This window comes from Dermochelys coriacea, chromosome 9, assembly GCF_009764565.3.
Source record: "Dermochelys coriacea isolate rDerCor1 chromosome 9, rDerCor1.pri.v4, whole genome shotgun sequence".
NCBI lineage: Eukaryota > Metazoa > Chordata > Testudines > Dermochelyidae > Dermochelys > Dermochelys coriacea.
In genome coordinates this window covers 60,554,249-60,626,337 of record NC_050076.1, presented here as the reverse complement: position 1 = coordinate 60,626,337, position 72,089 = coordinate 60,554,249, and positions in this window count along the sequence as shown.

The window sequence follows — 72,089 nt, the reverse complement described above, 5'->3', positions numbered from 1 at the left end:
TGGGTGTCCCCAGGAAGGGCTGCCCTAACCTGTCATCTCAGCAGCCCTGAAGCGGGTCCCTGGGCAGTGCAGTGGCTCCAGGCTGTCCCGGCAGAAGAGAGTCATCTCTGATAACAAGGGCTGGAACCCTGCAGGGGGCTCGGCTCAGCAAGGGGCTCAGAGCTAAGCCAGCCCAGGCTCTTTGCTCGGATACAGAGTCTCCGGGCAGCTGCCACCCCACTGGCATTAGGGCACTACACTGCCCTTTTCCAACCAGCAGCACCCAATGGGGGTGACACGGCAGACACACATGACCAGGACTGGCAGGGCCCATTCTGCTGTACAGCTTTCCTCTTCCCTTTTGCTGCCCTCAGCCCCAAGGCATGTGCAGGGTCCAGAAGGGCTGGCAGATCTAATCACCCAGCACAAGCTGGCAGTGAAGCTGGTCTTGGCAGGCTGGCATCCAGCTCCAGGCACCCTGAGAGGGCAGGACAATGAGAGGGCACTGGCGGCTGGAGAGGGGGAATAAGCATTGGTTTTAAAGGGCTGTGGGTCTCCGCAAGCACGGGGCAGGAGCTGGCTGTCCCAGTGAAAGCAACTGCCCCTGCACCTGGATAAACAGGGACGAGTCCTTGCTCACCCCCAGCCCCACTTAGAGCCTGGTGCCAAACTCTCCCTCTGGCTCCACTGGGCTGAGGCGTCTGCAGTGCTCCACAGGGGGCCCTGTGGGTAGGGGCAGATGGGGCTCAGGGTGAGTCCCAGGAAGGGGTGGGGCAGGGCTGGCCCATGAGCCAGTGTTTACTCAGGGGCAGTTTTATGGCCTCAGAGACTTTCCACACCACCTCTATGAGTCGTTGTGGGGGGAAATCAAGGGAAGCCACTTCCTTGAAAGGGAGAGGCTAATGGTACAGTCACCTATAAATAACCCAGCCTACCTGCACCTACGCAGCCTGCCTGGGAGTCAAGCAGAGACACCAATCACCTGCTCCCCCGCACGACCCCATAGCAACCCAGCCAGGTTCTGAGGGACATCAGTCCACAGTCTGAGCTCCCACCGGCCCTGAGTCCCTGGATTTGCCCCATGCCACCAGTGGCAATTGCAGTGCAGCGGTCCTGGCGCTCAGCACCTTGCCAGACCTAGAAATACACATGGACACAACTGGCACCATTGCAGGTCAACCAGTGCCTGGGCTGGGGGAAGAGGCTTTCAGCCACCTTTGTGTATCCTTGATCCCGAACCTGGATAGGTTAGCAGGATCTCAGGGCTGATCTGACACACTGAGACTGGGCCAAGATAGCTGGGGGACAGAGCACGCAAAGAACCGTCACCCTCTGCTAGCCTCTCCCTGGGCCCGCCCCTAGCTAGGGGGCAGGGGAGAGCCCTTATGCCAGCCTGGAACCCCATGCTGGGGCATCCCTTGGGGGCACTTCCACCAACAGGCTGGTCAAGGGGCCTTAAAGAAGCCCAATGCTTTCTGAAGAGGAGGGAGATGGTTTGACTGCCCACTTCTGATGCTCTACCCACCCACTCCCCATTTGGGAGCATGCCTGCTGGGGGTCTCCAGGCTGCGATCTGCCCCTGATGCCCCCTGTGTGGACCTTGCTCACAGGCTTCAGGCAGTAGAGAGACTGAGGACTGCCCAGGGAGGAGTACTGCGGAAGGGATCTGGGCGGCAGAGTGGATCACAAGCTAAATATGAGTCAACAGTATTATACTGTTGCAAAAAAACGCAAACATAATTCTGGGATGTAGTAGCAGTAATGTTGTTAGTAAGACACAAGAAGTAATTTGTCTGCTCTACTCTGCACTGCTAAGGCCACAGCTGGAGTATTGAGTCCAGTTCTGGGGACTATACTTCAGGAAAGATGGGGCCACATTGGAGAAAGTCCAAAGGAGAATAACAAAAATGATTAAAGGTCTAAAAAACTTGAGCTGTGAGGGAAGATTGAAAAACTTGGGTTTGTTTAATCTGGAAAAGAGAAGACTGAGGGGGGACATGATAACAGTCTTCAGGTACAGAAAAGGAGGAGGGTGAAAAATTGTTCTCATTAACCTCTGAGGACCAGGCAAGAAGCAGATAGGCTTAAATTGCAGCAAGGGAAGTTTAGGCTGGATATTAAGAAAAATTTCCTAACTGTCAGGCTGGTTAAGCACCTGAACAAATTGCCCAGGGAGGTTGTTAGACAAACACCCGTCAGAGATGGTCTAGATAAAACTTAGCCCTAGCTCAGCCCTCTCGAGGTCCCTTCCAGGCCTACACTTCCATGATTCTGTGGCTGATGCTGGGTATCTGGGTGGGTTAATGAGTCCCAGCACTGAGAACCTGGGTCTCGGGGAGGTGCCAGAGGGGCAGCTGCAGGGGGCACTCTCCTCTGCTCGTACGTGCCAGGTTGTTTCAGTTTGGTGAGATCCCCAACCCTGGGAGTGCCATGCCGAGGCCGAGTGGGAAAATATTTGGAGACCAGGAATAAAACTCCAGAAAACTCCCCATGAGAAAAATGCTGAGGGGGAAGGGCAGCAGCTGTCAGTGCCCTGTTAGTGGCACGTTAACTCCTGGGCCCATGGGGCCTGTGCTTATGGACCGTGGCCAATTTGGCCCCCCAAAGAAGCACTGGAACCTGGGTAGAAGTTGGAGGACAACTGGCGCTAGAACTGTTGCCCTGTTCCCTGCTCCTCCTCTTCCCTAGCCCCAGCCCCCCCGGGCCAGGCCAGAAGCTGGAGCCAGGCAGAGGTACGAACCACCAGGGAGCCCAGGCCACTGTGGGGAGCCCCAGACACTCCACCTGCCCTGAGCAGGGGCTGGGGTGCCTGAGAGCAGCCCCTGGCTTCTGACCCTGCCCCATGGATCATGCCACTGCTGGTGGGACCCGGGGGCAGGGGCTCTAGTCCAGCCTCTTGCTCCCTCCCCAGGGTCTCCAGACATGCTCTGCGGGGAGAGGAGACCCTGCCCCAGCTGGGAGGCAGGCAGTGAGGAGGTCACAGGCAGCGAGGAACTGGGCAGGAAAGCCTCATCCAGCACCTCAGAGACTACCTGGGCTTTGTGCCCGAGGCTACAACGACATGCAGCACCACTCTTCCTGTTGCCTCTGGCCTGGGGCTTGCAGTTTGGGGGAGCAACGCCCCTACTCCTCCCCCAAACTACTCCCATGCCACTGCTGCTCCATGCCTGCCCGAGGCTACTAGGTCCATGTTACAAAGTGAGCAAGCCATGGCCTCCCCCGCCCCTTCCTGGTTCTGGGGGCCCAAATGCTCTTTGTGCCCAGGGCCCCAATAAATCTTAATCCACCTCTGGCCCCTGTCCCGGGCACTCCCATCAGCTTGTGGTTAAAGAGCAGGACCGGACCTTTATTCTTGGCTCTGGGTCTAGAGAAGGGGGCTGGGAATCAGGACTCCTGGGTTCCAGTCCCAGGCTCTGCCATTGACTGGGTGACCTGGAGCGAGTGCTTTTATCTCGCTGTACCTCGGTTTCCCCACTGTAAAATGGGGACACTGAGTGACCTCAGTGCAGGTGCTGGGCTGGAGGCACTGGAGACAGTTGGGAAGTGAGCAATGAGCTGGCCCCCCCAGCCAGGTCCCTCGCGGGGCTGGCCAAGGTTTGTTTGGGAGCCCATTGCCCTTGTTACCAGCCTAGCCAGCCGGTGATTCAGCAGGTGATTCCCCCCTGCTGTGATGAGGTAACGTTTTCCACAGGCAGCCCTGGATCAGAGTGTGGCTAACACAGGCCCTGTCGCTGCCATGGGGAGACGCTGCGGGTCTGCACCAGCAGGAGAGGCCAGTGAGAGCAGTGGAGGGGAAACACCACCCCACCCATGCCCTGGTGTGAGCCCTGCCCCGCATGTGCCCTGGTGTAAGCCCCGCCTCCACACACCTTGGTGTGAGCTCCGTCCACCATGCCCTGAGTGGGGCTGGATGCAGGTGGGGCTGGCTCTGGGCTTGGGTTATCCAGGACCACTTGCCCATCCAGGCACAAAACAGTCCCAACCGTGTGTCCCAGCAGCTCCTGCCAGCCTTGCTTTCTGACTGCTCAGAGTCCCTGGCCTATGGGGCTCAGTGGGGGCATTAGTCTGGCAGCTCTGCGACACTCAGGCCAGACAGCAGCAGCATGTGCTGCCCCCCATAGGCTAGCCTGCCAATGTCTGCCCTGGAGGGGCATGCTCGGGAGGCCCAGGGGAAGTCTGTCCCTAAGCCCCCTGGCAGCGAGGGGCCAGAAATAAGTGTGCCATATGTGAGATGGGATGTGCACTGGAGTAGAGCACCCAGACTGTGGTAGGAATGTCCCCAAGACAGACGGGCCCTTGGGCCTGTTGCAGGTGGGAGGGTGGTTTAATGAGGTAAATAAATCCCCTAAGATCTGGGCTGAGCCCCAGCAGACTCAGGTCATGGAGATGGCAGTGCCTGTGGGTCACTCTGAACCAGCTGGTGCCAGGCACCGGCGGCATGAGCTAGCCTGCTGCCTGGGCGGTGCCTTGGCCTGGCCCTGCCTGGGGATACAGGAAGGAGCCAAGAGCAATTAAGAGCTTTGTGATGTCTCTAGGGCGCTGTTCGATGTCTGAGCCGAGTGTGGGGGGGTAAGCATGCTGGGGCTAGCATGGCTCTGGGATCCCAGATCAGCTGCCTACCAGGCCTGGGAACTTCCCTGTGCTTCATGTCAGTGCCCAGGGAGGGGCTGCTCAGTGTCTGCTGTCGGGCTGCGGCTGCAAGGCTGCCTGGCGCTGCAGTGGTGGCACAGAACAGAGAGTTCGGTGAGCAGCTGTGCGGTGCCTGAGCCACATTCCTGAGCATGGCCTGGCTCGCATGGTATGGGTCCACGGCCTGGAGCTTGAATGGCTGTAGTCTGTGGTGGAGCCATAGGATAACACTAGCCTGGCATTGCTAGGGCTCCGCATGAGCCAGCATGGGCTAGTGCTCAGAGAATGGAGCAGGGAGCTAGGACTCCTGGGATCTGTCGCTGACTCCCTGGCTGTGCTGAGCCTTCAGGTGTCCACATTGGCTGTTCTAGCTAAGGACCCTGCATTACGTTGGCAGATGGGGTAATTAGTGACCTGGCTGAGGAGAGGTGTCTGGGAGCCACAGGGTGTTAAAACCACCACCCCAGTCAGCTGAGCCGGCTGCCTGTTTACTAGACAGACATGGACTAGCCAGAGGGCTGTGGGTCAGGTCTAAGGAACATTGGCGGAGCCATCCCTGCTGCTGCCCTGGGTTGCAGCCAACATTTGTATTCTGCTGCTTCTCATGCATGTCCCCGCTGTGAACAGCCTCTCCCACTCGAGCGCGGGTGGGGTGAACTGTAAATGGGCTGAGTGGCCCCAACCTACAACCAACAGAGTCCCCTCTTGACACTTGGCTGTTTGCAAACAGCAGGAAAAACAGCCTTCGCCCTGGCAAAAGGTGCCGCCTGGAAAGCCTGGAGTAATAAAGTCCCCTGTGCAACTCCAAAGCCAGGCCAGCAGGCCCCCACGCAGGGGAGGGCCTTCCCCATGCCTGTCCAGGCCCATGCTGGCAGCTGGGCACCTGCCCATGGCAGCAGGTCCCCTGAGCAGCCATCACACCGTCCCAGTGCCTTGCTCTAGCTCCTGAGTCACCCCATCCCATGGGAGGGGCCAGGGGACGCTGTGGGAGCTCCTGTACCTGCCTACACTGCAGCTTCCACCTGTCAGCATCATGGCACTGCCCGGCCGAGGGTGACACCTCAGTGGTTTGCTAGAGCAGGCGCAGGCTCTGGTTCCCTGGGATTCAAGGTGAGCAAAGTGTGATATCACACACACACACCCCTGCAAAGCAAAGCAATCTCCATGCTAGGCAACCTGGGGAATGCAGACTCTGGGCTTTGCTGCCATGACTTGCACTAACAGAGTGTCGCCTGTGCCCCACTTGTCACTGGCCACAGGATACGGGTTTAGGAGCCCCCTGCAGCTCCATTTGGCCAACTGACCCTTAGCCCCACTGCCCAGTAGCCAAGCGTGGTGGAGCAGCTCATGCTTTCAGACACAGAGGCTTGTGGGTTCGAGCCCTCCATGCAACCCCCTTGGGGTCTCAGTGCAAGTGAGGCTGCAGGGAGAGTCCGCTAGACCGTCTTGTCCAGGCGGGCAGGATGGCTGTTCTGAACACCTGTGAAATGCCTCTTCTCTGACCGCAGACCAACCCTGGCCTGCAGGAGACAGTGTATATGGGTCTCTCTCGCTGCAGACACAAAGCACTTCCTAGTGCTGGGGGAAGCAGTCCACAGACGGTCCCTGCCTCTGTCAGTCGAGACTGGCACGTCATCTGGAGCAGGAGCCGGAGCAGCTGTTCCAGCAGAGGGGGTGTTGTCTGCAGATGTTATAAAAGTGTTAACATAACTCTGAAATTTTCCAACATTGAACAGTGTTGAACAAGGTTTGGGTCTGGTTCACAGAGACCTCCGCCTGCATAATCCCCTGGCCAAAACACCATTAACCAGCCTTTGAACCCTTTACTACAGGTACAGGAAAGAAGGAAACATAGTTAAAGCCTTTGAAGTGTCAAGTATTGAGTAGGATTTTCATTCTACCAACATCCTTTGTTCCGTTTCCCTTTAGCTGTAGAGAGTTTTTAAAAGGAAAACCCCTTGTCTGACAGTCTTAGATGGCATCAAAGGTGATAATAACTGTACTTTCGGGGGAGCTGTTGTTTAAGTTTGATCCTGTTTCCTAGAAGTCCAAACAAGACAACACACACAAAAGGGGAGAGGAAAAAGCAGCAAAGAGACAAAATGCAGCTTCTGCCTCTCATGTCGATTTTCCCTTCCAGCCTTGCTGCTGGAAAAATACGGGCCCTGCCCATGGTCTGATTAGCCAATCTGAGACCTGGCAAACTCGTACCAGCATAGTCAGCATGCTTCTCTGGTCCCAGGCTCACCGCAGTGTGGCAAAATATACTGTCATGGCCAGCTAAGCCAGACTCTCATTAAACAGAAGGCAAAAGGAGCGAGTTACGAAAGAGATGAAATAAGGTAGGGAAGGGAAAAGGACGTGTGTGTGCGTGTGTGTGTGTGTGTGTGAGGGATGGGGGGCAAACAAAGTCTCACATCCCAGATGGTATTGGGGATTTGGCCAGAGCTGGGAGGGTGGGGGAGAGTTCTGACAGTTCAGAGATAGATGCAGAGAGTCTGGGGTCCCAGGAACTGGGGATGCGGAGGGTAGAAGGAGGGTGTCCTGACAGCTCAAAGTTAGATGCAGAAAGTCTGGGGGAGCGGGAGGGCAGCCATGATAGAGAAGCTCGCTCCAAGAGCCAGTTTTTCTCCCCAGTCTCTCTCTAACACCCAAAGGGAGTGATAGGCGGAACAGCCCAACCCCTCATTATTTTGTTCACCAGTGAGGCCTAATTTCACCCCAATTTTGGGTCACTGATTTTCTGTTCCTCAATTTTCGTGTTTACCGGGCATGTTCTTAGCACAGGCCTTGAGTCCCAGCAGGCACCGTTCGGTCTGGACTCAGGTCGTCTGTCCGTCTCGCTTTGGCACCTTTCCCCATCTCCACAGACGGATCTCGGTTCTTGTGACGCTCTGTGAACTTTCACTCACCCGCAACTGAACCCACAGTGAGAGTCAATCTATAGCCCCAATGATCAGAGCAGAGACCAGGTCCCAGAACCATCGGCCCCTCCCAGCCACCCCTAAAGGCCCTGGAAACTGTCACTGCCCAGAGCCATGCAGTGGGGCTGGGGAGTTACACCACCTGCAACCAACATGCCCCAGTTGCTTCTCAGCATCCTCAGATGGACTTGTGTCCCCCACCCTGCCCCATCAAGGGTCCATGAGCACTTGGCTGAGGTCCCCAGGCCTGGGTTGGTATTGTCTCCCCCATGTGCTAAGATGAGGCTGTGCTTTTGGCATTCCCCTGCCGATCACTGGCTGCATTCTTCCAGCGCTGCAGGGTTAGCAAGTGACCTAAATCTACCTGCCCTGCTGGGCCACATGCCACGGGGGAGCCATGTAAACACGAAGCAGGCTCAGGCAGGACTGGTTATATAAGCAGTGTTGACAAAGCGCTGTTTCCCCTCCGGGAATCTCCCGTCACTCAACGCAGATTAACAAACCAACTGAAGTGAACAATAGGAGGGGCCTGCGCCTGTGATTACCTCCTGTGCTAACGAGGACAGGCTGGCATATGCCAATCACACCCACCGGTCTGCGTGGCAGCCGGATTCCAGGCTCTGCCAGCACAGGGACGGTTCTGGAGCCGTCCCTGACTGTAAGATGTTGCTGACTGAATGGATCAGAGAGTCCAGTTCCTAGCCAGGAGAGGGATGACCCATGGGGTGGGAGTGGGAGTGGGAGTGTGCGCTCAAGAGTGGGGCCTCAGCACAGCTGAGAGGGGTGAGTGTCCAGTGGCTAGGGAGCTACCCTGAAACTCAGGAGCCCGGGCTTCTATCCCTGTTCTGCCCTGCATGTCCTGGACAAAGCACTGCCTCCTGTCCAGTGCCTCAGTTTCCCCTCGTACCTGGGGATAACCTTTCCCTCCCACAAGGGGCATAGGATGCTGAAATCAATTCATGCCTGGGAGGTGCCCAGGGACCATCGGGATAAACAAAAAGTGCATGCATGCACACTCACATACACACACACATCTACCCCCTGCTCGGACACACGTACACACAGTCACTCTCTCACACACACACACCCCTACCCCCCTCCTCGGGCACATGTGTGCACACTCACATCTACCCCCTACTTGGTCACATGTGTGCAGACTCACATACACACAGACAACTGCCCCCCTACTCAGGCACACGTGTGTACACTCACACACATGCCTACCGCCAACTCGGGCACTTGTGTGCACACTCACATACATGCATCTTCCCCCTCTACTCGGGCACACATGTGCAGACTCACATACACACACCTATTCCCTATTTGGGCACATACGTGCACACTCACATATACACATGCCTACCCCCTGCTCCAGCTCACTCATGCACACCCAAATATGTGTTCACATTGCCCCCCACAAGCACGTCCCTGGTGTGGGTGTGAAAGTGGGCTGGCCCGTGATGGCGCTGCAGTGGGGGCAGGCACGGGGAGGGCAATGCCAGCAAATCAAAGACGAGCCACAGAACCCTCTAAGATGGGTGCCCAGTGGCTTCGTCCAGTGCCCAGTATGCCTGGCTCAGTGCTCAGGAGGGATAGCTCAGTGGTTTGAGCACTGGCCTGCTAAACCCAGGATTGTGAGCTCAATCCTTGAGGGGGCCATTTAGGGATCTGGGGCAAAAATTGGGGATTGGTCCTGCTTTGAGTAGGAGGTTGGACTAGATGACCTCCTGAGGTCCCTTCCAACCCTGATATTCTATTATTCTATGACAGCCAAGGGAAGCCCCTCCATGCATTGCCCTCTGTCCGTGTAGGTGGGGTTATGGTTCTCGGGGCTCTCTGGTGGAAGCAGAGACCCCAGCCACAGAAGAAAAAGCAGGAGGCCCAGCAAACACTTGGGGCCAGAGCAACTTGTGGTAGCCCCTGGAGAGTCCCACCAGGGAGCAGTCTGGGTCCAAGAGCCAGGCCATACATGTAGGGATATATGGATGTGAACCTGCATGGGGAAGAGTATGTATGACTGTGCCCATATGTATGTGTGTGTATATATACGCAGGTGTGAGATGTGTGTCCATCTTGTTGCATGTGTGAATAGGTGTGTGGGATGCGTACATGTACGAGTGCATGCAGCTCTGTGTGTGGGTGTGTGCACACACGTGACTATGCATGTTTCACTTTCTGTGTTCAGCCCTGTGAAACAAGGTGGATATAAATAAGTGCTCCCATGACCTTTGGCACTACCCCATCTGTGGCTAAGGCCTTGGCTTGTCTGGAGGCTGGTAGGCAGAGCAGGAGTAGGAGCTGTCTGAGGACCAGAGCCCATCCAAGGCTGAGAACAGCTGCTGGAAAGGGCCCTCAGTGACTATTTGAGCTGCTAATCACACATGTAAGGGAGAAGTAAAGAATAATAAGCTGTTCTTGGATCAGTGCTAAGAAGTTTGGGCACAAAGCCAGCACCCATGGCGAATGTCAGCCCCTGGGCAGAGCAGGGAATTAACGTCATGGTGGTATCACTAATTACAGACCAGCTAGCAAGAGTGTAACTAGGTCAGGGAGTCTGCTCTGTGATTTGACAGGTGAGAGGCATGTCTGATAGCTGACCCCAGCGAGCCAGCCACACTGCCAGAGCTTGGAGCAGGGTGGCACCTGGGCAGCAGAGAAGGGCTCTGCCACAGCAGTCATTCAGGGGTAGTTTCCTGGTCCCGGGGAGTTTGGATCATTATAAAGAGAGACCATTTGTGGGATCAGATGCTCCGGAAGCTTGAGGCAGTGGAATCTGGCTCAGTGAGGGACAGTCAGGGGGCAGGGCAGTTTGCCACTGGCTGCCCCTGCTCTGTAGATTGGAGCTGTCAGTCTTGTCCCATTCATAGGGAAGGGGCATGTCTTTTAGCTGCATTGGATAGAAGAATCTGAATGGCCAGTGGGCAGCTCCCAGGGGTCTGTGCTACCTGGGACTGTGTTCTGTCCAGTCCTGTTTCTCCACCAGCTGTAGGGAACAGCTGTAGGGCACCATCAGTAGGGGACAGCTGCACCTTTGGGACAACAAGAGTCATTTGGATCAAAATGAAATATTTGGCCTCAAAATGTTTCAGTTCAGTTTGTTGAATTGACCCACAAGGCTTTGTTTTGAGTCAGTTCAACATTAAACTGCAATTAAGGTTGTGCATTGCCTATGCGGAGCTGTAATTTGGGGGCCTGTAAGGAGTTGATGGAGGCCTAGGGAGGCTGCTCTGGAGGCAGCCAATGGGAGAGGGTCTGCAAGGAGCAGCCAATCAGGGCCAGGTAGGCCAATATAAGAAGAGCTGCAGAGCAGCATCAGTTATTTTCTGGAGATCAAGGAGAGAGTACTGGCTGCCTTGCAGGTGGAGGGAAGCCAACATAGATGGAGCAGTGCTGCTAGTGGGGACCAGAGGAGCTAGAGAAGAGCTCCTGGCTGGTGGCTGGGAGTTACAGGCTTAGGCAAGGGTGAAGAAAGTGCTGGAGCTGCGGGGAAGTGGCCCAGGGAAATGTACTGAGAGGTTGTAGGGGGACACAGCACATGGCTGCCATCTATAGCATAGGCGTCAATTTTCTCAGTTCCGGGAGGGTGCTCAACCCCCTTTCCAACCCAGCCCTGCCCCCACTCCAGCCCCTCCCCCAAGCCCTCATCCCCACCTTGCCTCTTCCTGCCCCCGCTCCTCCCCCTCCCCTCCCAGCGTCTCCTGCATGCTGCTGAACAGCTAATTGCAGTGGGTGCGAGGTGCTGGGGTGGAGGGGAAGTTGCTGATTGGCAGGGCTGCCGGCAGGCAGGAGGCACTGGGGGGGATGGGGAGGCACTGATCGGTGGTGCCTCCAGTGGGTGCTGAGCCCTGGAGCATCCACGGAGTTGGTGCCTATGATCCACAGGGTCCCGGAGCTGTGTCTCCCTCACCCCCACCATCAGTCCCCTCCCCAACTCACCAGTGAGGAAGTGGCTGAACCATTGGACTACGGTACTGTCTCCCGGAAGAGGGAAGCACAGACTGGGCACCGCCAGAGGGCTGTGTCCTGAAGAGGATGCCGTGGTACCTGGAGTGACATGCATCCAGGAGCAGCAGTGAGAGTGGGCAAGACACCACCAAGAGTTGATGTACTGACCTGTGGAGCTGATCTGCAAGACGACCAGCAGGAGGCACTAGAGTGGTGAGTCCCACCCCATTACAGTGCCCGATGACCCCATTTACCTCTATGGGGCCACTCTCCCTGACCAGACTACATTTCCCATGATGCTTGTGCAGGCATATGAATCCCATGGTTCACCATGCTGCTTGGTCAGAGTGGAATCTGTGTTGCATCATGGGAGATGTAGTCCTCCAGGGAGCCAGCCCAGAGGAGAGAATGGGGGGCTGAACTAGAAAATTTTCTGCAGAAAAATTTCAATTTTCCAGAAACTGCATTTGCTATAAAAAACAAACAAACAAACAATTCCTGCAGCTGTGCTGGGAGCAGGGCAGAGTGGTTTCCACAGTGATATGGGTGCATTGCGGGAGCCAGGCCAAGGGCTGATGACAGGGGAAGCTTGACACAGTGCCATTTTCCCCTGTGTGACTAGCTGGAGCCCCGGGTCAGTGTGCTGAACTGGGCCGCTCCCTGGGATCTGGGGACTTGGGTCACCCTGTTCCCTCCAGATCTTTCCTTTGTAGTGGGATTTTGGAGAAAAGTGCTTGGAGTCTAGAGCTCCCAGCTATAAAATAACCCAGCAGCAGGAGCATGGGTGCCTCCACCTTGCCCTACCCTGGGCCACGCATGCAGAGAGGGGGGCCCAGTGCAGAGGCATAGGTTGGTACCCAGCTCATATCATACTGTGTCACCACAAATCCAGCCACAAATAGAGGGCATCTGCATAGATTGCTGCCTGCCACTGCACCAACCCTAGCAATGTGCCATCCGGCCCCTCCCCTCACTGCCACATTGAGACCCTCCCCCTGCACCTCCTGGCCCCTCCCCCACTGTGCCACCTCCCCTCCCACAATGTCACAATGAGACCCTGCCTGACTCCTACCCAACTGCACCACCACCCCTCCCACACCATGCTACCAGCCCCACCTCCACTGTCTCCAGGTGCCCCTCCCCCTGCTCCCCGGGCCCCTCCCGGCAGCAGCAGGCTCACTGGCCCCAGAGGAGCAGCCCCCTGTCTGACAGCAATCCGGGGACTGTGAAAAGCCGGTTCAGAAGGGATGTGGCAATGCGCTTAAGCAACAGGGGCGAGGGGCAGGCCCTGGCAGCAGTAGAGAAAGCCTGTCACTTCTTAGCACTGGTGTGATGACACTCCCTGTTTCCAGGGAAACCAGAACTATTTGGCTGTCTAGGGGCTTTTGAATGGCTCAGCGTGAACTCGATGCCACCGTCTCAGAGGCACATGATGGCTCCGGAAGGGCAATCCCAGCTTCACCTGACAGACTGGAAGGGAGATCCCAGTCAGCCCTGCCTAGCACACTACATGTAGCCAAGGAGCAAGCACTTGATGTCTGCCACCAGCTGGTGTGTGTCTCTAGGGTTAAAACACTGACGTCTCTGTGACACCACTTCTTTACCCTATGATGCCGCATCAGGGCATGGTGCATTGGTGTCCTCCTTAGTAAGAATACAGCTCATAAGGATTCCCAAATAGTGGTATTTGCAAACTCTGTTATTTACCAACATCAGAGCGAGTGTCGTAAGCGGTCGCTCAGTGGACCATAGGCCATGTGATAGCCTAGCACAGCGAGGAAGGGGTCAGAGTCTGCGCTCACGTAACAGTACTTCAATGATGGCTTGTACATTTTGTTCTGAAGTTGTTAGTCCCATGGCCATTCTAATTTAAGTGCGTTTCAAGTGACGGTGTGTTTAACTACAAGGTTAAAGTATCCGCAAATGCAGCTGATTTAGACACACCTCCAGACTTTGACTGTTGCTCTCAGTTATCAAAGCGGACGTGTTGTCTGGTGGGCAAGTCCAGTGTGGGGAGTCCTTTTACGTAAACACACCTGAGCAGGTTTTGAACAAACATTATAAAAATCCCGCTTTGTACAGAAACCAGCCCTAGTAAATTTCAGCCCAAGGTGGCAGATGAAAATTTAGGAAAGTTCTAAATGATTGAAAATGGTGTTGGAATGAAAACACTCCAGCCACCTTAATTACAGCTCTTGCCACACACCACAGATATAAGGTGGTTTTACACTTGCTTCCTTCCTTGTATTATGGATGGGCATAGTTTACACTGCATAAATCACATTCAGCCAGGTACTTTGCTCCAGTTTCTGTGATTAGAAGGAAATTTGCATTTTACTACTAGGAACTGTGCTTGTCCTGGCCTTCAAGGTGAATCAAATAAAAACATTTAACAATAACAGGCGCTATTTTCAAAAGCTGTACAGGGTTAGTATAGTAAAAAGGAATCCAACTCTAAATGTGCAACCATTTGCAAGTGCTCAGTAGTCTACCCAAATTCATTCTCGCTAATTTATAGTTCATTAACAAATCCCACACAACGATGGTGAGGATTATTTGATGCTTAGAGATCCTAGTCATGGGCCAGGACCCAGTTGTGCCAGACAATGTACAAACACCGACCAAAACGACATTGATTCATAAAAGTTCAGCCATTACGCAGCCAAGCAGCATGTGTGAATTCTCCTTAACAAATGACATGTATCGGACACTCTTTCCAGTGTAACCGCACTGATGCTATTTTTCAGGCAGATTGTGGGCTATACGCTCACAATAGAGCAACACTGATTCACATCCTGCTGTGACGTTGCACCCCATAATGCTTTATGGAAATATGTTTATGAATGTAAATATGACATAACTGGAATGTTTTATGCTACATATGCCATGTAACATATCTCTGCAAAGGTTATGATCTATTGAATATATTCATCCTATTCATATGCATGTATCATTTTTGTATTCAAAGTTATGAATATTGGTTGTGTACTTGTTTGATTTTTAAGTAGCCTTAGTAAGGCATTTGGTCAGCTCCTTTAGAAAGGAATTTGCAAGTTAAGTGCCCAGTCAAAAAACTCTTAACAGACAATTTTCAGAGTAGCAGCCGTGTTAGTCTGTATTCACAAAAAGAAAAGGAGTACTTGTGGCACCTTAGAGACTAACAAATTTATTTGAGCATTAAAATTTATTAGTCTCTAAGGTGCCACAAGTACTCCTTTTCTTTTTAACAGACAATGGATCTTGGAAGACTACAATCCACATGAGAAGTCTACCTGAGGACATTCAAGGTAGCACATAAACAATGGCTGCCACTTGTAAGGAATTGAGTCATGCATGGACATGTGACTTGCCCATGTGACTGCAAAACTCCATCTTGTAGCTTGGATTCTACACAGGGGGAGAGAGGGGTGTCCACCCATAAGAGGAAGTCTATTTAAGCCCCTGGAAACCCCTCCATTTTGTCTTCAGCTGGCTCAAGAGAGAGCCACTCCACCACTAAAGGATACCTGAAAGAAACTGGAACAAAGAACAGTAACCACAGGGATGTTAGTGATTGCTGGACCCAGACTAGAAGGAGGCTAGTCTGTAAAAGAAGCTTACTGAAACATCTCTGAGGGTGCAATTTCATCTGTAATTACTTTCTTACTATATTAGGTTTAGACTTGCGTGTTTTGTTTTATTTTGTTTAGTGATTTACTTTGTTCTGTCTGTTATTACTTGGAACTACTTAAATCCTACTTTTTGTATTTAATAAAATCACTTTTTACTTATTAATTAACCCAGAGTATGTATTAATACCCGGGGATGGGGAGGGAAACAGCTGTGCAAATTTTTCTATCAGTGTTATAGAGGGCAAACAGTTTTTGAGTTTATTCTGTATAAGCTTTATACAGGGTAAAATGGATTTATTTGAGGTTTGGACCCCACTGGGAGCTGGGCATCTGACTGTTGGAGACAGGAACACTTCTTAAGCTGTTTTCAGTTTAGCCTGCAGCTTTTATGCAACATTGTTCAGACCTGGGTCTGGGTTTGTAGCAGGCAAGCGTGTCTGGCTCAAACCAGGCGGGGTTCTAAGTCCCAAGCTAGCACAGGAAACGGGCTCAAAAGTAGTATAAGAACATCAGTTGGCAGTTCCCAAGAGGTTTTCTGTGATCCAAACCATCACACCCGCTCTTAGAACTGCAGTGTAAACTTGCTGCAGGGAGGCCCTGGTCTACACCTTACACTTAACTCAACCTAGCTACATTGCACAGCGCTGTGAAAAATTTCACATCCTCTGCGATGTAATGTTGACCCAGCCCCCACGGCAGACACCACTAGATTGACGAGGGAACAATTTGTCCATTGACCTAGTTACCATCTCTCAAGGGAGTATATTCACTTTAGATATGGAAAAAGCCTTTCAATCACTGTGGTAAATGCCTACACTGCAGCTCTGTAGTGTAGACATAGCCTTAACCCTGGTCTACATTATGAGTTTAGGTCAGATCTAGCAGCATTAGATCAGTTTAGCCCTGCACCCGTCCACACTATGAAGCCGTTTTTTCTGTCTTTAAGGGCTCTTAAAACTGGTTTCTGTTCTCCTCCCTGACGAGTGGATTAGCACTGAAATCGACCTCGCTGGGTCGAATTTGGGGTAGTGTGGATCCAATTTGATGGTATTGGCCTCCGGGAGCTATCCCAGAGTGCTCCCTTGGGACTGCTCTGGATAGCACTCTCAACTCAGATGGTCTGGCCAGGTAGACAGAAAAAGCCCCTCAAACTTTTGAATTTCATTTCCTGTTTGGCCAGTGTGGTGAGCTCTTCAGCACAGGTGACCATGGAGTCCCAGAATCACAAAAGAGCTCCAGCATGTATTGAACGGGAGGTAATGCATCTGATTGCTGTATGGGGAGATGAATCCATCCTATCAGAACTCTGTTTGAAAAGACGAAATGCCAAAATATTTGAAAAAATCTTCAAGGGCGTGAAGGACAGAGGCTATCACAGGGACCTGCAGCAGTGCCATGTGAAATTTAAGGAGCTCAGGCAAGCCTACCAAAGAACCAGAGAGGCAAACGGCCGCTCTGGGTCAGACCCCCAGACATGCCGCTTCTATGATGAGCTGCATGCCATTCTAGGGGGTGCACCTACAATTACCCCTGCCCTGTACGTTGACTCTGTCAATGGACTCTCGTACAACAGGGATGCAGATTTTGGGGAGGAGGAGGCTGAAGCACAGCAAGCAAGTGGAGAAACCATTTTCCCCAACAGCCAGGAACTGTTTCTCACCCTGGATCTAGTACCCTCCCAACCCACCGAAGGCGGGCTCCCAGACCTAGAAGGCGGAGACGGGACTCTGGTGAGTGTACCTTTATAAATATAATACACGGTTTAAAAGCAAGCGTGTTTAATGATTAATTTTCCCAGAAGACTTGGGATGCGTTCGCGGCCAGTACAGCTACTGGAAAAGTCTGTTAACGTGTATGGGGATGGAGCGGAAATCCTCCAGGGACATCTCAATGAAGGTCTCCTGGATGTACTCCCAAAGCCTTTGCAAAAGGTTTCTGGGGAGGTCAGCCTTATTCCGTCCTCCAAGGTAGGACACTTTACCATGCCAGGCCAGCAGCATGTAGTCTGGAATCATTGAATAACAAAGCATGGAAGCGTATGGTCCCGGTGTTTGCTGGCATTCAAGCAACATCCATTCTTTATCTCTCTGTGTTATCCTCAGGAGAGTGATATCATTCATGGTCACCTGGTTGAAATAGGGGAATTTTATTAAGGGGACATTCAGAGGTGGCTGTTCCTGCTGGGCTGTTTGCCTGTGGCTGAACAGAAATCATCCCCGCTGTTACCCATGTGGTGGGGGGAGGGGTGAAGCAAACATCCCAGAGAATTGGATGTGTGGGGGGGGGTTAGTTGGGTTTGTGCTGCACGTTAACCCGAAAACCGCAGCCCCTCCTTTTAAATGGCCAACCCATTTTAAAGGGCCAACCCAACGGGTGCTTGGTATGTGAAATGGGGGCCTTGAAACCATTTTGAAACCATTCCCACATGTTAGGAAGGTTAAAGAAGCTAAAAGACTGTGGCTTACCATGTCTGCCTGCAAGCCAAATTCTGTTCCCCACTGGCCTTGTGTGTGTGATCTCTCACACCATACCAGCAGGCCCTCAATATAAGAGGCAAAATGCAACCTTGTAAAGAAAGCACACGTAATGTTAACAGCTTGGTTCAACATGAAAGAGTCTACCCATTGTTCTCGAAAATGTCTCATTTTAAAGGCTAATCTCCCTTTTTCCCCTCTCACAGTTGCAAATGTTTCAACGCTCCCCCTATCATCTCCCTCCCAGAGGCTATCAAAGATTAGAAGCCGAAAAAAATGCATTCGCGATGAAGTGTTCTCTGAAATCATGCAGGCCTCCCATGCTAAAAGAGCCCAGCACATTGTGTTGAGGGAGACAATATCAGAGTCCAGGAAAGCACAAAATGAACGCAAGGACAGGAGGGATGAGCGAGAGGACAGGATGGACGAGCGAGAGGAGAGGTGGCGTTAGCGTGATGAGAGGAGGAAGGATGCAATGCTGAGGCTACTGGAGGATCAAACTGATATGCTCCAGCGTGTGGCTGAGGTGCAGGAAAGACAGCAGAAACACAGACTACCTCTGCAGCCCCTGTGTAACCAACTGCCCTCCTCCCCAAGTTCCATAGCGTCCTCACCCAGAAGCCCAAGAACGCCTCCACCCCAGAGGACTACCCAAGCAACAGAAAGATGGCATTCAATAAGTTTTAAAGTGCAGTGTGGCCTTGTCCTTCCGTCCTCCCCTCCTCCTCCTCCCCACCCGGTGCTTCCCTCCTCCCATACCCCTCCTGGGCTACCTTGGCAGTTATCCCCCCATTTGTGTGATGAATTTGAATTTGAAATAACAATGACTTTATTGCCTCTGCACGCGGTGATCAAAGGGGGGAGGGGAGGGCGGTTGGCTTACAGGGACATAGAGTGAACTAAGGGGGTGGATTTTCATCAAGAAACAAACAGAACTTTCACACCGTAGCCTGGCCAGTCATGAAACTGGTTTTTAAAGCTTCTCTGATGTGCTGCACGCCCTGCTGTGTTCTTCTAACCACCCTGGTGTCTAGCTACACGTAATCAGCAGCCAGGCGATTTGCCTCAACCACCCACCCTGCCATAAACGTCTCCCCCTTACTCTCACAGAGATTGTGGAGCACACAGCAAGCAGTAATAACAATGGGAATGTTGGTTTCTCTGAGGTCTAACCAAGTCAGTAAACTGCGTCAGCACGCTTTTAAACATCCAAATGCACATTCTACCACCATTCTGCACTTGTTCAGCCTATAGTTGAACAGCTCCTGACTACTGTCCAGGATACCTGTGTATGGCTTCATGAGCCATGGCATTAAGGGGTAGGCTGAGTCCCCAAGGATAACTATAGGCATTTCAACATCCCCAACAGTTATTTTCTGGTTTGGAAAGTAAGTCCCTTGCTGCAGCTGTTCATACAGACCAGAGTTCCTGAAGATGCAAGCGTCATGTACCTTTCCCGGCCATCCTACGTTGATGTTGGTGAAACGTCCCTTGTGATCCACCAGTGCTTGCAGCACCATTGAAAAGTACCCCTTGCAGTTTATGTACTGGCTACCCTGGTGGTCCGGTCCCAAGATAGGGATATGCATTCCGTCCATCGCCCCATCACAGTTAGGGAATCCCATTGCAGCAAAGCCATCCCTATGACCTGCACATTTCCCAGAGTCACTACCCTTGATAGGTTTCAGAGTAGCAGCCGTGTTAGTCTGTATTCACAAAAAGAAAAGGAGTACTTGTGGCACCTTAGAGACTAACAAATTTATTTGAGCATAAGCTTTTGTGAGCTACAGCAAATGCATCCAATGAAGTGAGCTGTAGCTCACGAAAGCTTATGCTCAAATAAATTTGTTAGTCTCTAAGGTGCCACAAATACTCCTTTTCTTTTTACCCTTGATAGCAGCAGCTCAATGATCGCGTTGGCTACTTGCATCAGAGCAACCCCCACAGTACATTTGCCCACTCCAAATTGATTCCCAACTGACCGGTAGCTGCCTGGCATTGCAAGGTTCCAGAGGGCTATTGCCACTTGCTTGTGAACTGTGAGGGCTGCTCTCATCTTGGTATTCTGGCACTTCAGTGCAGGGGAAAGCAAGTCACAAAGTTCCATGAAAGTGCCCTTATGTGTATGAAAGTTTTGCAGCCATTGGGAATCATCCAGACCTGCAACACTATGCGGTCCCACCAGTCTGTGCTTGTTTCCCGGGCCCAGAATTGGCATTCCGTGGCATGAGCCTGCCCCATTGCCGCCAGGATGGCCAAATTGCCAAGGCCCGTACTTTGAGAGAAGTCTGTGTCCATGTCCTCTTCGCTCTCCTCACCGCGCTGCCGTCGCCTACTCGCCTGCTTTTGCAGGTTCTGGTTCTGCATATAATGCATGATAATGCGCGTGGTGTTTAGAGCGGTCACAACTGCCGCGGTGATCTGAGCGGGCTCCATGCTTGCCGAGGTATGGCATGAACAGGAGGGCAGAGTGGCAGTGGAAGCGGCAGGTGGATGACGATGCTGACAAGAATATGGCGCCCGCATGGAAAAAGGCACGAAACGATTGTTGGACATTGCTTTCATGGAGGGAGAGAGGGGTAGGCTGGCAGTAGGTTGGGAGAGCTATCCCTTTGCCAATATTCTAGGCAGGACTGAATCTTCATTAGACAAAACTTAAAGAAGAGAATGACCTGAGTCACTCCCATTCATATGCAGGCGCCCCTGACAGACCTTACCGAGGTCGGCCAGGAGCACCCATATCTGCCCAGGCACCCTGACCGACCTGACCAAGGCTGGCCAAAGCACCCACCAGACGACAAAGATGGCTACCAGTCATACTGCACTATCTGCTGCCACAAGGCAATGAGCTGCTGCTGTGTAGCAATGCATACCCACATCTGCCAGCATCCAGGAGATGTATGGTGATGGTGAGCTGAGCGGGCTCCATGCTTGCCGTGGTATGGCGTCTGCACGGATAATCCAGGAAAAAAGGCGCAAAATGATTGTCTGCCATTGCTTTCATGGAGGGGGGGAGGGAATGGGGGCCTGATGACATATACCCAGAACCACCCGCGACAAAGTTTTTTGCCCATCAGGCATTGGGATCTCACCCCAGAATTCCAATGGGCAGCAGAGACTGTGGGAACTGTGGGATAGCTACCCACAGTGCAATGCTCCAGAAGTCGATGCTAGCCTTGGTAAGGTTGTGGACGCTCTCTGCCAACTAATGGTCTTAATGGTTTTAAGTGGGGACACACACAATCGACTGTATAAAATCGATTTCTAAAAATTTGACTTCTATAAATTCAACCTAATTTCGTAGTGTAGACATACCCTTAGTGTATAGGATTTGTTGGGAGCTTCCTGTCTCAAAGCATAATTACACTGTTGGAAGTGACAGTGTAATTAAAGGAACACTCTCTGCTTTGATTGGGCCCCAAATTGGCAAGAACAGGCTTTAGCAAAACACAAAGGCCGGGAAAAATGTTTCCAGAGTTTGAGTTTATAAAAAAATCCTCCTGGAAACAGTCATTTGGAAACAAAACAATGTCTCTGCTGCAGATGTGCACTTAACACTCTGCAGAGCCCCTGAAAGTGAAAGCGTTGGTGAGCAAAAATGAAAGTGACTCTCGGTTTCCGCTGTGCATGTGAAGCAAAAAAAAAAAAGTGAAGACAAATACATTAGATTTTAAAATACTTTCCTCTGTAATAAGCTACAGTTTGCTTAGTAAAATAGCTATGGCCCCTGTTTAATTCCATTATGGATCTGTGTGAATTGCTGAATAATCATCCTTTTTCAGTTTGCTGGATAATTGTGTTTCTGTTTCGAACCCTTCAATTAAAAAAAACAACTAAGGGCCCAAACCTCAGCTGGTGTGATTCTGTGGAGCCCCATTGAAGCTAATGTATCGATGCCAGTGTAATACTGACGGACCCTGGTCGTCGTTGGGTGGGATCGAATCTGGGACCTCTGGAGCTTAGTGCATGAGACTCTACCCCATGAGCTAAAAGCCAGCTGGCTCTTAGCTAAAGCTGTAGAACAATCTCTCTCTTTCTCTCTCTCATGTCTCGGTGCCACTAGATGGGACAGAACACCACAACTAGGAGGTGTGTGGATTACACCAATTTACACCAGTAGAGGATCTGGTCCACACTCCCTAGCACTTAAAGTTGCAAAAATAACCTTCAAAATGTAAAACCAATATAAACTGGTGCAGTGTGGTGTGCCTGAGTCTGCAGAGAGCCTGGCATGTTGGCTCTGAGCTGAATTGTCACATTCATCCAACAGGGTGTCCCCTTGGAAGCCTGATGACAACACCCTAAACAGCAACATAGTTAATTATTTCACAGATGATCATTTTGGCAGCCAGATCCGGCTAAGGTGTTTATCCACTGTGGCAGAGATTGGGACAGGGGACAATGGGGCTGGCAATGTTTGCCGGGGTGGGAAATGTGGAATTCTTTGTGGAGAAGGCAGCTGGGCATGTTTAGTACAAAACCTGACAGCACTGAAAATGGGAGCAGCTGAATACAATACAAAAACAGTGAGGATGGGGCATTTCACAGATCGGATGGGGCTCATACATGTGTGCACAGCGAGTGGGTGGCGTGGGGATGGTGTGGGGTGATTCTGGGGTTGCCAATGGATGACGTGTGTCCAGTGTGCTGCATAAGATGGGTAAAGAGATACATATGTATTTACAAAGCATGGGTAGTGTGTCCCCGTGAAGCCCCAGTGCCACTCGAGATAGAGTCTGGGTTCCAAATTAGGCTAGACAAGTCCCTTCCTCTCATCTTGGCGTGCTATCACTCAGCAGTGATTGTCACAACCTGCTGACCGGTGTGGTTAGCATAGATTTGTGGTAATCGACACGTCACAGCCCGTGGGTGTCTGGACAGCAGGCTGATTACAGCTTCACTAGGCAAGGCTGTGACGTACTATCCGCATGATCTCAGACCACATTTAGGGGAAACAGTGCCAAAAACAGCTTCCTGCCAATGCTGACACGCTAGATGCCCCATCACGTGCTAATCTCTGAAGCCAAGACCACAGAGCAGTAAGGGGAAGGAAAACAGGGACACCGTATCTGCAGGCACCTGGGGGTGCTGGGAACGAGGAAAACTGCTACAAACCAAATGGAGCACCAGCGATAACAGAGCTCAGTCAGCCCAGCTGCACCTGGAAGGAGGTGCAGGGCTGGGCGTGGGTGGCACTGACTATGCTGCTCGACAGCTCCTGCAATCAAACCCCCTGGGGGGTGAAAGCCCCATCCACACCCTAAAGCCACAGGTACAAGGCAATGCTGGCACAGTCCCCAGCACGGATAACAAAGCCAGACTGACTGCTGAACAAGGAGAGCAAAGCTGGGTCCACTCACAGGCCCTGGCTCCACAAAGCCTTCACGCCCATGCCTAACCTAGGGCTTCAGTCCATCCCTGTTGAGCACAGCCCTCGTGCACATGCTTAGCTCGAGGTGCATGGTACATGGGCAGATGCTGCAGGGCTCTGCTGAATCAGGGTAATAGCATCCCAAGGCATCCTTGGCCTACAGAACCCCAGCCCAGTGCATTCAGTGCCACCCGGGACATAGGCCTCTCCTCCTTGTTCGGCTGTGGGACAAGGAGTACATCGGAGTCTGAAACTGCTCCGGCAGCTGCAGCCGCCCCTTGTCACAAGCTTTCCTGTGAAATCGCTCCTCACCTTTAGGACTGCATGTGAATCTGGGAGTCACCTGGGGAAGGAGCAGCAGCATGGGGCAGCTGGGACTCACCCAGGGACACACGGTGCCCCGCACTAGTCATGTTTTCCAGCTGCGCTTGCTGCCTCGTCAGAGAACTGGACACAAGAAAGCCGACAACCAGCAACATCAGCTCAGGTTTCAGAGTAGCAGCCGTGTTAGTCTGTATTCGCAAAAAGAAAAGGAGTACTTGTGGCACCTTAGAGACTAACAAATTTATTTGAGCATCAAGGTGCCACAAGTACTCCTTTTTTTTTTTGCAACATCAGCTCAGAGACACAAACAGCTGGGCATGCCAGGACTGGTGGGTTGGCTGCAGGATGTGCCCACTGCCCTGGTAACTTGACCCTGCCCACTGCTAGTGGCGCGGCAGAGCCACAAGCCCATTTGCTTGTTGGCTGGAGCAGCAGGTTCTCACAGAGATTCTGGCATCTCTATGGCTGAGACAACTCATGCTAGGCATGATGGCGACATTAGCACCAGGGGCACTTCTCCCACCACTGAGACCACCCCCCTCCTTTCAGACCAAACAGCCTGCAGCCGTTATGGCTTTGCCTGACTGTGGCGTGTGACTACTCAGGGAGAAATCATTGAAACATGCATGTGTGGATCCCCTGAATGAGGCATCCACAAATGGCTCCACTAACTCACAAACTTTGATCAGGAGCCAGGTTCCACTCTCAGGAGGACTGATTAGCCAGTCATAGAGTTCAGATGAAGTCACATGTCCAGAGCTTGTGTTTTCATTGGCTGGCAGAGACTTGGGCAAATGGACTTCCTGAAACAGAGCTCACATTCTCCATGTTTCCTGTATAGTTTCATAATTTCTTAATAAAAATCAATTGTTTTTCTGCTTTGCTCTGGGATGTCACGGCAGCTACTTGGTTAAGGATGCAAAGACAGTTGCATTGCAAAGTCTCTTGAGGGGTTCACACTCCACCCACTTAGCAAGCTGCATGGCACTTGTGCACAGGGTGCTGGAGGGAAGAGCTTGGAGAGGCATAGGAAGTCAGTCTGTGTTCATATGGCTGGCATGCTAGCTGTGGTCGCAGCACATCTGTAGATAGTTCTCTTAATAAAGAGCCAGGTTAGCTTTAGGAACATGAAGTGCTTTTGTGTTATTACCCAACACGTGGAACATGAAACAGTCCTGAACTTTAACCTTAGCCAATATAGATGAATCCCAAAATTATATTTTTAAAAAAACACACTCCTTTTTTCCTGTAAATGACCGTGCTTCGATTCAGGCCACCAGGGAATGTTTGACATTTGAGTAGCTTCATTCAAAATCTAATACCGATCATGCTGATAATGATCATGAATGTTCTTCTTCGTGTTGTCAGTGGGCGCATGCATGGTACTGTTGGGGTCTAATTCAGGATGATACTGTCCATCCAGGAGATCTGGCAACACTGCAAGGCTGTGACCGTCCTTGAGTTCTAATCTAGGGCAGACTGTCATCTCCACAGAGCAGCTAGGAGGGATAATATCATAGTCTGAAAGGGTCACTTCAAAATTCCCTTTTTAGAGCCTTTCCATTGGCTCCCGTGGGAGAGAGATTGGAGCCTCAGCAGTGTGACAGTCAGCAGTTTTACCTGCTGAATCCCAAAGAAGGAGAATTTTAATCCATTCACAACCTCAGTTTAGATTAACAGTTGCTCCAAGCACTACATTGGTTTGGGCTGGATTGGAACTGGATACGTGCAGATAGAGGCATGCAAAATACCCGATTATGTTCAGGCCAATACTCGGTTATGTTCAGCTCAACATATCAGGATTTTTACAGCTGGTTGGAAATTGAAACTGGATCACGTTTTTGTGACATTTTGGTGCTAAAAGAGTTCAGCCCCAAATTGGTTCTTGTTTGTTTACCCTGTGAAAATACCCTCCCCTCGCCCCCGTTACAATGCTGTGTTTTCACAGCCACACCAATGTGCTCATGAAATTCCACCTGCATGTGAATGTGATATTTGGGGGCATGAGACCTATCTAAGTGCAATAGAGGAAAATGACAACAAAAACATTTCTTGATTTCCATAGCTCTACCTGAGCTTCCAAGGCTCCATATCCTGTGTTGAGCTCTGAGCCAGTCAGTCAGTCAATCTGCAGTTTACAGCCATTCCCATAAAATCACGGGCAGTCAGGCAGACTCTAGGGCATGTCTATACTGCAGTCACTGGTTGTGACTGCAATGCACGCAGATACACTCCAGCTATCACACTTATCCAGCTAGCAGGTACCACTCACAGTGACGCTGCTCCCTGTAGCAGCATTGGCTTCAGCACAGGCTGTCCCAGTAGCCTGCTGGGGCCCTGAGGACTCACTCACTGGCTAGCTCCCACTGCACAGCTGCACTGTTATGGGGCCTGTGCTAGCTACTGGTGTCTGAGCTAGCTAGATTAACGGGCATAGGTGCTGGAACAAGGGGTGAAGGGGGTGCTGCCACAGGCCCTGGCCTGAAGAAGTTTCTGTTATATATAGGGTGTACAGTTTGGTTCAATGGCTCTCAGCACCCCCACTATAAAATTGTTTCAGCACCCTTGTTAACGGGACAGATCCCCAGCTGCTGCCAGTCGTGGAGACCCCATTGACTGCCGTGGAGCTGACCTGAGGATCTGGGCCTCAGTGACAGTTTAATCCTTTCTCTAAAGCCACCTGTGGAGCTCAGGGTCAGCCCAAGAGCAGCATTGCTTCATGGGACATGGTGGGAAAAGATCCCCCCATGCTCACCCCGCCCCGCCCCTCTGGACAGCAGCCAGGCTCTTCATTTCAGTCCATTATCTGTGCAGCGGCAGCTTTGCTGGTTAGCCCCAGAAAGCTCCGGTCTATGTTTTGTTGAGGGGCACATATGTGCTGAGTGCTGAACAACAGCAATGGGAGCCCAGCCTGCACTAACCTCATCCACAGCCAGAGCCCAGCTCGGCTCCAGGAAAGGCCCCAGCTCTGCCGTCCCGAGATGAGGCGACTGCGTTTGGTACCTGCTGAGTCGCTGAGCCTCGATTTCCCTCTGATATCTGGGGGCGGGGAATGACACTTTCACAAAAAATAACAAACATCAGATAAAACTGGCTGAATTTGGTGTTTACGGAAGTGAACATAAAATAGCGGTGGCTGTGCAAGGTCCCAGCCACAGCACGTCCCCCTCACCCCAGCTCTGCCAGCACCCCGCAAGCCCCCCTGTACACCCCCCTGCTACTCTAGTCTTGGGCTTCCCATACACATAGCTCTTCTGCTACCCCTTGATCACAACCCTCAACTAGCCCAGTCCTGCTCCTCTGTCCCTCCAGTCTGCCGGTGCCCCTCAATCCTGACCTGCAGCCCCTTGCTAGCTCAGCCCTGGGCTCCTTTGCCAGTGCACTTTATTATTGTAATTCAGAATCTCTACAATTCCAGTCCAAGCAAAGAAATGAATAAATCCCAGAATCGGGCATCCTGGCTTCTCTCCGAGACGCCCTCATTTTCCATTACAGAGGCCATCCTCAGCAGGAGAGGCTGCTATAACATTTGTGCAAACTGCCTCCCATCCCATGCAATAGCAATGATTCCCAGTGTTTGTTCATGCTCACAGTGATAAAGCATTACACAGCACAATGGCATTTGCTTTCCCTTTTAGATTACACGCGCCTGTGCTTTTTGTGATACGCCATATCAAAAATAATACATTGGCTCCACCAGGGTAAACGGGCCATAACGAACTTCCCATGGTGAACTGTGCTTACTGCCACCAACTGGACAGAATCAGAAGTGCTCCACTGTGGATCATAGACCCCATGCTGATGATGGCGATTCTCCTGCATCTCAATAAGAAATGCTCTCTGCTTACCAGTTTTAAAGGTTCCCCCACATACAGCTCAGCCGATGGGCCTGACCTGCAGCCTCCTGCTAGCCCAGCCCTGGGCCTCATCACCACTGAGTTTAGCCTCACTTACTCCCATTGCAAGAAAGGGGAGCACAGGAATTAAATGGCATACGCCAGGACATATGTAGATTCTATGGCAGACCCAGGAACTGGCAGCTTATCACCTGCTTCCTAGGCTAGGGCCGTCCAGCCTCGCTGAGCTGCTGGCTGACAAGGGCACCCCATGAGCTCCAGGGCTGGATGCAGGAGCCCCTGGCTGAGGGCTCTGGCCGGTGTAATGCAGGAGATCAATCCTTTCTGGTCTTGAAAGCTCTGAACGTATTGCCCATGCATTGCTCACTGCACATGTTGCCTGCTCCAAGCATCAGCTGATGCTTCTCAGGTCTGGATTAATGCCTGGAGCTCTGGGTTAAAGGTGATACCTCATAAGAGCGGGACACAAAGTGCGCTGTTCAGTGGGTGCCCCGAAGCAGATGGAGCCACTGGGGCCAGCCTCTACTGACGCCTGCCCAGAAAGTTCTCTATGAGACCTGATGCTGAACACGCCCGGAGGGGGGAACCTGTGCACTGCCTGAAAACCACCAGCCTCGCAGATTCCTACTGGCCCATGTGTGGCAACTCCTGAGACCATTACCGTGGTGTTAACCCCCAGCTATTAGCCAGATACAGCCCTAATGGACATGGAACTGTCCATCCCCCCACCACCCAGGCACCCTGTGCTCACTGCTCCAGCTACCCTGGCCTCAGTTCTGCACCCAGGCACCTCCAGCTCTGCTCCTCTCCATGAGTCCACCCCATTGCTGGGCTCTGCTCAGCTGAGGACACTGCTCCTGTTCATCCATCCACCTACACATCTTCGCCCTCTATCACCATGGCAGAGAGACGGCCCCACGAGGGCTGCCCGTAGCCCTAGCCATACAGCGTCTCTGGCTGTAGCAAGTGAACCCCCCACACACCCATGACTAGCCCATGGTTAGACTTGCCCAGGCTCTCTTCTGCATTGGTGGTGCGTCCTGCTTGGGTGCCCATTTGTCCCAGCTAGTGCCATGGGAGCCCCTGGGATGCCAGAGGTACCGACTGTCCCAAATCCTAACAAGACAGGGGACGCTGGTGGAGACTCCCTTGATAGCTAAGGGGCTGATCCTGAGTGGTGCTGAGCACCCAAATCCCCCGCCCCCCACAGTGGAGCTAATGTGAGCTGAGGATGTTCAGCAAAGCACAGATGGCTCCGCAGGACCTTCCCTCCGCCCCGCCCCCATTCTTGGTGCAGGCTGTACTATCTATACCTCTGTAGGTCTGTGAGCAAGGGCCTGCGTTTCAGTGGCATGGGGCCATGTGAGGCCCGCCTGATCCTTCCCTTTGCCTGCCCTGGGGTTGGCCCAGCTCTAGGCCTGCCACATGTGCAGTGGATTAGGGATGAAAGGCAAACACTATTGTAAATAGCAGCCCACATGGCCCACAGTGTCGCCAGCCATAGCACAGCCAGCCGGGGCTGTGCCCTCTAATCAGACTCCAGCTTCCTTTCTGCTCACTCTTCTCCCCGGGTGGGAAGCTCTTCAGTGCGTCCCCTGCTGCAGCTTGCTCTAAACAAACCTTTCCAGCTGCTGGGGTTTCCCATTGTCACCAAGGATCATCGCAGGTCAGGATCACTTCCCGCAGGGAACACACAGGGTCAGAGACTAAACAAATCAGAGGAGCCAGATATAATGCTAATGCCTGAGGTTGGAACCTTTCATCCAAAGTGCCTGGCAAACTGAGGGGGTGGTCTAGCGGGTAGAGGTGACTATTGGCTTCTATTGCCAACTCTGCCACCATGGGCAAGTCACTGCCTTGCTCAGTCCTCAGTTTCCCCATCCGTAAGATGAGGATGGCTAATGATCCAGGCAGTTTGTGAGACTTCCTGAATGAAAGTGTGTAAAGTGCTTTGAGAGCTCAGCTGAGAAGTGTCACTGAAGTGCACAGCACTGTTGCTATGGCAACCTACACATACACTGCCTCCATTACTGAATTGCAGCAACTTCTAGGGTGGGATGTGGTAGCTGTGAAACAGTGCACAGCAACAGTAGGACAGGAAGTGAAGAAATATCCAGTGAATACCAAGGGGATATGGCATGATGGCCTCCAGATCTCTAAGCTCTTGTTTGCTGTTGACACAGGAAGCATGTGGGAGAATGTGAATACATACATGCTTACATAGATGTGTGTGTGGTGCAGGGGATGTTACACATGCCTTATCCTGAGAACTGTTTCAGCCCTCTGACGCTTGGCTCAGCTGAATAATTTTGAGTCCCTGGGGTCTGCCTCAAAGAGAGTTATTTTAAGGTTCACACAGCAGCACTGGAGCAGACATTAGCTTCCAAACCTCAGCCTTGCTCCTGCAGCTTTAGAGCCCAGCGTCAGGCTATTCTAAGCCAAGGCTACGTCACAGTGTCAGAGGCCCCAGCACTGACACAGCAGCGCCCACAGGCAGAGCACACTGGAGCCCCACCCATCCACTCCAGAGGGCAGCTGGCTAGTGTGTGCAAGAGGCTGTGTAGTCTAGTAGCCTGCCCACAGCTGCCAGGATCTTTGGCTTCTCCTCCTGCTCTGAGATGGTCTTGCTGTGTGCTGTGGGACAGCTGCGCATGGCCAGTGTGCGAGACTGTGGCCCTGGTGCAGGGAAGAGCGCTGCACAGGGAGCCTGCCCACTCGTGTCCAGAGGCTTGACAAGACCCACACACGGCAGCCCAGCCACGGCACCGTCAGCCATGGCTGCCCCAGTGCATGGCAGGGTGCCAGAGGCACCCTTCCCCGCTCTGAACCCCACTCGTTAGGCCCAATGGACCACTCCTGGCAGTTGTGCGCTTCCTGGCACTCTGCGCGTGTGCCCTGAGTGGCTAAGAGCCCCCGCTCTCCCGCCGCTGCAGCCATGGCAGAGGGTGTCCAGGCTGCCTCCAGGCCTGGTACACGGGCTTCCTCCCTGCCAGGCATTATAATGGTACCTGCACGCTTAGTGTGTGCAGCTTCCAGTGCTGGATTTCCTCACTGGCAAGCAGAGAGGGCTTGGGTGCCAAAGGGTCCCCAGCTACACAGCAGCGGGAATGCTACATCCCTCCCCGGGGTGGGGTGAGGGCTATTCGGTGGTGTGGAACACCTGATACCAGCGCTCTGTGTTACTGATGCTATTGTTCATTGCTGAGGCTTCGCTCTTCCCAGAAACCTTCCCTCCACTGGGTTTTCTGTCCTCCCTGAGTCACTGCTCACCTTCTGCGAACAGCCCCCACTAAGCTCCACTCCTCCCTTAACGCCGACACCCGCTAGCTGACAGCTTCCAGGGACAACAACATCTGGAAGGCATCAGGGCTGCTAACTACTGGGGGAAAGGGATGAGCTATTTATAGCATTGCCTGCCAGCATCAAAGCTTCAAAACACCACCACCAAATAAAGAGCTGAGGCCGATGTCCAGGGGGATGGGGGTGGGATTAATCTTAACTTGCTTTCCAGCTTTTCTTGTCTCTGGACATCATGAGCACATCCCAGTCTCCACTGGGAGGCTCCTAGAGACATGTCTCTTTGAAGGTGGCAACTTTGAAAGGACACTGCAGCTCCCAGAGCCATTTTCTGCTGATGCAGCAAAACATCAGATTATCCTTGGCCTGGCCACTGTTCCAAGCGCTAGTGACAATGCAGTATGAGTGGAACTATGGCTCCTCGTCATATCACGCCCCAGCCCCAGCTGGCCGATTAACCCACACCTTCGGCTGTAGGCTCAGGTGAATGCCACCTGCATGTTGCCTGTGGGCTGTTCCACTCGTGGCTAAGAACCAGCAGGCACCATGTACAACACAGGCTGCAGGGGCTCCCTTGTGCCCCACTGATTTCAGGGGTGTTACACTGAAGTAATGCAGTGATAAATGTGTGTTGGGGGAGGCTGACAGCTCTGGACGATGAAGGGCTCTGGTTATCTGCAGAACTTCCTTCCTGCCTCGCAGATGCTACGACACCACAGTGATGAGCTCAGGGAACAGACTAGCCTAGACTAGATGTGCCTCGCCACAACCTGGAGGGACCACACCTTGGCCTGAGGGGGCTGCTTGGTCTCCGTGGCCCATGCAGGCCTCAGGCTCTCAGCTGGGTCTGCCCCTATGGGGCACAGTGAGGTCCTGTGGTGATGGTGTTGCGGACACTTCTCCGCCTGGAGCTGGACTGAAGCCTTCTCAACTTATCTCACACAGGTCATTAAGCGGAGTGGCTTGCTGAGGGTGGGGGCAGGGGAGTCTCCCTTAGGAGAGCCCTGCCACAGGAATGGCTCTGTGACAACTGGAGCCACCTGGCGCCCAGCCCTCTTGTGCCCAGCTAGTGAATTTGTGCCTACGGTCCCACCTAAGACTTACTGAGCTGCCCCGGACCCTGCCAACCCTAGTGCCCCGCAGGCTATGTCTGCCCTGTCAGGGCTGAATCGCCACCCTATCACTTTGAGTACAGATGGTGGGGGCCCACAAGGATTTTAAAAATTAATACTTGCCACTCCAGGGTCCAAACAGGCTGGGATTTCTTCCTCGAGGTTTAGGAAACAGAGTTAATAAGATACATGCACCTCTAATTTTACTAATAATTACATGAAGAACTAAACAGTACCTTTTACATTTCAAGGACTACAATGACTTAGAATACAGCGACATTTTTACCTGGCTGATTCTGGGAAACCTTCCCGGGAGAGTGCATCAGCCACTTTGTTGGAGGCTCCTGAAATGTGTTGTATTTTAAAATCTAAGTCTTGAAGAGCCACCGAAGAAGCCACTTCAGTGCAGCATGGTCAGTCTACAGGTGGAACCACCTGCAAATGGTGTAGCTTCTCCAGAGCATACACAATGGCATAATATTATTTTTCTGAGACTGACCAATGGCTTTCCCTCTCAGAAAGTTTTTTGCTGAGAAACATGACAGGATGGAATTGTTGATCTGGTCCTTCCTGCATTAAAACTGCTCCCACATCACGCTCGGATGCATCTGTGGTTGCGATGAATGGTTGGTTGAAGTCCGGGGTCCTCAGTACAGGATCAGATGCAAGAGCCACCTTAAGCTGATTAAAGATTTTCTGACACTTAGAATCATAGAATATTAGGGTTGGAAGAGATCTCAGGAGGTCATCTAGTCCAACCCCCTGCTCAAAGTAGGACTAACACCAACTAAATCATCCCAGACAAGGCTTTGTCAAGCCAGGCTTTAAAAACCTCTAAGGATGGAGATTCCACCCACCTCCCTAGGTAATCCATTCCAGTGTTTACCACCCTCCTAGTGAAATAGTGTTTCCTCATATCCAACCTAGACCTCCCCAACTGCAACTTGAGACTATTGCTCTTGTTCCGTCATCTGACACCACTGAGAACAGCCAAGCTCCATCCTCTTTGGAACCCCCCTTCAGGTAGTTGAAGGCTGCTATCAAATCCCCCCTCACTCTTCTCTTCTGCAAAGTAAGCCCAGTTCCTTCAGACTCTCCTTGTAAGTCATGTGCCCCAGCCCCCTAATAATTTTCATTGCTCTCCGCTGGACTCTTTCCAATTTGTCCACATCTCTTCTGTAGTGGGGAGACCGAAACTGGACACAATATTCCAGGTGTGCCCTCACCAGTGCCGAATAGAGGGGAATAATCACTTCCCTCAATCGGCTGGCAATGCTCATATTAATACAGCCCAATATGCCGTTGGCCTTCTTGGCAATGAGGGCACACTGCTGACTCATATCCAGCTTCTTGTCCATTGTAATCCTCAGGTCCTTTTCTGCAGAATTGCTGCTTAGCCAGTCGGTCCCCAGTCTGTAGCAGTGCATGGGATTCTTCCATCCTAAGTGTAGGACTCTGCACTTGTCCTTGTTGAATCTCATCAGATTTCTTTTGGCCCAATCCTCCAATTTGTCTAGGTCGCTCTGTATCCTAGCCCTACCCTTCAGTGTATCTACCTCTCCCCCCAGCTTAGTGTCATCTGGGAACTTGCTGAGGGTGCAATTAATCCCATAATCCAGATCACTGATAAAGATGTTGAACAAAACTGGCCCCAGGACCAACCCCTGGGGCATTCTGTTTCATAGCAGCTGCCAACTATACATCAAGCCATTGATCACTACCCAGTGAGCCTGACAATCTAGCCAGCTTTCTATCCACCTTATAGTCCATTCATCCAAGCCATACTTTTTTAACTTGCTGGCAAGAATACTGCGAGAGACTGTATAAAAAGCTTTGCTAAAGTCAAGATATATCACATCCACTGCTTTCCCTATATCCACAGAGCCAGTTATCTCACCATAGAAGGCAATCAAGTTGGTCAGGCATGACTTGCCCTTGGTGAATCCATTTTGACTGTTCTCAGTCCACTGAACTGCATTTAGTTGTTTTTTCCTGGTCAGGTGTGTCAGTGGGGTGACAATTTGGCTGTAGTTTGGTACAAATCATCGGTAATACCCGGCCAAGCCCAAGAAGGATTGGACCTGCTTCTTTGACTTAGGGACAGGCCAATTTTGGATAGCATTTACCTTAGCCTGGAGGGGGTTGATAGTACCTTGACCTACCTGGTGTCCAAGGTACATTACCCTGTTTAGGTCTATTTGACATTTTTTGGCCTTAACGGTTAATCCTGCCTTCCTTATGTGCTGGAAAACAGCTTGGAGGTATTCCAGGTGTTCTGCCCATGAATCTGAGACTATAGCCACATGGTCGAGGTAGGTGACTGCAAATTCCCCAAATCCAGCCAGAAGGTTATCTACCAATCTCTGGAAGGTGATGGGTGCATTTCGCAGTCTGAAAGGGAGCACATTAAATTCATACAGCTGACATGTATGATGAAGGCTGACCTTTCCTTGGCTGGGTCATCTAGCAGCACTTGCCAGTACCCCTTAGTTAAGTCTAAGGTGGAGATGAATTGGGCACATCCCAGTTTCTCCAATAGCTCATCTGTGCATGGCATTGGATAGTTTCTGGGTGAGTTACAGCATTTAGTTTACGGTAGTCCACACAAAAGCGGATTTCCCCATCTGGTTTGGGAACCAGAACCACTGGAGAGGCCTATGCACTTTCAGAGGGACGGATTACACCCATCTGTAACATGTCCTTGATCTCCCTTTCTATTATGGTTTTGGCTTGAGGAGCCATCCTGTAGGGTTGGACTCTAATTGGGCAAACATCATCTTTGTCAATGGAGTGGTATGCCCGTTCTGTCCATCCTGGGGTAGCTGAGAACGTTGGCACAAAACTGGTGCACAGCTCCTGGATTTGCTGTCGTTGCTTACGCCCAAGGGTCATGAAAAGGCTCACCTCTTCTACGCCACCATTGCTTTTTCCATCATAGTGACTCCTTCAGGCCACTCAGTGTCGTCTCTCACCTGAGCTGTAAACTGGAGAACCTTGATTTCTTGGGAATAAAAGGGCTTTAGAGAATTAACATGGTATACTTTAGGTTTTAGGGTAGGGTCTGGGAATGCTATGAGGTAATTAATAGCTCCCAGGCACTCTCGGACCATAAATGGCTCCTCCCATGAGGCTTATTGGCCTGGAACGCTTTCAGGACCATGACTTGGTCACCTACTTTGAAGGAACACTCTCTGGCATGTTTATCATACCAGGCCTTTTGCTCTTGTTGAGCATCCTGTAGGTTTTCTCGAGCAAAGGCGAGAGAGTTTTTTAGGGTGTTTTGCAGGTTGGTTAAAAATTCCGAAACGTTAGTTCCTGGAGAAGATGTAACCCCCTCCCATTGTTGCTTTACCAACTGTAATGGCCCCTTAACTTCATGGCAATAAACAAGTACAAAAGGTGAAAATCCCAAACTGGGATGTGGTACAGCCTTGTAGGCAAAGAGTAACTGCTGCAACACAACGTCCCAATCATTGGAGTGCTCATTCACGAATTTACGTATCATAGCCCCCAAAGTCCCATTAAACTTTTCCACTAGCCATTTGTTTGATAGTGGTAAGGGATGGCAACCAAGTGGTTTACCCCATGAGCTTCCCAAAGACTTTTCATGGTCCCTGCCAGGAAGTTAGTTCCCGAATCTGAAAGGATGTCGGAGGGCCAACCTACCCTGGCAAAAATATCTGTCAATGCCTGGCTCACGTTTTTAGCCCTGGTGTTGCTTAGAGCTACTGCTTCCAACCATTCGGTGGCAAAATCCATGAAAGTCAATATGTACAGCTTTCCTCTGGGTGTATTCTTAGGGAAAGGACCCAGAATATCCACAGCTACATGCTGAAATGAAACCTCCATGGTGATGAGTGGCTGGAGAGGGGCCTTGACCTGGTCTTGGGGCTTTCCCACCCTCTGGCACACCTCACAAGACTGGACATAGGTAGAAACATCCTTGTCCATTCCCTCCCAGTGGAATGACTTCCCCAAACAGTCTTTGGTCCTGTTCATCCCAGCATGGCAACTAAGGTGATCATAGGCTAAGCTCAAGAGCTCTTCCCTGTACTTAATTGGAACTACCAACTGTTTCTGAGGATGCCAGTCCTCCTTGTGCCCACCAGAAAGAGTCTCCTTGTATAAGAGTCCTCCTTCCATAACAAACCTGAACCTGTTAGAAGAGCTGAGAGATGGTGGGTTGCTCCGTGCCACCGTCCAAGCTCCCTTGAGTCTTTCATCCACTTCCTGCTCTGCCTGGAACTGTTGTCTTGGAGACATTAGTTCCTCGCTGGGTTGTGGACTTGGGCTTGGTCCCACTAGAAGTGATGGATGTGATGGGGTTGTTTCCGTTGATTGTGAACCGCTCTCTGCTGGTGCATTAGGTGGTATTTCAGACTCTGGTTGAGTCTCTTGCACCGGTCTAGCTGCTGCTGCAGGTGCAGGCTCTGTGGTGCCCTTTGGTGCTGGCTCCCCTGACTCTGGTGGGGTTGCAAGTACGGGCTCCGGTGCTGACTGCTCTGCCAGTTCCGATCCTTGGGTTGGTTCTGGCTGGGTTCCAGGAACTGGATTTACAACTGCTGCCATAGACTCTGGTCTGGAGTCTCGTTCCACTACCTCTGGCTGGGTTCCTGTAGGAGGCTCAGGAATGGATTTAGGCACGGAGGCCTGTTTAGCCTGGCTGTGGGTGACCATCCCCACCCTTTTTGTTAGCCTCACATGGTTGGCTAAGTCTTCTCCCAGCACCATGGGAATGGGATAATCATCATAGACTGTAAAAGTCCATATTCCTGACCAGCCCTTATACTAGACAGGCAACCTGGCTGTAGGCAAGTTAAAAGGGTTGGCCTTAAACAGTTGCACTGCCACTTGGGCCTCTGGGTCAATGAATTTGGGGTCCACCAGGGATTGGTGGATAGCTGACACCTGTACTTCCAGTGTCTCTCCATGCAGTAATCTTCCTCCTGCCCACACTCACAGTTTCCCTTTGCTCTGGGGGTATTTGCAAGACATCTGGGCCTGAAGGCTCTTGGTGGGGCTCCGGGGTGATGAGTTGCAGTCAGTTGGTGCTCTTGGGGCAGTTGGCCTTCACGTGCCCCAGCTCATTACATTTAAAGCGCCACCCAGCTGACTGGGCTGGGGCGAGGTGGGTGATTGGAGAGTGGGGTGGTGGGACAAGAGGGCATCTGGGGTCTCTCTGGCTGTGTGGAGGGCTCTTCCTTGTGAGGTGGGGCCTTGAGCTGACCCCGATGGTGGGGTGTTGTCTTAGGTTGCCCCTTCTGGTATCCGCACCAACTGCTACTAACTTTCTTCTTCTCCACCACCTCCACCCATTTGGTTCCGATCTCCCCTGCCTCGATTACAGTTTGGGGTTTCCCATCTAGGATGCACCTTTCTATTTCCTCAGAAACACCCTTCTAAGAACTGCTCCATTTGCACGAAGAGAGATAGATCTTCCCGAGATTTAACGCTTGCGCCTGATATCCAGGCATCCCAATTTTTTACAATGTGGTCGGCGTGTCGGGAAAATGCCACGTCTGGTTTCCACCTTAGGGCTCTGAACCACCAACGGGCATGCTCGTGTGTTAGCCCCATCCTAATTCTGGCCTTTTGTTTAAAAAGTTTGTACTTGTTTATGTGTTCTGTAGGCATTTCAGCTGCCACCTCTGCTCAACTTTCGAAATTTTCAAAGAAGGCCTCTGTATCATTGTCTATCTTGTATGTGGAGAATTTCTTGGAATGGGGAGTGGTACCTGGAGAAGGACGGTTAGGGTTACCTGGTGGACCCAGCTTAGCCCTTTCCAGCTCTAAGCACTTCAGCTCTAACTCCGCCTCCAAGTGCTTCACCTGCATTTCCACCTCCAAGCGCTTCGCCTCTCTTTTGTCCTCCGTTTCCAAGCAAATCATCTGTAGGAAGAAATCCTTGTCTTCTGCAGTCAGAACTCAGTCTGATACCGGCTGCCAACTAGACATGGAGCCATTGATCACTACCCGTTGAGTCCGACAATCTAGCCAGCTTTCTATCCACCTTATAGTCCATTCATCCAGCGCATACTTCTTTAACTTGCTGGCAAGAATACTGTGGGAGACTGTATCAAAAGCTTTGCTAAAATCAAGGAATAACAAGTCCATTGCTTTCCCCTCATCCACAAAGCCAGTTATCTCGTCACAGAAGGCAATTAGATTAGTCAGGCATGACTTGCTCTTGGTGAATCCAGGCTGACTATTCCTGATCACTTTCCTCTCCTCTAAGTGCTTCAGAATTGATTCCTTGAGGATCTACTCCATGATTTTTCCAGGGACTGAGGTGAGGCTGACTAGCCTATAGTTCCCTGGATCTTCCTTTTTCCCTTTTTTAAAGATGAGCACTACATTAGCCTTTTTTCTGTCATCCGGGACGTCCCCCGATAGCCACGAGTTTTCAAAGATAATGGCCAGTAGCTTTGCAATCACATCCGCCAATTCCTTTAGCACTCTCGGGTGCAGCGCATCCGGGCCCATGGACTTGTGCTTGACCAGCTTTTCTAAATTGTCCTGAACCACTTCTTTCTTCACAGAGGGCTGGTCACCTCCTCCCCATGCTGTGCTGCCCAGTGCAGTAGTCTGGAAGCTGACCTTGTTCGTGAAGAGAGAAGCAAAAAAAGCACTGAGTACATTAGCTTTTTTCACATCCTCTGTCACTAGGTTGCCTCCCTCATTCAGTAAGGGGCCCAAACTTTCCTTGACTTTCTTCTTGTTGTTAACATACCTGAAGAAATCCTTCTTGTTACTCTTAACATCTCTTGCTAGCTGCAACTCCAAGTGTGATTTGGCCTTCCTGATTTCACTCCTGCATGCGTGAGCAATATTTTTATACTCCTCCCTGATCATTTGTCCAATCTTCCACTTCTTGTAAGCTTCTTTTTTATGTCTAAGATCAGCAAGGATTTCACTGTTAAGCCAAGCTGGTTGCCTGCCATATTTACTATTCTTTCTACACATCGGGATGGTTTGTCCCTGTAACCTCAATAAGGATTCTTTAAAATACAGCCAGCTCTCCTGGACTCCTTTCCCCCTCATGTTATTCTGCCAGGGGATTCTGCCCATCAGTTCCCTGAGGGAGTCAAAGTCTGCTTTTCTGAACTCCAGGGTCCATATTCTGCTGCTCTCCTTTCTTCCTTGTGTCAGGATCCTGAACTTGACCATCTCATGGTCACTACCTCCCAGATTCCCCTCCACTTTTGCTTCCCCTACTAATTCTTCCCGGTTTGTGAGCAGCGGGTCAAGAAGAGCTCTGCCCCTAGTTGGTTCCTCCAGCAGCTGCACCAGGAAATTGTCCCCTACACTTTCCAAAAACATCTTGAATTGTCTGTGCACTGCTGTATTGCTCTCCCAGCAGATATCAGGCTGATTGAAGTCTCCCATGAGAACCAGGGCCTGCGATCTAGTAACTTCCATTAGTTGCCGGAAGAAAGCTTCGTCCACCTCATCCCTCTGGTCTGGTGGTCTATAGCAGACTCCCACCATGACATCACCCTTGTTGCTCACGCTTCTAAACTTAATCCAGAGACTCTCATGTTTTTCTGCAGTTTCATACTGGAGCTCTGAGCAGTCATACTGCTCCCTTACATACAATGCAACTTCCCCACCTTTTCTGCTCTGCCTGTCCTTCCTGAACAGTTTATATCCATCCATGACAGTACTCCAGTCATGTGAGTTATCCCACCAAGTCTCTGTTATTCCAATCACATCATAATTCCTTGACTGTGGCTGGACTTCCAGTTCTCCCTGCTTGTTTCCCAGGCTTCTTGCATTTGTGTATAGGCACTTGAGATAACTCGCTGATCGTCCCTCTTTCTCAGTATGAGGCAGGAGTCCTCCCCGCTCACGCTCTACTGCTTGTGCTTCCTCCCGGTATCCCATGTCCCTAGTCACCTCAGGGTTTTGGTTTCTTTCCCCCGTTGAACCTAGTTTAAAGCCTTCCTCACTAGGCTAGCCAGCCTGCTGGCGAAGATGCTCTTCCCTCTCTTCGTTAGGTGGAGCCCGTCTCTGCCTAGCACTCCTCCTTCTTGGAACACCATCCCATGGTCAAAGAATCCAAAGCCTTCTCTCTGACACCACTTGCATAGCCATTCGTTGACTTCCACAATTCAACAGTCTCTACCCAGGCCTTTTCCTTCCACAGGGAGGATGGACGAGAACACCACTTGCTCCTCAGACTCCTTTATCCTTCTTCCCAGAGCCACGTAGTCTGTTGTGATCTGCTCAAGGTCATTCTTGTCAGTATCATTGGTGCCCACGTGGAGAAGCAGGAAGGGGTAGCAATCTGAGGGCTTGATGAGTCTCAGCAGTCTCTCCGTCACATCATGAATCCTAGCTCCTGACAAGCAGCAGACTGCTCAGTTTTCCTAGTTGGGGCGGCACATAGATGACTCAGTGCCCCTGAGGAGACAGTCCCCGACCACCACCACCCGCCTCCTTCTCTTGGGAGCGGTGGTTGTGGAACCCCCATCCCTAGGACAGGGCGTCTCATGCCTTTCAATCAGCGGAGTCTCCTTCTGTTCCCTTCCCTCAGATGTTTCATCTAGTCCACTCTCCGCATTAGTACCTGTGGAGAGAACATGAAAACGGTTACTTATCTGTATCTGCGTTGCTGGTACATGGACGCTCCCCTTTCTTCTTCTGGAGGTCACATGCTGACAAATTTCTTCACCATCCCCCTGTCCCTGCTGCGCAGCCTGCTCTGAATCTTCAGAACATTGTGCCTGTAGAAGCATATCCTGACGTCTGTCCAGGAAATCTTCAGTTTCTCTTATGCAACGCAGGGACGGTACTTGTTTCTCCAGACCTTGAACCTTCTCTTCCAATATGGAGACTAGCTTGCACTTTGTACAGACAAAGTCACTTCTGTCCTGTGGAAGAAAGACAAAAATGGCAATTAGCTGTTGCTACCAGTTAATCAAACAACATGCAGAAACCTCTTAGGACACCAAAATTCCAATCCTGTTCTTAAAAAAGATAAATTTTATTAAAAACAAAAAGGAAGAAAATACACCTGGAACTTAGGCTTTTGCTAGATTTTAAAAGAGCAATTCCAAAAATTAAGTACCCAAAATAGCTTTCTTGGAGGTTTAGCTTAAAGGTTACAAGCAAACAAAAGAATCTGGGGTTATCACAGAGAAGTCCACAAACCTTAAAAAATAAACAGAAATGAACCTAATCGCATCTTCCTAAACATTCCTAATTTACTTACATATTTGGATTGGTAAAAGTAGTTCTAGATATGATCTGATGATTTTCATATCTGGTTCAAACTTTACACAGCATTCCTGCTCCCCGTCTCTTCAGCTGCTCAGAGAGGACAACAGACAAAGGGAAAGTTTCTTTCCCAATTTTAAAAAGTTCTGGCCTTCCCATTGGCTCTTTTGGTCAGATGCCCACTTTTTTTTCTTTACCTGGGGGACTTTTTAACCCTTTACAGGTAAAGCAAGTAAAGAACAGCTACCAAGAGGGATTTTACAACTAACTGGCTGGCTGGGTGTCCATCAAAGGAAGCTACCCCTCCACCCCCCACTTCATTTATCACAGCCCCGCAGTCAGGCCCGGGGACTGCAGCATGTGGAGACATCCCTGGAGCAGTAGTAATGGAGCTGTGACAGCATGCTTGGCAGCCACTCGAGTATGTGCCCAGGGTCCCTGGTGGGGGGTATTTTTAACCCTTTACAGGTAAAGCAAGTAAAGAACAGCTACCAAGAGGGATTTTACAACTAACTGGCTGGCTGGGTGTCCAACCCCCCACTTCATTTATCACAGCCCCGCAGTCAGGCCCGGGGACTGCAGCATGTGGAGACATCCCTGGAGCAGTAGTAATGGAGCTGTGACAGCATGCTTGGCAGCCACTCGAGTATGTGCCCAGGGTCCCTGGTGGGGGGTATCTGTGTCACTGGAAGGCTTCACAGCTATTGGCACCAGAGCACCTGTGCCCAGCTCTGAGAAAAGCCAGCCCACTCGAGTGGCCTGAATATAGCTGAGGTATGGCACTGTGGCACAGAGAAAACTCCCAGGGGCTCTCACCCCTCCCTGGAGCTGTCACCATACCAAGGACTGAATGGTACATTGGTTATTGAGGGCTTGGGGGCACATGTGGGACTGACCTCCCTGAGTCTAACCGCAGCGTTGTCTTCGTTAAGCTCAGTACAAAGCCAGAGAGAGCCCTGGGCAGCAGGCAGTGCCTGGGAAACAGCGATACATGGAGTGGGGTGAATGGTGCAAAAATTCAACCCCAGCCTTCCTCTCAATGTTTAGACAGATTCACTTGCCTGTGTTGGTCCCCCTTTCTGTAACAATGACTCACGTTCAATCAGCAAGCAGAGCCAAACACACCAGGTGACCAACTAGCACTGGCCACTGTCAGAGACAGGATACTTGGCTAGATGGACATGGGTCTGACTGTTCTTCTGTGTCCAATCAACCCCATGATTCCCACTGGAGCCAGCGGGATTGCGTGTGCGAGTGAGTGCTCCAGCTGTGAGCGATGGTTACACAACTGAGCCCCAGAAGTGAGGGGGAGGATTGTAATGAGCAACGCTGAGAAAATTACTCTTTCTTTAGGACTGATTTGCAACCTGGAAAGACGGTGGAAATGATGGCTGCAGACTGCTCAGCCTCGGCCCGACTCAGGCTATCACCCCTATCTGAGATGGCATTGAGGCATGCTTCACTCGGTCATAAAGCCAGACAGGTGCACACGTGTTTTCATGAACTGGGGTCCCCAGTTCCAGTGAGGAGTGAACCTCTCACTGGTTGGAGGTTCAGATAGGCCCAGAGCACAAATATGAAGAAGAATGGCCTTTGTTTGCAGCTCAAAGGAGATGCAGTTCACGTGCCATATGAAGGCTCAGGGTTCTTCTATCAATAGTTGCTCACCTGCCTCCACCAAAAATGTGTCCCCGAGACTCATGGGATTGCAAAGGATATGTCCCACAAATCCCAGCTGTCCCCCGGGACATTAGAAAGGCACTTGGATATGTGACACTGCACCCCATATTCTTCACAGTGATATTATTATGATATAATTATGGCATTATATTATTATATTATATTATATAATATATTATATAATTATGATGCATTTTATGCAAGACAGGTCATGTGAGGTGTCATTGGAAAAGTTATGATTTGCTGAATATGATTATCATGCCTGTATCTTTTTTGTATCTAAAGTTATGAATATTGATTATGTAGCTGTGTTTCAAATATAGTTACACCTGGGTGATGCCCACTAGGCAAGATGCTTTCAGTTTAGATAGTGGGTGGGGAAGAGCCTATTTAGGGTAATTGCCATTAGGGAAAACAATACGCTTTAGGAGAAGCTTATCTCCCACCTGGTGAGAATGCTCCAGATAGCCTGTAAATAACGGCTGCTATGACTCTGCAAGGACACGTGACCAGACCACAGGACTCTTTATTCCATTTTGGGAGCCTGTATTTTTCCACTCACTGGTCTGGGAACTGGTTTTGGAACAAAGGGTTCCTGCCATATGCTAAAGCTATATAAGGCAGGGAGTGACATCATCAGTTGTTTTTCACTCCCCACACAAGAAGACTCCTGGAAACATCTGAGAACAAAGATTGAACTGGGGGAAGTGCTGGACTCAGGCTAAAGGGATTTCTAGCCTGTGTATGAAAGACCTGGCGATTCCAAGCTGTAAAGCAAGTGGAGCTTGTCCCTTAGGAATCTGCAGCCTGCCTATATCATCTCTCAGGGTGAGAAACTACTAATTCATAGCCAATCTATCGAGTATGTTAAGCTTAGTTTGAGTTTTTGTTTATTTGTTAGCTAATCTGCTTTGGTCTGTTTGCTATCCCTTATAATCACTTAAAATCTATCTTTTGTAGTTAATAAACATGTTTTAAATTAAACCCAGTGTGCCTTTAAGTGAAGTGTCTGAGGAAAAATCTCAGCTTGGTTTAACATAGGCTCATTATATTTCCTCTTCACATTGAGGGAGAGGCAAACTCTTTGAGCTTACGCTGTACAGTTCCCTGTGCAGTGCAAGATGGTAAAATTTTGAGTTTATATGTGGGGGGGGTGTCCTAGGCTGGGAAGCTAGTGGTTATTTTGGCTGTAGTGTCTCTGTTGTTGGTTCATGAAGTGGCTGGTCAGCTGGCATGTAACTGCAGCTGGGTGTGTCCCTGCCTGTGTGAATGCTGTTGGAAATGTAGGACGAGGAGCAGGTCTGCAGCTTGTCACAGTAGCACATTGTGAGAGGGAGCCCAGCCTGGTGGGTCAGCCAGGTCAGTGGTACCCTAGTTCCAGGTGCCACCCCAGGGGGAACTTGTCACAGGATCCATCCTGGGATGCTGTCCTGATCCCCTGCATGTGGCTGCTGTCTCACATGAGGCTGAGAGACCTCCCAATAGTGCCTTCATTTCTAGCCTTTGATCATCATTTGGGGCACCACTACTATAATCAGCAGCCTTTTCTCCTGGTCACTGAGCCCGATTTCTCCACTGGGTGTGAGGATTCACTCTGCCATTTAGATAAACAAAATCCATCCGCTGTGAATTGCCGTTGGCCCAGACCAAAATTCATGCCCCTTTTGGGTAGTCAGCAACATTTCCCCTTGTACTCAGTGGCTGGCTGAACAGTCATGACTAGAGGAGGGGGAGGGACATTTTTCACACAGAACTTTTTTTCAGTGAAAAATGCAGATTCAGCGACACCAAAATATTTTGTGAATTCATGTCGGTTTTACTGAATTGTTGGTATAAAGAAAAAATTCCCCAAAACTCCACACATGTCATTCTGACATTTTCCCAATGAAATGTTTTGATGTTTAATTTGAAACAACTTGTTTCAAAATTTCCATTAATTTTATTTGAAAAGATTACAAAACATTTCAGAACGTTCCCCATTGAAACAAAATGCTTCATTCATTTGACCTAAACCAAAATTGTATTTGACTTTTCAATTTGCCAAGAAGTTTGAAAAATGTCACTTTCACTTTGACCAGAAACATTTTTTTCTGATTTTTTGGAATTGCTAACAAACCAAAAAATCCATTTTTTGCTCCTTGTAAATAGCCAGTTGCATGGCCCGTGAGTCACTGGGAAACTCTTTAGAGCTTTGTGCATAAAAATATTCCCATGCTGGTTATTTAGTGTAAAAGATGCTCTGTTTATTCTTGTTTTATTGCCCATTGATGCTACCTTGGTGGAGGGAGGTGGGGCTCAGAAGCTGAGCAAATGGTGCTTGCAGAATGGGCTGAGATGGGGTGATACACAGCATTACTTTGGGAATTAACCTCCTGTATGAGATTCATAGTGGTGCTGAGTCATTCCTGCTTCACTGGGGCTCTCTTCCTGCCTCTAACCTGGGCATCAAGTCCTTTATGACTAGGGAACCTCCAAACAAACAATAGCCCTTGAGCAGCAAGAGCATCACAGCATCATCTCCCCTCCCATAGATCCCAGCATCCCCAGGCACTCTGGGGTGAACCTTCTGGACCTGGAGGCCTGGAGCTCTCAGGGGTGTGTGTGGGAGGGTGGGAAAGGGGATGGGACTCCAGCTTGGGTGACTAATCCATTTATCAGACTCAGAACCACCTCTACATGCCTGTAGCTCCCATCTCCCCAGCTACCACCCACCTCTTCCCTGTGCCAAGTGGGAACTGGGTGGCTGGCGCAGGGCGGGTATGAACACAGATTAAATTACAGCTTTTCCCATCTCACTTTGGAGACTAGTTACCACTGGTTGAGACCAGCCAAAATCCATGTGAACTACCTGAATGTGTAAAAACAACAAGGGCTCCACTCCAGACACAATGATTGCATCAGACAATGCACAGGGTGGCTGTTCCAGGGCTGGGGGAGACAATGGGCAGAGAAGAGTGCATGCACGCCAGGAAGCCAGCTCCCCAAAATAATCTCACCCGCCCAGCCACAATGGGCTGACACAAGCATCGACATCACAGAGGGACAGGCCAGGGGAAGGTGGGGGGGAGAAGAGCATGTCTGCAGCAAAGAGAGAGGATCAATGAGGGAACAGCTGCTAAAGCACACAGCGTGTCAGGCATATCCCATCCTGGGCTTCACGTCCCATGTCCCATGAGAGCTAGACTAACACCCCAATAAGGTGGTTGAGGCCCTTCTCTCTGATTCCAAACAGCCATTGGGTTCCACCCTCACACCCTCTTGCTCTTCACCATCATGCATGGCAGCAGGCTTCCCCTCGGTTGCACACGAACACCAGAGTCACACGTGGACGGGGGGCTTGACAAGCCAACGAGAGGGTTTGCCAGGGTCCCTTGTGGTGTCACCTCCGCGTGGCCACATCACCCTGTGGCCGTGCCAGGTGTGAGCTGCACTGCAATGCAGGTGGCCTGCGTTTGACACGATGCTGCTGCATCGAGATGCCACCATCCAAGCGTCACCGTGTACTCCGAAAATGACTCTGTCCAGCCCGATAAGGGCCAGCGGCAGACCCCCTGCCTGGGGGCTGGTGCACCTGTCAGAAGGCACCGCTCTGCCTTGCAGACAGGCAGTGACTTTGCAGCACCCGCCAGCTGTCTGCTTCCCCTATAACACCCCCCCAGTATGGAGGCTTTTCCAGTATCACCAGTACACACCCTGAGTGGGGAGCCCTGATCACCAACTAGACTCCCCGTTGGCCAGGCCACTCCCCTCACTGCAGCATGCTCTGCTCTGAGTCCATCCCGGCTGCCTGCAAGCCAACGTCAACTCCAGCTGAGAACAGGCCCCACGGCTTTCTGAGGGAGCCGCCATCTTGGGCTCCTCTCGCATCTCAGGGTTTCACTAACTGTGGGGCTCGGGCTGGAGAGCAAAGTGGCTGTGCTGCCCTCAGCCCTCTCTCCATGCTGCACACAGCAGCTTGGTTAGCCCATTGGGCCATACCCATGTCAGCTTGGCGCCTCACCACCCTGTGCCCGCATTGGCTCAGCCAGCTCACCAGGCCCATATCCACTCCAGCTCGGCCAGCTCACCAGGACCGTACCCAAGCCAGCTTGGCCCCCTCACCGGGACCGTACCTATGCTGACTTAGCCAGCTCACTGGGCCTGTACCCATGCCAGCTCACTAGAGTTATAAGTATTGGCTCTATACTATCTGTATTTCAAACTTGTGCTATGCTTCTGAGTGACAACCCAGACAATTTGGTGTCAGCACTGCCTGGCCTGCTTGATGGCCCATTAAGGATCATCAGCTATACAACTGACCCATTGAGAGAAGGCAGATACACCTGTTAACTCAGCAAGGTATTCAGGGACATGCCTATGGACAGAACTCTAAGGTTTTTCCATGCCATCTGCTGGGTGGCTTGTGGTTGGAACTAAGAAAGCACAAGCCACACGGCAAAAGGACTATAAAAGGCAGCAGCAACATCTCCATTTTGTCTTCAATCCTGCTTCTTACCTCTGGTGGAACCTTGCTACAAACTGAAGCTCTGAACAAAGGACTGAATGACCCATCCGAGCTGTGGATGTACTCCAGGGACTTGATTTGAACCTGTAGTTTATTCCATCACTGCTACAAGCCTGAACCAAGAACTTTGCCATTACTCAAGTATCAGGAGGTAGCCATGTCAGTCTGTATCCACAAAAACAGCAAGGAGTTCGGTGGCACCTTCTTATACCTTCAAGTCAGCAGCACTGCTATCAGTACCTGCATGGCCCCACAGGATGCCAACATTTTTATGGTTGACTTAAGGGACAAGAGCTGAGGAAGTGTTCTAATGCCCCTACTCTACTTGCACTACATTGATGACGTCTTCATCATATGGACCCACGGGAAGGAGGCCCTTGAAGAATTCCACCTGGAGTTCAGCAATTTCCACCCCACCATCAACCTCAGCCTGGACCAGGCCACACAAGAGATTCACTTCCTGGACACTACAGTGCAAATAAGTGATGGTCACATAAACACCAAGGTTAGGGGACTTATTCCTTCACCCGCTTACTTCCCTGGTCCTTCTCGCATGAACAGAGAACAACAATATCCAAAGTCCAAAGGTGCAAACAATTCAATGTTTATTGGGGTGAACTTCCAGCAAGCATGATTCCAGTTTCTTTCCTTAGTGTCCCCCTTCCCAGCTCTGACACCAAAGAGCCTTACCTGTGTCCCTGTTCCCATTTCCCCCCCTTAGCAAAACATGATTCCAATTTCCCCATCCCCATTCCCTGTTCTCATTCCCCCTGCTTACTTCCGGATTGACTGCAGACTATATAGTAAAACTTGAGTTCTGCTTAGCTATGTGTTAACCAATCATTTTACTGAAATTTAACTAACCTGTCCTAACATATTGTAACATGATTATTTAACCAATTATATCCCACCACCTTAATTAGTTTACACCCAGCAAACTTAATTATACAGCAGATAGAAACAATCACAGAACCAGACGGAGATTATATGACAAACAATAGGGATATGGGGACTACAATGATAGAACAACACAGAAGTGAGGAGAAAAGGAGTACTTGTGGCACCTTAGCGAATAACAAATTTATTAGAGCATAAGCTTTTGTGAGCTACAGCTCCCTTCATCGGATGCATGTAGCCCACGAAAGCTTATGCTCTAATAAATTTGTTAGTCTCTAAGGTGCCACAAGTACTCCTTTTCTTTTTGTGAATACAGACTAACACGGCTGCTACTCTGAAACCTGTCATCACAGAAGTGAGGATTTCACATCCCAGCTATTGATAAGTGAGTTCTTGCCAGACAGAATGCTATCAAACTAAGTTTCCTTTTACATCTTCTAGGCACTTCCCTTTCTCTGGAGGCGATAGACATTATCAGGACAGGATTGTATTCCTAACAGCCCAATAGCACCTTATTTCAATGTGACTAGTTTGGAATGTGAGGATGTGACCAGTCGCTTCCCAGCTTATGGTTGTCCCTGCTGCTTAGCCAAAGGCCTTAGCATAAGAACATGGCCTCAGACTGTCACAGTGAAAAAAGGCCTTATACAGTCAGACAGTGATTTTGATTCTCTCTTTTATACCTCTATAACTAGCTAAGTGATAAGAATACACGTAAATTAGAGTATAGGCCTTTACAGACAGGCCTGAATATCTATATCCTAACAACCACCCTATACCAGAAACCTACTGACCGCTATACTTACTTACATGCCTTCAGCTTCCATCCAGGACACATCACAAAATCCACCGTGTACAGCCAAGCCCTAAAATACAACCTAATTTGCTCCAATCCCTCAGAGGGAGACAAACACCTACAAGATCTTTATCAAGCATTCTTAAAACTACCTGGGGAAGTGAGGAAACAGATTGACAGAGCGAGACGGGTACTCAGAAGTCACCTACTACAGGACAGGCCCAACAAGGAAAATAACAGAACACCACTGGCGATCACGTACAGCCCCACCTAAAACCGCTCCAGCACATCATCAACAATCTACAACCTATCCTGGAAAATGATCCCTCACTCTCACAGATCTTGGGAGGCAGGCCAGTCCTCACTTACAGACAGTGCCCCAACCTGAAACAAATACTCACCAGCAACTACATACCACACTACAGAAACACTAACCCAGGAACCAATCCCTGTAAAAAACCTTGTTGCCTACTCTGTCCCCATATCTACTCTAGCCACACCATCAGAGGACCCAACCACATCAGCCACATCATCAGGGACTCATTCACCTGCATATCTACTAATGTGATATATGCCATCATGTGCCAGCAATGCCCCTCTGCCATGTACATTGGCCAAACTAGACAGTCTCTAAGTAAAAGAATAAATGGACACAAATCGGACATCAGGAATGGTAACATACAAAAGCCAATAGGAGAACACTTCAATCTTCCTGGACATTCTGTAAAAGATTTAAAAGTAGCTATACTTGAACAAAAAAACTTCAGAAACAGACTTCAAAAAGAAACTAAAGAAGTAAAATTCATTTGTTAGTTTAACACCATTAATCTGGGCTTGAATAGGGACTGAGAGTGGCTGGCTCACTACTAAAGCAACTTTCCCTCTCCTGGAATTGACACCTCCTCATCAATTATTGGAAGTGGACTACATCCACCCTGATTGAATTGGCCCTGTCAGCACTGGTTCTCCACTCGTGAGGTAACTCCCTTCTCTTCATGTGTCAGTATAATAATGTCTGCATCTGTAATTTTCACTCCATGCATCTGAAGAAGTGGGTTTTTTATCCACGAAAGCTTATGCCCATATAAATCTGTTAGTCTTTAAGGTGCCACCAGAATCCTTGTTGTTTTTGCCGTTACTGTATGTAATTGATTCAGTTTTAGCTCTCATCTATATTTTTTCTTTTTATGAATAAAGGCAACAGCGTGATTTGTGGGTAAGATCTGATTTGTATATTGACTTGGGTCTGGGGCTTGGTACTTTGGAACAGGAGAACCTTTTTTTCTTTTACTGGGGTATTGGTTTTCATAACCATTCATCCCCATAATGAATGGCATTGGTGGCGATACTGGGAAACTGGAGTGTCTAAGGGAATTGCTTGTATGACTTGTATGGTTAGCCAGTGGGGTGAGACCAAAGTCCTCTCTGTTTGGCTGGTTTGGTGTGCAAAGGAGCCCAGCCTTTGGCTGTGACTGCCCTGCTCTAAGAAATTTGTCCTGAATTGATACTCTCAGTTTTGTCCCATCAGAGGCAGCATCGTTAGAGGTTCCCACCTGGCTGGTATTTGACTGGTCTGCCTGGGTTTTATATGGAGTTGCCCATTGCAAGAAAAATAATTTAATCACTGGGGTTTTTTCACATGGGTCTAAAGTTTTGCATCATTATCACAATACACTGGGCTAGCTAACTTCAAAGTGTCTGTGTCCAGCTAAAGATGTTTGCAGTGTTTCCACTTCTGCAGCTTAAGCGATAACAGCTCAAAACTGTTGAACATACAGCAGCTGTCTGCCTACCAACATGCAAGCACATTGCATGGGTGTGCGAGAGAGGGTTTGAGACACATGAGAGTGAGGAGCCATGTGATGGAGTCAGTCTGAGCTGTGTTATCTCTCTAGATACTGTAAGGGGCTGTTGGGGGGCTGCAGAGTTGCCTTGTGGGGGGGTTGCTAGGTGTTTTGCATTTCAGAGGTGGTAGCCCTAGTAGCTATGCCAATATAACCCCCATGCAGACAGGAGAACCCCTCCTGTCAGCGTAGGGAGCACTGAAGTGGTGCAGTTGAAGCTATGCGGCTGCAGCATTTCAAGCACAGACAAACCTGAGAACCCCTCCCAAACAAGAGGCAGACGCTGGTTGGATGGAAGTCTGCCGTGGGCGGCCTTAGTGCTGTCTACACCAGGGCTTCATGATGCCACTTGGGAGGGTGGCTTTTTCACACCCCTGACTGCAACATAGCTGGGTTGACTGAATTTTTTAGCATTGCCCTGGCCTTAGTATCCTGTTTAAAAAAATTCAGTCATCCAGTCAGAGCGTAGGAACAATACCATGTGACTTAGGCAACCAATCCAATAAATAATAATAATACCTAGATCTTGTATAGAGTTTCCACCTGTAGATTCAAAAGGTCCCTGGGATAACTTCCATTCCAGATGGGGAAACTGAGGCACAGAGAGAGGAAGTGATTTGCCCAAGGTCACCAGCAGAGCCAGGAATTGGTCCTACGTGCTCTATCCACTAGGCCATACTGCCAGCATAGACACTGACTAGTGACCAGTAAATGGGGATGAACCAGCCCATAGGCTGGCATTATCCTAGGTTGTTTGGTGAACCCCTGCTATGGATGACAAAGGCACATGGAGCTGTCAGGTTTGCTGGACAGATGAGAGGCCTCAGCTGTATGCTGAGATTCTCCAATGAGCTCCAGGAGTCTAGTGCCCAACTCCCATTAAACTGCCCTTGGAGCTGGGGGCAAAACTCCTGAGCCAGCTGGTTTCACACTCACTGCCCAGCTCTAACACTGAGCATGTACGGAGCATCTGCGTTTCCAGAACACGCTGCCAGCAGCTAATCTCAGTGCTGGGATCGTCCACAGACAGTCAGCCTGCCAGTGGTTGCATGTAGCTGCTCCATCCCCACTATGGTGACTCGTGCCTCCCAAGGGAGGGCTGGTTTAATCCGGGGGTGGGGAGCTCTTTCATCACAACCATCGGCTCATCCTGTTAAGTACATCACAGGGGGGACTGGCCAGTAGCAGTGGCAAATCAGGCCTCATAAGATCTCTGGGTGTGGTCACAGCTAGATGTGCTGGGTCCCAGCTGAGAGGTCCTGCACTGGAGGATGGCCCAGCCCCTGCCACAGGCAGGGAAACATGAGTCAGAGCTGCTGATGCAAGCCCTGCCCGTTCCCCTGCTACCCAAGCCAGGGGGATCCCCTCCTTGCACTGACGTCAGGGTTTTCCTAACTGGATGACTGGAACCCACTGGCTCTGCAGGGAGCAATTAAAGGGTTCCTCAGAATTCTCCCTGCCAATGAAGGAGACAGGACGCAACCAGAGACTTCCCACAAACCTCTGGGGAATTTTGGATGCACCTCCCTTCCCCACCCTAATGTTCTACATTTCTGGGGCTGTTCTACATTTCCAGGCCTGGCTTCCACCCCAGCTCCGGGAGAACCACTGACGCTCTGGCCAGCAACTACATGCAGGATACCTGGTCATTTAGGATAAGCCGTGCTCCACACTCCCACGTGTGTGCTGATCACGCCTGGGCGCTGGGTTCCCGTGCACAGCATGGCCCACACTGCTGGCTTCTTGGTTTGGCCTCGCTCGTCTCAATCCCCTGCCATCAGTGGCAAGGCTCCAGAACCTAATCACGTTTCAGCGTTGGGTTCGGCCTGTGTTGTGACACTCCCAGATTGTGAGGCATCTTGCCCACACCTGCCCTTAGCATGAGGGAGCCTTGTCTGTGCCTGCCATGGATGAGCTCTCTGAAACCACCAGCTTCTGGCAACACCCAGCCGGCCAGGCCTCCACAGGGCACACGCCATCCTCCAAGTGTCCCTCTGGAGCACCCAGCCCCTGATCCACTGGGCACACAGATGTCTACTCTGCACTTAGACACCTGGGGCTGGCCCATGCCAGTTGACTCAGGCTCGCTGGGTTGTGGGGCTGTTTCATTGCAACGCAGACATTCAGGCTCAGGCTGCAATCAGAGTTCTGGGACCCTCCCACCTTGCAGGGTCCTCGAGCCAGGCTCCAGCCCGAGCCCAAACGTCTACCCACAATGCACAAACCCCACGAGTCCAAGTCAATTGGCCCAGGCTAGACATACCCTAGACAAACCCTCACAGGTTCACTCTTTGATCCACTGTTCCCCCGACACAGTACCCACCAGGCTGTAAGATACAAAGCAGGATCATCATCTCCCTTAATACAGCACTTAGATACACACTGTGAAAACAAGACTATATGTGTAAGCAAAGGAGGGAGTAATATCTTTTACTGGCCCAACTTCTGTTAGTGAGTGAGACAAGAGACACAGAACAGGTCTGGGTCTGTAGAGCTCTCTCTCGCCAAGAGAAGCTGGTCCAATAAAAGACATTACCTCACCCACCTTGTCTCTCTTACAATATGTGTTACTATGTATGCTAAAAAATCCATTACAATCTACATACCACACAGACTACGCTAACAGATTGTGCCACACGCTCTCAAAGAAACTGCAGAACCACTTGATCAATATCCTCTACAGCAAACAGGGAAAGATTAAGAATGAGCTCTCAAAACTGGATACTCTCATAAAAAACCAACCTTCCACACAAACTTCCTCGTGGCTGGACTTTACAAAGACTAGACAAGCCATTTACAACACACACTTTGCTTCTCTACAAAAGAAAAAGGACACTAAACTATCTAAACTACTACATGCCACAGTGGTTCCCTTAACCCACCCAGCAATATTGTGAATCTATCCAGCTATACTCTTAGCCCAGCAGAAGAATCTGTCCTATCTCGGGGCCTCTCCTTCTGCCCCTGCACTCCCAAGGACATGATACAGTGCTGTGGTGACCTAAAATCCTATTTTCAATGTCTCCAACTCAAGGAATATTTCCAACACACCTCTGAACAGCATACTAACCCACAGAGACCTTCCTACCAACTCTACAAAAAGAAGGATCAGGGTGGACTCCTCCTGAAGGTCGAAACATCAGACTGGACTTCTACATAGAGTGCTTCCGCCGACGTGCACGGGCTGAAATTTTGGAAAAGCAGCATCACTTGCCCATAACCTCAGCCGTGCAGAACACAATGCCATCCACAGCCTCAGAAACTACTCTGACATCATAATCAAAAGGCTGACAAAGGAGGTGCTGTCATCATGAATAGGTCGGAATACAAACAAGAGGCTGCTAGGCAGCTCTCCAACATCACATTCTACAAGCCATTACCCTCTGATTGCACTGAGGGTTACCAAAAGAAACTACAACATCTGCTCAAGAAAGTCCCTGAAAAAGCACAAGAACAAATCCGCACAGACATGCCCCTAGAACTCCGAGCAGGGGTATTCTATCTGCTACCCAAGATCCATAAACCTGGAAATCCTAGACGCCCCATCATCTCAGGCATTGGCACCCTGACAGCAGGATTATCTGGCTATGTAGACTCCCTCCTCAGGCCCTACGCTACCAGCACTCTTAGCTATCTTCAAGACACCACTGACTTCCTGAGGAAACTACAATCCATCGGTGATCTTCCTGAAAACACCATCCTAGCCACTATGGATGGAGAAGCCCTCTACACCAACATTCCACACAAAGATGGACTACAAGCTATCAGGAACAGTATCCCCGATAATGTCACGGCTAACCTGGTGGCTGAACTTTGTGACTTTGTCCTCACCCATAACTATTTCACATTTGGGGACAATGTATACCTTCAAATCAGCAGCACTGCTATGGGTACCTGCATGGCCTCACAGTATGCCAACATTTTTATGGCTAATTTAGAACAACGCTTCCTCAGCTCTCGTCCCCTAATACCCTACTCTACTTGCGCTACATTGATGACATCTTCATCATCTGGACCCATGGAAAAGAAGCCATTAAGGAATTCCACCACGATTTCAAAAATTTCCATCCCACCATCAACCTCAGCCTGGACCAGTCCACACAAGAGATCCACTTCCTGGACACTACAATGCTAATATGTGATGGTCACATAAACACTATCCTATATCGAAAACCTACTGACCGCTATACTTACCTACATGCCTCCAGCTTTCATCCAGATCACACCACACAATCCATTGTCTACAGCCAAGCTCTACGATACAACCGCATTTGCTCCAGCCTCTCAGACAGAGACAAACACCTACAAGATCTCTATCAAGCATTCTTACAACTACAATACCCACCTGCTGAAGTGAAGAAACAGATTGACAGAGTCAGAAGAATACCCAGAAGTTATCTACTACAGGACAGGCCCAAAAAAGAAAATAACAGAACGCCACAAGCCATTACCTTCAGCCCCCAACTAAAACCTCTCCAGTGCATCATCAAGGACCTATCCTGAAGGACGATCCCCCGCTCTCACAGACTCTGGGAGACAGACCAGTCCTTGCTTACAGACAGCCCCCCAATCTGAAGCAAATACTCACCAGCAACCACATACCAAAAACACTAACCTAGGAACCTATCCTTGCAACAAAGCCCGTTGCCAACTGTGTCCACATATCTATTCAGGGGACACCATCATAGGGCCTAATCACATCAGCCACACTATCAGAGGCTCGTTCACCTGCGTATCTACCAATGTGATATATGCCATCATTTACCAGCAATGCCCCTCTGCCATATACATTGGCCAAACTGGACAGTCTCTACGTAAAAGAATAAATGGACATAAATCAGATGTCAAGAATTATAACATTCAAAAACCAGTTGGAGAACACTTAAGTCTCTCTGATCACTCGATTACAGACCTAAAAGTGGCAATTCTTCAACAAAAAACTTCAAAAACAGACTCCAATGAGAGACTGCTGGATTGGAATTAATTTGCAAACTGGACACCATTAAATTAGGCTTGAATAAAGACTGGGAGTGGATATGTCATTACACAAAGTAAAACTATTTCCCCATGTTTATTTTCCCCCGTACTGTTCCTCACATGTTCTTGTCAACTGCTGGAAATGGCCCACCTTGATTATCACTACAAATGGTTTTTGTTTTGTTTTTTTTCTCTCCTGCTGGTAATAGCTCACCTTACCTGATCACTCTCGTTACAGTGTGTATGGTAACACCCATTGTTTCATGTTCTCTGTGTATATAAAATCTCCCCACTGTATTTTCCACTGCATGCATCCAATGAAGTGAGCTGCAGCCCACGAGAGCTTATGCTCAAATAAATTTCTTAGTCTCTAAGGTGCCACAAGTACTCCTTTTCTTTTTATGTATGTGTAAGGGGAATGTTGCCTCCTTACTAACATTCAGTGGGGGTGTTTTGGTTGGCTAGCTCCCAGTACTGAAAGGGGAAAGGGTCGATGGGGAATCAGGACCCTGAGACTGACAGCCCCCAGGTACAATGGGGAGAGGCCAGTGCTCCAGGTCAGCCTGAATGACAGGGTGGGCAGGCTAATCAGGGAGTCAGGAGGCCAGGGAGGTCCCGTCCTACGTGTGAGCTGGATTTGCCTGGGTCAGACAGATAGAGTGGGGCGAGCTAAGGAGAAAGCAGGGGCCCAAGCTGAGCTGTGCCAGATTCAGTGAGAGCAGATGCTGTCCTGGGAGCAGAGCTGCAGCCCCAAAGCCAGAGGCACAGCCCAGAGAGAGCAGACTTGCCCTGGGAGCAGAGCTGCAGCAACCAGAGCCAGAGGGGCCAGAAAAGCAGTCCAGGAAGCAGATCAGTGGTGGGAGCAGAGTCACAGAAGCAGCCTGCAGAGCAGACCTGTCCTGGGAGCAGAGCTGTAGCAACCAGAGGCAGAGGGGCCAAAGAAGCAGCCCAGGGAGCTGGAGGCAGAGGAGCAGCAGCAGTGCTGAGACAGAGTGGTGCAGCTGGGGCTGGAGCAGTCTGGAGCTGGGTGCGGTGAGCAGCTGGGGAGAGCGAGGGGGACCCTGGGCAGCAGGCCCAGCACAGGGAGGTGCCTCAGCCAAGAGGCTCTGAAGGCCAGGCATGGATTGTAACCCCGACAGGGCGGGGGCGACACTGGGAAGAAGGGTCCTACCACTTAGAGCCTGAAAGCAAGTGGTCACCACCAGAGCAAGTGTCCAACCCACAGCATCCCTGCAGCACAGCCAGGGCCTGAGAAGAAGGCCTGGGACTTACAAGGAACAGACTGTGAACTGTCCAGACATCCCAGAGACACTGTTTGTGATGTTCCCTGCCACAGAGCGGGTTGATGTGTTTCCTTTAACCTTTCCCATTTTTCCTTATTCTTTTTAAAATTAACTGTTGATTAAATAACTTGCATTTACTTTAACTTGTATGTAATGGTCAGTGGGTCAGAGAAGTGCCCAGTGCAGAGAGAGTACCCCAGAGTGGGGACACCCTAGCCCCTGTCCTAGGTGACCACAGCAGGGTTGGGGGTCGAGCCTCCCAGGAATCCTGGGCCCAGCCTTGTTGGGGTTACAAGGACTCTGCCAGACAGGAGAGTGGAAGGGGAGTCCTCAAGGGCAGGGAGGCCACTGGGTAAGGGAAGTGGGAGCGAGGACTCAGATCCTTTCGCTAGCCCACTTCACAGGGGTAATGCAGAAGCCAGGAAAGTTCCTCACAAGAGCGGGATTATTCCCCCGCTTACATAATTGACGTCATGAACAGGATCCTATCCACAGGGTCCACCCCATTGGTTTACTGGTTGAGTTCTGGTATCACTGTCCAGGCCTGGTCCAGAACCCTACCATGGCTGGAATTGAAGAACTACGGGCCCAGTTTGCTGAACTTCAGCGCAGATTGTCAGACCAAGCTGAGGCATTACAACAAGCTAGAGCAGAACAGAGAGAAGCCTTATCACTGGCTAAGGCAGTAATAGACCAACAGGCAGCAGAAGCTAAGAAACCCCCTACTATTTATGCCCCATGGAGCGGAAGGTCACAGGGTTTGGTGGCTTCCCAACTAGACCAGGAGACATTACAGTAGAGGAGTGGGTCAAGTCTGTGAAGGCGGCTCTGCGTGTGCTAAGAGTACCTGGAGAAGATCATGTGTACTTCATAAAGGAGCACCTCAAGGACCAGGCCAAGGCCACAGTAAAGTTCATGGCAATGGGAGACAAGAAAGATGTGGAAAAGGTGTTTGAACTCCTCCTGGAAGTGTATGGAGATAAGGTACCTATTGAAACCTGACTAAAAGATTTCTTTGGATGAAATCAGGAGCCCGGTGAAACTGTCTGGGCATATGCATAGGACATCCAGGAGAGAATGAGCAAAGTGGAGTGGCGAGACCCTCAACGAGTTCCAGACCCAGATACGGTTCTGAAAGAGCAGTTAGGCTAGGGCTCCAGGATGATTCCCTCTGCCGCGAAATGAAAAGGAGGTTTAAGGAAGAGCCCAGTAAGAAGTTCCATGAACTCATGCAGGCTGCCATTATGTGGTCAGAAGAAGAGGAAGTTCCTGTGACAGAGACAGCCAAGCCTAACCCCCGTATACGACGAGGGGGCCTAGTGAATGCAGCTGCTGGGGAAAAGGCCCTTCCCCAAACACAGTTAACACTGGAAAGTTTAAGTGAGGCTGTCCAAAAACTGGCGGTCCAACAGGAGGAGATAATAAAAGTGATGACTGAGTTAATGAAAGAAAAAAATCCCTTTAGTATGTCAAAGTATCCAAGGGCACCGGGATACCAAAGAGCCCCACTGAAGGACGAGCTGGGAAGGTATGTCTGTTACGCTTGTGACAGGCCAGGGCACACTCGCCGGGAGTGTTCCCTGAGAAGGAGAACAGAGTCCCATGCACTGGAAACCAATGGGGCACCAGGAGCGAGTGGCCCATCTGCAGTAGAAGGCTGAGCAGTGGCAAAAGGATTCCTAGTTCTCTCCTTGGCGGAAAATCACTCTGCACACAGTGTTGAAAGGAATGTGGGCAATGCCAGCATATCCAGTGACTTCTGTAAGTGAGCACTTGGAAACTGTCTAACTGCTGAAGTATGTATAGCAGGGGTGAAGACCAGATGTTTGTTAGATACTGGCTCAGAAGTCACCACCATTACACTGAGTCGCATTTTCAAAAATATTTGAAAGACAAGGATCTGACCATGCACAGCACACAGTTTGTACGTCTAACAGCAGTTAATGGACTGGCAATCCCAGTGGTGGGATGCCTCGAAGCAGACACAGACTACATGGGCCAGACACTGCCAGGGAAATTTTCATCCTGAAAGACAAAGACTCTGAAGGGAGCCATATGAGAAAAAGAGTCCCAGGGGTTCTAGGGATGAACATTATTAGTGAGCTGAAGGAGTTACCGTTGCCAGAAGAAGGAACCAGGAGGATGAACCGTCATGGGCACTCTAAGAAGAATGTTGTGCTGCGTAGAGTACTGGCTCGAGCACAGAGACAAACCCATGCATTGGGCCCTGCGAGACAGATTGGAAATGTTAAAGTGGGCAGAAAACAGAAGACTGTTATTCCTCCTCGGAGAGGAAAGTTCCTTGACAAACACTGCTGTATATCAGAAAATACCAATAGATATCGAGCTCTTGTAGAGCCTACATCTGGGGTAAACCTACCTAATGGACTTCAGTCAGCCAATGTACTGACTAGTGCCATCAAAGGAAGAGTACCAGTGAGTCTTCTAAACTCAAGTGTGAAGGCTATGGAGTTACAGCCTGAGGAAGTGATCCCTCAGGTGAAGGTAACATTTGGGGAGAGGGGAGAACAAGTTACCTTTCCTCAGGAAAGATGTGGTGGGAGACTGCCAGTTCCAGTTCAACCGGCATGCCAAGGGCTGATTCCTGCACAGGTGGCTAACTTAAGGGTATTGCCAGAGAAGCATCAAGAAGCCTTTTCAAAGGATGAGGTGACCAATTTTGATGACTGGGTCAAAGGTGTCCATGACAGGCCAAAGACAGCCAGTAAAGTTGCTCTCAGTACAACTAAAGACACAGCCCAAAGTAGAAAAAGAACTTATTATCGCAAGTCCAGTGGGGCTCTGATCAGACCTGGTGACAGTGTACCAGTTCGTAGCCACAGATGCCAGAGACGTAATACAATACAGGACAAATGGGAGCCAAATCCTCACACTGTGATCACCCACAACAATCCCAAACTGCCAATGTATGCTATCCAGCCTAAACAAGGAGGTCCTAAGAGAGTAGTACATAGGGACCAGCTGAAGCATTGGACTTTTAGTCTTATACCAGGGCTTGTAGGAGGCATAGAGCAGCATTTCCAGAGGAGACTAAAACCAATAGGGTAAACCCAAACCCTAACGGGAATGGCCAGATCCCTCAAACTCACCCAGTTTTACCCAAGAACAGGGAAATAGAAAATATGAGTAACGAACCACCAGTTTTAAGAAGGTCCCAGAGGGCTAATAAGGGTGTACTTCCTCTTAGACTTAGAGATGATTATGTTATTGGTTCTATGAAGTGTTTTAATTAATATTGTTATGTTTAATATGAAGAAGTAGAGTGAAATGTTAAATATGTTTAATGTTCTTTTGATAATTGTTAATGGGTTTTTGATATGATACGATGTGGGTATATGCTGTTACTATGGGGCCCGGATGTACTGGTGTGAATATTGTGGCTGTGGCAGAATTTTAGCAAGGGGGAATGTAAGGGGACTGTTGCCCCCTTACTAACATTCAGTGGGGGTGTTTTCGTTGCTAGCTCTCAGTACTAAAATGGGGAAGGGTCGATGGGGAATCAGGACCCTGAGACTGACAGCCCCCAGGTACAATGGGGAGAGGCCATTGCTCCAGGTCAGCCTGAATGACAGGGTGGGCATGCTAATCAGGGAGTCAGGAGGCCAGGGAGGTTCCATCCTCTGTGTGAGCTGGATTTGCCTGGGGCCGAGTTAAGAAGAAAGCAGGGTCCAAGCTGAGTTGTGCCAGATCCAGTGAGAGCAGACCCTGTCCTGGGAGCAGAGCTGCAGCCCCAAACCAGAGGCACAGCCCAGAGAGAGCAGACTTGCCCTGGGAGCAGAGCTGCAGCAACCAGAGCCAGAGGGGCCAGAGAAGCAGCCCAGGAAGCAGGTCAGTGCTGGGAGCAGAGTCACAGAAGCAGCCTGCAGAGCAGATCTGTCCTGGGAGCAGAGCTGTAGCAACCAGAGGCAGAGGGGCCAAAGAAGCAGTCCAGGGAGCTGGAGGCAGAACAGCAGCAGCAGTAATGCTGAGACAGAGTTGTGCAGCTGGGGCTGGAGCAGTCTGGAGCTGAGTGCGGTGAGCAGCTGGGGAGAGCGAGGGGGACCCTGGGCAGCAGGCCCAGCACAGGGAGATGCCTCAGCCAAGAGGCTCTGCAGGCCAGGCTTGGATCGTAACCCCGACAGGGCGGGGGCAACACTGGGAAGAAGGGTCCTACCACTTAGAGCCTGAGAGCGTGTGGCCACCACCAGAGCAAGTGTCCAACCCACAGCATCCCTGCAGCACAGCCAGGGCCTGAGAAGAAGGCCTGGGACTTACAAGGAACAGACTGTGAACTGCCTGGACATCCCAGAGACACTGTTTGTGATGTTCCCTGCCACAGAGCGGGTTGATGTGTTTCCTTTAACCTTTCCCATTTTTCCTTATTCTTTTTAAAATTAACTGTTGATTAAATAACTTGCATTTACTTTAACTTGTATGTAATGGTCAGTGGGTCAGAGAAGTGCCCAGTGCAGAGAGAGTATCCCAGAGTGGGGACACCCTAGCCCCTGTCCTAGGTGACCACAGCAGGGTTGGGGGTCGAGCCCCCCAGGAATCCTGGGCCCAGCCTTGTTGGGGTTACAAGGACTCTGCCAGACAGGAGAGTGGAAGGGGAGTCCTCAAGGGCAGGGAGGCCACTGGGTAGAGGAAGTGGGAGCGAGGACTCAGATCCTTTCGCTAGCCCACTTCACCGGGGTAGTACAGAAGCCAGGAAAGTTCCCCACAAGAGCGGGACTATTCCCCTGTTTACATATGCTAAACAATCTGTTCTTAGTGTTGCCCAGATCTGCTCTGCGAATGCGCACGGCTCTTCTCCTTCTTGCGTGAGAGGTGTGATGCCCTTGTGTTTAGCTCTGACACTGAGTATCGTTCCCAGACTTGGAGAACAGCTCGGTCTCGCTCGAAAGCTTGTCCCTGTCACCAACAGAAGATGATCCATTAACAGATATTATGTCCCCCACCTTGTCTGTCTCCTAGCCTGGGACTAGCCTGGGACCAACATGCTACAACAACACTGCAAACATTTATTCTCAAAGAACAGATATCCAAGTGACAAGGGAGAGAATATTGGAAATAAACAATTATATATAGAACAAAATTGTAACATGCTTTCTGGAGACTAAGGCATTCCCGTACGTCCTACAAGATGGATTCTGCAGGAAAATAGCTGAGACCCCTCCTCATAAGATCAAGCTTGTTCTCCCAGACTGAAGAAATGCCAAGGTGTCTTTTGGCAGTACTGTTCACCTCCAAATACAGCCTCCCCCCACCATTTATCTCTTCTTGTTAATTTCGCTAAGTCTCTTTGGCTAGCCTTTGACTCCCATTGCATGTCCCATTGCATGACACAAGGAGATGTGTCTCTCACCCCAGCTGGAAGAGGCTGGCTCAAGCCATGCTACCTTTGAGGGCCCTGCTTTTAGCTACAAACCTGGAGAACAGACATTGTGCTGCCTGCACTTTCTGTAGTGACAGCTCGCAGGGGTTATGATGACCAGTGTGACACAGGCGTTCTGTAGAGACTTTACATGACATTCTTTCGGTGGACCCAGGATCCCTGTATTCCTCCTGACCCTAGCATCCTCTGCCCGTTGGCATCCTGAGGTTCGTGGGACAGACATGAGTTAGGGTCGATCTCCACCACACACTAAGCCTGGCCTCTGGCTGGGGTTTGAGCCCAAGCCCCACTTCTGTGTACACACCCATCAGTCTGAGTCAGGTCAGTGAGCATGCAGGACCCAGTCCTAGCACCCTACTGAGGAGGAGTGCGGGGGCACAGCCGGAGTGCTGCCGCAACTTGGGTCCAAGCCCACACAGCTTGCAATGTGGACACAGGCCCAATGCCGCAGATCTGCCCGGTGTAGTCTGGACGTGTTAGCATGGTTGTGAGGCCTGGGGCCAGCAATTGCAAACCCAGGTTTACAGCACAGTGTGGACACTCAAGTACAGGCTTGGAAGCATGTCCCCAAGCACAGGTCCCACAGCCCTAGGTTTGCAATAACGTGTGAACATACCCTGGAGCCACAGAGGGGACCATGCCTCACATTCTCCCTGTCAGTGTCTTATGAGTCACTCATTTCATGGGTCCCTGGCTCAAACGTGCTTCCACTGCATGGCAGTGCTAGTACAAGCAAATCTCCCTCACGGCTTAGAGTCTGGCTGAAACTTTCCTTGGAGCTCCAGGCTCTCTGCCAGAGCTGCAATGACTGGTGCCGGTTCCGACAGCACAGCACTTCCCTACCAGCACCCGCATGGCAATGCAGCCACAGCAATGGGGAATAACGGGGGGAGGGAGGGACATGCATCCTAGTTGATGGGGTGTTCCAGGCTGAGCCTGCTCTACAGCGGGTGAGAGTCAGGTGCCAGACAGCCTGAGCCCGGAGCCCGGATCCTTAGCTCACGCTGTAGCAGTTGTGCTTTCAGCTATACAGGGTCCTGACCCAGTGTGCCCGCCCAGTGCAGCTATCACAACAGCACTAGAGAAAGTGGCTCCATTGGCTGAGGATGGATGATGGCCAGGATTAAGGGTAAAACTTTCAAAATCACCTGGGCGATTTAGGTGCCTACGTCCCATTGACTTTCTATGAGATGCAGGCTCCTCAGTCACTTAGGCACTTTTGAAAATATTACTCCCTCCCCATCAAAGTTGTGCTGATGTTGATTATTACGGTCCTCTGACTTACTCAGCCATATGGGACTGAATGCTGACGTCACTTTGATCATCAGCAATCACAGGACTTGTGTTTGCAGATGTGAGGGCTGCCCGTGGCAAAAAGCTATGCCAGGGAATCCCAGACCTTGCTGCCCCAGCATGCAACTCATGTGGGCTTGGTACATGAGTCAGTTACTGAGGACATGCCAGTGCAGTGCTGCACAGGGAGAAAGCTCCATCCGCTTCCAAGCTCCCTCCCCCAGACTGTCAGAGTGGGGAAGGCGGGACAGAGCGCTATGACAACCCCCGGTATTGGGTCAAGACTGGCATAGAGAGGGGCTTGATGGGTATAGAGTCTGGCACCTCTAAGTCACTAGGCTGAGTTCTCTCTAGACTGGGACCTAACTAAAGGGCATTCCCATCCAAGGATCTTTCATTAGCCTAGTGGACAAGCTGTTGGATCATATTAAAGAAGTTCTATATTAAAATCACAAATGAGTTTGATTCCCCATAGTTTAAATTCCAGGGTATTACTAATTAAGAGGTCTCTTGGTTTTTGGTACTGTTTCTCTCCCTCTCTGTGTGAAACTTACAAGCTGCTAATTGTGTAAGTACATTCTAAGACTGGTTTCAGAGTAGCAGCCGTGTTAGTCTGTATTCGCAAAAAGAAAAGGAGTACTTGTGGCACCTTAGAGACTAACAAATTTATTAGAGCATAAGCTTTCGTGAGCTACAGCTCACTTCATCGGATGCATTTGGTGGAAAAAACAGAGGAGAGATTTATATACACACACACAGAGAACATGAAACAATGGGTTTATCATACACACTGTAAGGAGAGTGATCACTTAAGATAAGCCATCACCAACAGCAGGGGGGGGAAGGAGGAAAACCTTTCATGGTGACAAGCAGGTAGGCTAATTCCAGCAGTTAACAAGAATATCAGAGGAACAGTGGGGGGTGGGGTGGGAGGGAGAAATACCATGGGGAAATAGTTTTACTTTGTGTAATGACTCATCCATTCCCAGTCTCTATTCAAGCCTAAGTTAATTGTATCCAGTTTGCAAATTAATTCCAATTCAGCAGTCTCTCGTTGGAGTCTGTTTTTGAAGCTTTTTTGTTGAAGTATAGCCACTCTTAGGTCTGTGATGGAGTGACCAGAGAGATTGAAGTGTTTTTTTTTTGTTTTTTTTTCCCACCAAATGCATCCGATGAAGTGAGCTGTAGCTCACGAAAGCTTATGCTCTAATAAATTTGTTAGTCTCTAAGGTGCCACAAGTACTCCTTTTCTTTTTGTGAATATAGACTAACACGGCTGCTACTCTGAAACCTGTCATATTTCCCCATGGTATTTCTCCCTCCCACCCCACCCCCCACTGTTCCTCTGATATTCTTGTTAACTGCTGGAATTAGCCTACCTGCTTGTCACCATGAAAGGTTTTCCTCCTTCCCCCCCCCTGCTGTTGGTGATGGCTTATCTTAAGTGATCACTCTCCTTACAGTGTGTATGATAAACCCATTGTTTCATGTTCTCTGTGTGTGTGTATATAAATCTCTCCTCTGTTTTTTCCACCAAATGCATCATCCGATGAAGTGAGCTGTAGCTCATGAAAGCTCATTCTAAGACAGAATCTGTTCTCAAAGCAACAACTACTTGCACAGAGAGAGACTCAAAGCAATACTCTGTAACAACAGAAACAGCACCCAGAGACTCCCCGCCCTTTTGTTGTATTCATCTCGCTTTGTTAACAATTGTGATGAAAATAGAGAGAGAGGATTTATGTGGATGGATGCTTGGTGTGGTTAATAACTGAATGATCAGGGAAGTGCCAGCCTAAGAATCCAGTGTCCATCGCCTAAAGAAGGCGTCAAGTGGAAACAACCAGAGGACCCCCAGAGGGCAGACTGGAATCCACCCAACAGCCTCAAGGTTGGGAGAACCAAAGAACAAGATAACATCTGGCAGGACGGAGCCGTCAGGAATATGCCATCTGCTGATTGATTCAGCAGCAGCATGATGAAGCAATTCCCATAGACTGGCATAGGAATAAATTCCTATAAAAATGGACTCTAGAAAGTGAGAACTTTGGCGTCTGATTCTGCAAACCAACTTCCAGGAGCATCAGATGTGCATCTGACAAGGCCCTGCTCCCTCCTCATGTCCAGGCCACCAGGCCAGGAGCTTGGCATGAGCAACTCTAAGGCTGGTAACTATGATAACAACCTTTCAGAACTTGTGTGTGTGTGTGTGTATGAATGAATGTGTGAATAAATATGAAATTGAATGGAATGTTATAGCTATAACTAACTGCTTACTATGATTCTTTCTGTATTCACAATAAATGTTGCATTTTGCCTTTTCCACTTTAATAAGATCCTGCTGGTTTTTATTTTATTGGTATAACAAAGCATCCCCTTCCCTAAGACCCCATCCCAGCTGGGACCTGTCCGACAGCCTCTGCAGAGAGGCCAACCTCTGGATGTGTCATGTAGAGGGAAACCCACTCTCTGCCCTGGGGCGGCCCCTCCAGGCCTGAGGCAGAAACTCTGCAGCAGGGGAGTTTGCATTGATACTGCCCCGACCGCTCCTGTGCTGGGAGCAACCAGAGACTCCAGCCAGCACCAGGTGCATTCACCATGTGCCAGTCAGGCTCTCTGGAGCTGGCACTTTCCAGGCATGACACTGGATGGGTCTACTCTGCTTAGCCCCTGCCCCAGCTCGGTTAGTGACTTCCTGCAGGTCTGCAGCCAGGATCAATGTCTGTGCGGTAGCAGCTCCCCTTTGCTAGCAGCCCTACCCCAAATTCTACCTCACCCTGCCACATCTCACTCCTCTCTTTAGGCTGAGACCCCAGGCTCCTTCTTCACCCACCAGGACTCTCCCTTAGTGTGAGCCCAGGACCCTCCACCTGGTGCCAAGGTTAGCTCAGACCTGATGCCCACACCCCTCTGGAGTGAACAAATGATTGGCAGGGGCTGAAGGATGGAATGAGCCATGCAGAAGCCTCACCTGGCTACTCCCTACCTGAATGCAGCCACAGGGCTGTATGTCATGTATAGAGCCCGCTGGTCCCAGCTGGGATATAATGCCACACTGCCGCTGCAGCAATCAGGGCAGATGAAGAACTATCCCCAAAGACTCAGCCAGAGGCCGGGATCTGTTACAGGAATGGGTGGGGGAGTGTGGCCTTCAATGTGCAAGAGGTCAGACTGGATCACGAGGGTCCCATCTGACCTTAGAGTCTATGAGTCTGACTTTCCGCATGCGGGCGCAGCTGCCTGCCGTGTGAGTAATACAGGCCACATGCAGTGCCTCCTGCTGGTCCCCAGGCCCCTGGTAATTGCCAGCAAGGGACCATTCCCACCAGCTGTGAGCATGGTTCTGTGACATAGACACATGACTCAGAACTGCCCTGAGACACGCCGGCCCTAGGGCCCTTCCCTGGTGGTCCCTCCCCAGGGCTTTCCACTTGGCACACGCCAGCCAAGGAGTCCAGGACAGGGGGAAGTCCGGCTCCCTTCTGTTCCTTCACCCAGGCCTAAGCACACACGCTGCACAGAGGTGCCCACTACTGTGCGGTGTCAATGGAGGTCAGGGATTTAGCCCATGCCAATCCCTTGTTGTGGATCCCGGGCAGCTCCATCATGTCTCCAGCCCAAGCAGCCCTGTCGTGGCAAAACAGACACATTCCAGTCGGTGGGGGAATCTGCTGGAGCAGGGCTGGGACAGCCACGGCCAGGCCTTTAGCAGAGCCCCACAGGAACCCACCCTCCCTCTCGGCCCCGGGAACAGGAGCGAAGGGGAGGGAATGATCTGGTCGCTGGATAGGGTTGCCAACTTTCTATTTGCAGAAAACCAAACACCCTTGCCCCGCCCCTGCCCTGCCCCTTTTCAGAGGCCACGCCCCTGTTCACTCCATCCCCCTCCCTCTGTCGCTCGCTCTCCCCCACCCTTGTTCACTCACTCATTTTCACTGGGCTGGGGTAGGGGATTGGGGCGCTCTAACCTTTAAACAATGGTAACGTAGTGACTCTGATCTCCCGTAATCCAGCCTGGCCTCACTGAACTGACTCTGGGGTTTTATCTGTGGCACTGAGATCTGCACTGATCGCTTAAGAACACACAGGGCTGGGAGATGATAACCAAAGACATCTCCACAACACTTCCGTGCCCACTGGCTTTTCCCGAGTGAAACTTTGCAAACCTCATATTGGTAACATCCCTACAGAGCAACAGGTGCTGCACCGAGGCTGAGAATGGTAGTAACGTGGCATTTTCCAAGCCCAGAGCCGGGGCTGGTGCTTGTGATGTTGCCTAATTCAGTTGCAGTTCAAGACTGTAAATTCATGTCCTCGTCCCACTGAGACACACCCAAGAGTCAACTTCTTCCAGACATCACAAAATACAACACAAAATACTGTGAATGCAAATAAAAAATAACCCAGAACACATTATCTTCTTTTAATCTCCTGATTCTTTGGGACCTGCCCCTTGCTCTTTGAACTCTTCAGGTTGGCACTGGTGAAATCAATCAATGTAAATCACCACAACTAATGAGTCTGATCATGCCCCAGCCTCCCCTTAAGGTGATGGGCAAATATCCCAGTCTTCCCGGGGCATATTGAATGCCTCTTTTGTAGGGGGACAAGGTGACCTTAGACAGGCAAGGACGGCAAATGTGGGGAGCCCAATGTGCAGCAAAGCACAGGATGAACTAAGGTCTAAGGTAAGATCTAAGGTCTGTGGGCAAGAGAGACAATCTTTCAAGCCACCCAAAGCTCTTCCTCTGGTCTGGGCAATGCACTCAGCACATCATAGCTAAACACAAGGAGGAACAGATTGTTTTGCGGAAGCAGTTAATCTTGAAATATGTGTTAAGTGGCCTGTTAAACCCCCTCCAGTCCTAGGGAGGAAAGGAATGAGGGGGGAGCAGCTGGGTGGTTGTTAATGGGTTATAAGTGATAAATCCAGGTCTTTCAGTGTCAAGCAGAGTTAGGAATGTAAGTTCTCAGTCTCCTCTGCTGAAGGTGTTCTGCAGGTGTCCTTTGAGGATGAGGCCCAAGAGGTCAGACACAGAGCGATTGCTTTGTGAGTTGTGTTCACACACCTGGGATAGGGTATTTTTGTCTTTTATCATTTTCCTGCGCGAGTTCCTTCAAGAGCGCAGTGATGGGCTGGTTTCACACAGCGATGCTATTGGGGCAGGTTGCGGTTTGTTTTGTTCAGAAAGGTTCCTCCACTCACCTAGGTGTCTTTTCCCCTCTCACTGGCAGAGCTGGGGCAGCTCGGGGGATTCAAGGGAAATCGGAGATAATCCATCAGGAGGCTGCTGACAAGGCCCAGTATGTGGGAACACTTTGCCTTGCTGAGTTCAAGGTCTGTAAATTCCTTGCTATTTTTAGCTCCAAGATACTAGCCTAGAGAAAACAAGAGGAAGAACAGCTGGGAGCCAGAGGGTGAGGTGAGGGAAGGCAAGGCAAGGGCTTTTGCCAGCTAACATGGGGGCAACACTCCTGAGAGAAAACCATCAAGTGCACTTGCCTGAGAAAGCTGGCGCAGCGGAGACATCAGATGCGGTGTAATACGGGTAACCGCTGGAGAGGGGCCTTCTCCATGGAGCTGGGGCAGGATCTGGGTTCTCTGGGATATAGAAATGGAACAGCTGCAAGGCTGGGATCCATAAGAACATAAAAACATAGGAACATAAGAACTAGACCAGTGTCCTGTCTTCCGACAGTGGCCAATACCAGGTGCCCCAGAGAAAATGAACAGAACAGGTCGTCATCAAGTGATCCATCCCCTGTCTCCCATTCCCAGCTTCTGGCAAACAGAGGCTAGGGACACCATCCCTGCCCATCCTGACTAATAGCCAATGATGGACCTATCCTCCATGAATGTATCTAGTTCTTTTTTGAATCCTGTTAACAGTCTTTGCTTTCACAACATGCTCTGGCAAGAGTTGTATAGGTTGATCGAGTTGTGTGAAGAAATACTTCCTTTTGTATGTTTTAAACCTGCTGCCTATTAATTTCATTTGGTGATCTTTAGTTCTTGTGCTTTGAGATGGAGTAAATAATGCTTCATCCCCCCTTAGTCATCTCTTTTCCAAGCTGAAAAGTCCCAGTCTTTTTAATCTCTCCTCATATGGAAGCTGTTCTATACCCTTAATCCTTTTTGTTGCTCTCTTCTGAACCTTTTCCAATTCCAATATCATAGAATCATAGAATCATAGAATATCAGGGTTGGAAGGGACCCCAGAAGGTCATCTAGTCCAACCCCCTGCTCAAAGCAGGACCAAGTCCCAGTTAAATCATCCTAGCCAGGGCTTTGTCAAGCCTGACCTTAAAAACCTCTAAGGAAGGAGATTCTACCACCTCCCTAGGTAACGCATTCCAGTGTTTCACCACCCTCTTAGTGAAAAAGTTTTTCCTAATATCCAATCTAAACCTCCCCCATTGCAACTTGAGACCATTACTCCTCGTTCTGTCATCTGCTACCATTGAGAACAGTCTAGAGCCATCCTCTTTGAAACCCCCTTTCAGGTAGTTGAAAGCAGCTATCAAATCCCCCCTCATTCTTCTCTTCTGCAGACTAAACAATCCCAGCTCCCTCAGCCTCTCCTCATAAGTCATGTGCTCTAGACCCCTAATCATTTTTGTTGCCCTTCGCTGTACTCTTTCCAATTTATCCACATCCTTCTTGTAGTGTGGGGCCCAAAACTGGACACAGTACTCCAGATGAGGCCTCACCAGTGTCGAATAGAGGGGAACGATCACGTCCCTCGATCTGCTCGCTATGCCCCTACTTATACATCCCAAAATGCCATTGGCCTTCTTGGCAACAAGGGCACACTGCTGACTCATATCCAGCTTCTCGTCCACTGCCACCCCTAGGTCCTTTTCCGCAGAACTGCTGCCGAGCCATTCGGTCCCTAGTCTGTAGCGGTGCATTGGATTCTTCCATCCTAAGTGCAGGGTCCTGCACTTATCCTTATTGAACCTCATTAGATTTCTTTTGGCCCAATCTTCCAATTTGTCTAGGTCCTTCTGTATCCTATCCCTCCCCTCCAGCGTATCTACCACTCCTCCCAGTTTAGTATCATCCGCAAATTTGCTGAGAGTGCAATCCACACCATCCTCCAGATCATTTATGAAGATATTGAACAAAACGGGCCCCAGGACCGACCCCTGGGGCACTCCACTTGACACCGGCTGCCAACTAGACATGGAGCCATTGATCACTACCCGTTGAGCCCGACAATCTAGCCAGCTTTCTACCCACCTTATAGTGCATTCATCCAGCCCATACTTCCTTAACTTGCTGACAAGAATGCTGTGGGAGACCGTGTCAAAAGCTTTGCTAAAGTCAAGAAACAATACATCCACTGCTTTCCCTTCATCCACAGAACCAGTAATCTCATCATAAAAGGCGATTAGATTAGTCAGGCATGACCTTCCCTTGGTGAATCCATGCTGACTGTTCCTGATCACTTTATATCACATATCACATATATCTTTTATGAGATGGGGCAACCACATCTGCGCACAGTATTCAAGATGTGGGCGTACCATGGATTTACATAGAGGCAATATGATATTTTTCATCTTATTATTTATCTTTTTCTTAACGATTCCCAACATTCTGTTTGCTTTTTTGACTGCCGCTGCACATTGAGTGGATGTTTTCAGAGAACTATCCACAATGACTCCAAGATCTTTCTTGAGTGTTAACAGCTAATTTAGACCCCGTCATTTTAGATATATAGTTGGGATTATGTTTTCCAATATGCTTTACTTTGCATTTATCAAAATTGAATTTCATCTGCCATTTTGTGGCCCAGTCACTCAGTTTTCTGAGAGATCCGTTGGTAGCTCTTCACAGTCTGCTTTGGACTTAATTATCTTGAATAGTTTTGTATCATCTGCAAATTTTTGCCACCTCACTGTTTACCCCTTTTTCCAGATTATTTATAAATATGTTGAATAGGACTGGTCCCAGTAAAGATCCCTGGGGGATGCCAATATTTACCTCTCTCCATTCTGAAAACTGACTATTTATTTCTACCCTTTGTTTCCTGTCTTTTAACCGGTTACCACTCCATAAAAGGACCTTCCCTCTTATCCCACAGCAGCTTACTTTGCTTGGTGAGGGACCTTGTCAAAGGCTTTCTGAAAATTTAAGTACACTCTATCCACTGGATCCCCCTTGTCCACATGCTTGTTGACCCACTCAAAAAATTCTAATAGATCGGTGAGGCACGATTTCCCTTTACAAAAACCATGTTGACTCTTTCCCAGTAAATCATATTCCTCTCTGTGTCTGACAATTCTGTTCTTTACTATAGTTTCAACATACTGAAGTCAGGCTTACCAGCCTATAATTGCCAGGATCACCTCTGGAGCCTTTTTTAAAAATTGGCGTCACATTAGCTATCCTCCAATCATCTGATACAGAAGCTGATTTAAATGATAGGTTACAAACCACATATCCAGATCAGACCCTGCTCCACAAATGAGGGATCTGGCCCCTCTTCTCTCCTGTGCCAGCCAGGGAGACCCAGCTTCCCTGGTGGAAAGTCGGGTGGAATCACCTGCACCTCACTGCCATAGGGAAAGGGGAGAGCCTCAAACTCTCTGTACAGGGCTTGAGGGCTGTGCAGTCATATTCCTTAGCCCCACTTGCTACTTCTGTCCTCGGCTCCCCCCCAGTTCTGCGG